The sequence below is a fragment of the Mesoplodon mirus genome (genome assembly GCF_964341445.2).
Source record: "Mesoplodon mirus genome assembly, chromosome: 2".
Classification (NCBI taxonomy): domain Eukaryota; kingdom Metazoa; phylum Chordata; class Mammalia; order Artiodactyla; family Ziphiidae; genus Mesoplodon; species Mesoplodon mirus.
The window spans coordinates 228,708,447-228,780,164 of record NC_138977.1 but is presented as its reverse complement, the minus strand read 5'-3'; the positions used below and the strand labels follow the sequence as shown (position 1 = coordinate 228,780,164).

Below are 71,718 nucleotides of genomic sequence, written 5' to 3'. Positions count from 1 at the left end.
GGTTTAGAGCCAGGAATGGGACGCAGAGGAGGCCAAACACACACACATCTTGTTATGTAACAGTATCACACAGAGGCGGGGCAGCAGAGCCTCGGGGGCACCTGGGAGCCGGCTCTGCGGCCCCCACCTCGGGGGCCTGAGCAGGTTCCTTCCTGGGGGACGCAGCTGGCCTCAGGGGCCAACCGGGCATCAAAGCCGTGCCCTGCGCTGCTCCCCTGCAGAGGGCACACGGGCCCACCTGCCGCCCCACCCAGGGCTCCAGGCTCTTCCATGGGATTCTGCTGGCTGGGAAATGCCGGATCTGAGAAGGTGACAGCTTCTTGAGTCTCAGAAACTGGAGGGTGTTGGGGGTCAGGGTGGACCGCCCCCAAGGCATGTTGATTACTTCAGAAATGGTCAACACAGGAGGGACATCCTGACCCTCCTCTCCACCTCCCTGAGCGGGAAATGGATCCCTCGCATGAAAGGTGCTCCCTCTCCCTGCGCCTGGGCGTAGCACACCCTCATCGCCGGAGACAGGGGATAACTGCCCCCACCCAAGCCCAGACTCTGTTCAGGTTCACTAAATGAGCACCCAAAACTGAAGTTTCTTTGTCGCCTCAGGTCCTCATAAATTTATTGCTGCTTTGTCTAAAGAGTATAAAAGCTGCCTGCTTTGGCTACTTCTAAGGTCCCATTCCTATGAGACCTCCGTGCGCACAATTAAAACTTGTTTCTTTTTCTCCTGTTAATCTGTCTTGGGTCAATTTTATTACTAGTGCAGCTACAAGAACTCAAGAAGGGCAGAGGGGGAAATTTCCACTCCACAACCAGGGTTTGCCCCTTAGGAGGCTCCAGCTGTAAGTAATTAAGAAATCAGATTTTCTGTTCCTTCAAAAGATAAGGAAGAAGCCTAAGGGTGGTTGTAAATCCTTGAGGAAAATTACTTTTTTTAAGGGAAAATGTCACCAATAATGTTTTTGAGATGCACTAAAGTTCAGCTGCAACCAGCAAACAGGTACAGTGCAAGGAATTGCCTTACAGTGGCTTCACGTGGCTGGGGATTTTTAAAACCACATCCTACGCTTTTATGTCCCTGGGCTATAGGTCCATCCTGTTTCGAGTATGGAGACGGGAGAAGGAATCACTGTTGTGTCCAGGACAGAAAGCTTGCTGTGAGAGATGGTAACGTGAGCAAATTTACAGACAGGCACGCTCATACACGCACACATGCGTGCACACATGTACACGCGCACGCATACACTCGGCCAGTTCAGCTTCCTTACCACCTCCTCTGCCCTCCAGGCATTCTCCTACCTGCCTCTGTTCCTATGTTTTGTAATACAACCGAGCAGAACTCTGCGGGGGCACCCCCAGGTGCAAAGGCCCCTCCCTGTCCCCTGCCTCTCGTTTGTAGAAAACCTGGAGTCTCCTGGGCCTCCCTGAGTCACACAGCAGCAGGCTCAAGCAGTTAATGATTAGGACGCTAGCATCCCAGAATCTTCCGGTGTCTGATGCACGTTCCGGAGCTGTCTCACCAATACTATAACTGCCGCTGGAGGGCAGGCGCTGACTGCGTGGTGACCGTGAGCGCGGAGCTCCCAGACCTAGTGGAGCCCCAGGATCGACAACGTGAACCCGCGTTACCTCACCATCAACCGACCAGAGCACTGTGCTTGAGCTGAGCATGCACCCCGAGACTCTTATCCTCACGTGGCCTTTAAAACCGCTTCCCTGGGCTTCCCTGGTGGCGCAGTGGTTGAGAGTCCGCCTGCCGATACAGGGGCTGCGGGTTCGTGCCCCGGTCTGGGAAGATCCCACATGCCGCGGAGCGGCTGGGCCCATGAGCCATGGCCGCTGAGCCTGTGCGTCCGGAGCCTGTGGTCCGCAGCAGGAGAGGCCACAACAGTGAGAGGCCCGCGTACTGCAAAAAAAAAGAAAAAAGAAAAGAGCCGCACTATTCTGCAGCACCCTCATGAAGAGGTGGACTCCATCTCCCACCCCCTTGGATATGGACTGGCTCGGGGTTTGCTTGGATTAACACCAGGGAGAACGTGATGGGTGAGTTCTGGAACACGCGCCTCAGAGACCTTCCACCTTTGCTCTCTAGGGACACACAACCACGCCCTGTCGAAGCCTGGAGCAGCTTCCTGGAGGACAAGAGATGTCGTAAAGAAAGAGGCCACAGTGAGACAGTGGCCAGCCATCCCCCCACCCTGTTCCAGCCGCTTCATCTAAAGTCCCAAACACAAGAGATGAGGTTGCACGGATCACGCAGACCAGACCAGCCTGCAGGGAACCCAGCAGGTAAATGCAGCCAATGAGTGACCCCAGGAGATTCCAGCAGGACTGTTCAGCCAAGCCACAGAAGCGTGAGAAATACTAAGTCACTGCTTTCTAAGCAAATGAATGAGGGTCAGGCATGGGTGGGGACTACCTGCACCCACCCCCTGGCGCCCACCAGCTGGTGAGGCTGGGAGCACAGTCAGACCTACTAAGTGGCCTGCGGGCATCCTTTACAAAGCACCCAGCAGAGTCTGCTGTGTATCAAAGCACGATCTATGGCAATCAGGGCAGGTCACGGGCCTGCGACCTGTGCAGTCACGCGGGACCCACAACCAGAAGGGCCCCCCCTCCACTGGGTTTAGCTCAATCTTGAAACTTAACAATTTTTGGAAAGGGGGCTCCACATTCTCATTTTGCACTAGCCCATCACCTAAGGAGCCAATCCTGATTCAGTAATGACACTCGGTGGTGGTCAGTGCAGCAGCCCCCCAGGGGAGCACAGAAAGGCCACTGCAGCTTTCTGCTTGGTTTCTGGTGCTTGGGGTCAAAGAGACCCTGAATCCTATCTGTCCCTGGGCCACATCCTAGCTCAGGCCTGAGCGGAGCTCTGCTCTGTAAGTCTCACAGGCCAAACAAAACATAAAAATGTGCAGTAGGGCTTCCCTGGTGGCGCAGTGGTTGAGAGTCCGCCTGCCGATGCAGGTGACGCGGGTTCATGCCCCGGTCCGGGAAGATCCCACATGCCGCGGAGTGGCTGGGCCCGTGAGCCATGGCTGCTGAGCCTGCGCGTCCGGAGCCTGTGCTCCACAACGGGAGAGGCCACGGCAGTGAGAGGCCCATGTACCGCAAAAAAAAAAAAAAAAAAAAAAAAAAAAAAATTGCAGTAATTTTGACACGTTGGGGCAGACTTGTTTCAGACTAGCTGAGCTGGTGAAGACAAGTCCTTCCTCCCCCAGATCATCATGCACCACTGCGGGGCGTGGAAAATGTGGAAAGTGGTACGGCAGCTCCTCAAAAAATCAAACACGAAATTACCATGTGATCCAGCAATTCCACTTCTGGGTACACACCCAAAAGAACTGAAAGTGGGGACTCAGATATTTGCACCCATGTTTATAACAGCAGGATTCACAACGGCCAAAAGGTAGAGGCAACCCAAATGTCCACCAACAGATGAACAGATAAACAGAATGGGGTCCATCCGTACAACGGGATATTATTCAGCCTCAAAAAGCAATGAAATTCTGGTACCTGCTACAACACGGAAGAACCTTGAGGTCACGATGCTCAGTGACATAAGCCAGTCACAAAAGGACAAGCACTGTATGATTCCATACAAGGTGTATGGGAGATGCAGATTCACAGAGACAGAAGGTGGGTGGTGGGTGCCAGGGGCAGGGAGCGGGGGCAGGGGAGCTGGTGTTTAATGGGGGCAGAGGGTCTGTCTGCGGAGATGAAAAGCGTTCTGGAGAGGAGAGTGGTGACGGCTGCACAGTAATGCGGATGCACTTAATGCCACTCAATGGCACACTTAAAAAGGGTTAAAACTTTTAAATGGTTAAATTTTATGTTATACGTATCCTGCCACAATTTTTTTTTTTTTTTTTTTTGCGGTACGCGGGCCTCTCACTGTTGTGGCCTCTCCCATTGTGGAGCACAGGCTCTGGACGCGCAGGCTCAGCGGCCATGGCTGACGCTGCCACAATTTTTTAAAAAGAAAGAAAAAGAAAACACAGGTGGGGAGACAGGAGAATAAGAGGGGGAAGGAGAGAAGGGGACGACGGGAGACACGCAGAGAGAAGCAGCAGATTCAGATGGGGGCTGGGGAGTAAAAGAGAGACCTCGGCGACATGGGGCTCGGGAGAACCCCAAAGGCGCCCTCCGGAAAAGGGCTGGCACGGGACAACAGCCGCACAAAGAAAGCTCAACGCCAGGTGCGACCACCTGGGCCCAGCGAGAGCGTCATTCCTCCGCCAAGCCCACCGCGCTGCGGGCGCGGGACGCTGGTTCCAGGCCGGAGTCTCTGGCCCCCTCCCTCCATCAGCATCAGTGTGGCTCCCCCGCGCCCCTGAGCATCACACGCCTCCAGAACAAAAGAGATTAACCCACACATTATGGGTTATTTTTGTATTAGGATTTTTAAAACCTGCATTTTTTATCATCTAAATTCTAAAACACAAAAGAAAATCGAAGTTATCAGTAACCCTGCCACCCAGAAATGAGCCCCCTCACATTCTGGCATATACGATACGTACGTCCAGACTGAAGGTAAGCAGACTGTGTCACCTCACGATATGCCGCCTTGGCACACTGAAACATCAGGGGCAACACAGACACTCGGACCCTCCCTCATCTTCCCAAAAGCAGGGACAAAACTCCTGAAAGGGGCCCTCTCCTCACCACGAAGAAGGTCATTCTTACCACCAGGGACGGGGAACCAGGGGCCGAGAGATCTGTACACACAAGCCTTGTGAAACCAACCCTTACTTCCTAGTTACATCCCCACCATTTACGACCCTTGGCCCAGACTCCTCTGTCCTGTCAACTCTTCACAAACTTACTGTTCCTTTGTCTGAGAGGTGTGAAAGCTTCCTGCTCTGGTCACTTTTTCACATCTTCGTTCTCTTCTGAAGGCTCAAGTACATGTACAAATTCAATAAAATGTTCTCCTGTTAATCTGTCTTATGTCCATTTAATTCTTAGATCCAGCCAGAGACTCAAAGAGGGTAGAGGAGAATTCTTCCTCTCCTACAAGACACACACACACACACACACACACACACACACTCCAGAGAGCCATCCACACGTGCATAGACACACATTCAAGTATATTGTTTTTATTTCTCATATTCAACCAAGATAAGATTTACTTCCCCTACTCTTTTAATGCCTTTTAAAATGTTACCTATCACAGGGCTTCCCTGGTGGTGCAGTGGTTGAGGGTTCGCCTGCCGATGCAGGGGACACGGGTTTGTGCCCCGGTCTGGGAAGATCCCACATGCCGCGGAGCAGCTGGACCTGTGAGCCATGGCCGCTGAGCCTGCGCGTCCGGAGCCTGTGCTCCGCAACGGGAGAGGCCACAACAGTGAGAGGCCCGTGTACTGCCAAAAAAAAAAAAAAAAGAAAAGAAAAAAAAAGTTACCTATTACAATAGTTTGCATATGATTAACTCTTCTTTTTGAATGCTGTATTTCAATGACTGTATGACACGCCATTATATGGCTCGACCACATTTCATCTGAACTAACTCATAATGGAGAACATGTAGCCTGCCTGCATGCTTTTACCGTCACGAGCATGGCAGAGACATGTATCCTGAAGGCTGCGTCTTGAGCGTCCCAGCTGAGGAATAACTCGGGCGAAGGGTGGGCACGTGCTGCTTGGGGCATGCTTTTTTCCAGAAAAGCCACCCCAATTTACACTCCACCAGGTGTGTGACATCTAAAAGGAAGTCACCTTGGACTCAATTAAATTTGCTAAACAAATGCACATGAAACAAGGGCACAAAACAAAAGCAACTCTGATGGGATGTGACATCTCGGGACCTTCCGGGATTCCGAGGCTGTCCACCCAAGAGCTGATTGGCTTTGCTGTAAACACGGAGCCGACATTCAGCACAGACATGCTGCCCCAGACCAGGGAGCCAAGCTTCCGGAGGCGCCTCCCCATCTGCAGAGATACCCGCAGCCCAGCCCGGGCCACACCAGAGAGGACGGGCAGGGCACAGCCCCTCCTGGGCCCTCTGGACCCACAGGGGAGCTGGAGCTGGGCCGCACAGAGCTGCGATGAGCAGGGCAGGCCCCATGGCCCAGCCCTCCGGGGCACATCAAAGCCCCCCCCCCCCAGGCAGCTCCTGCTGATGTTCATGGCGTCGATGTTGTGTCAGAAGTTAGCGGGATCCTGTTTTAATTGAAGGACTTGCATTACTAATGAATGCCACGTCTCCACTGTCTGTTCCCCGCCCCTGCAGGGCAGTAAGCATCTCGTGGGCTGCAGGGCAGAGGACCAGGAGCCCGGCAGGACCCAGGAGGTAGGGGAAGCAGGCTAAACCTGGGGCTCGTAGCCCCATCCTGCCCACACTAACAGGGCATCCTGTGGTCCTCGTCAGGGTCCTGGCAGCTAAATCTGTATGCTTAGGGAAAACGCTTAGGGCCTGCCCCGCCTGGGCCCTTCGTAGCTACTGAGGCCCGATGTGAGAGCCATTGATGGGCCACTGGCTCCAGAATCCCTGGGCACGTGTCTAAGATGCATATTCCAGGCCTCACCCCACACGAGGCCAGATCAGTAGTTCTAGGGTAGGGCCCTGGAACCTGCATTTTCAACAAGCACTCAGGTGGGTCAGGTGACCACTGAGCTGGGCGACCTCATCACTCAAAGAGGGAAGCTGCTGGTGTCTCCGCTGCTTCTCTTTTCCTTTCTTCTTCTTTTTTTAAATTCAGCTGGCTAAAATATTGCCCTAATTTTTTAGATATATGGACATGAGGGGCCAGCGGTGGCAGGACTGTTAAATGGCAGATTCCCAGACCCCTCAGAGCCTCTGGGGTGGGCCTGGAGATGTGCATTTTTAAGCTCTTCCAGTGATTCTGATGCTTGGCCCGTTTGGGAATTGATCTACTAATATGACAAACTGGGTTTAGAAGGAAAACATGTTGAAATAAAAATTCATAAAACATGGCTCCCAAGGGCCAGCTCAGCACATCCAGGCCTTAGGACTCTAAATGCAGCGATGGTATCATCTCAGAATCCACAGGGCAAGGCTGACCATGCAGTTTTCCCCTGAGAACGGCCTCCTCCCTCCACCTGGCCCTGAGGTCAGGCTCCAGTCGGGCAGGACCCGGTCCTGAGGATCAGGCGACAGGGCTCATTATTGCACACTGCCTCCCAGACCCTTCCTGACCCGCCCAGGAAAATAACCTTGAAGGTGAATGTCCAGGGCCCAGGTGGGCCACCTGGTGAGCCGCAGATTCAGTCTTGTTCACCTACTTGTCTCCTCACCCAACACAGGAAAACCCCAAACAGAAGGATCGACAACGTGAAACAGGGCATTCCCTCTGCAGGTCCCTGGGGGAAACAGCTGACTATGGAGGGGCCGGACACCCGGCTGGGCCCCCATCACTGGACCCCACAAGGATCCTGCGGGCGAGAGCACATCAGGTGCTCTGTCTAGTGGGAGGGTCTCTGAGTGCTCAGAGTGAGAACCAAAAAGATGACGGTGGATAGATCCTTGTGCTTTTGTTTGATTTTTTTTTGAAGCCCTCATGGTACTCCGTCCACTTGGGGTCAATTCAGAATTCCCAAGGGGACATGGACTTATAAACTTTGGAGGGACCCCTGAGAGCACCCCGTAATCCCACCTGCCGTTCAGGGCAACAACTGTCCCTACAAGGCTCCGCATGCTGGGGAGGCCACCCCTGTGCACCTGTCTCTGCTCTCCGCAGCTGCTGGCACACAGCCCCCAGCACAGCACGGGGTGTGTTAGCGGGAGACCCCATCGGTTTCCCTTAGCCATCACCCCTCATTTATATCCTCACCAGGATGTCAGTGATGGTAGGCTTTGTTTTTCCAAACCTAGGCTGTCACACCAATGCCCAGGTGACAGACAGCCGCTCTATTTAGTTCCCTTCCCCCTTTCCTGCTTTCACAGATCCAAATTCCACTCACCCTGACCACCCTTTCCCGAGAGTCATCACCCCTCACAGCACCAAAGAAAGTCCAGTCCAGGAAAGCGGCTCCCTGCGTCTTCCTCCAACGTTGGGATACATTTTCAGGCAGGAAAGCTGTGACTGTGCCAGATGCCCCAGCAGGACTGGCCCATATTAATCCATCAGTGAATATTTACTGTACATTCTTAAGTATGCGTCCTTAATTTTGCCAATTAACTTCCCAACTGCTACGGTAATGGGCGATGTAAAATCCTGGAGTAATAAAAATCATTAGACTTATGAGCTCTGTGAAACCCCAGTGGGTGCCTGAACCACTGGGGTTAGGAGTCATCCTGGCATCTGTTTATTCAAAAGTGCAGTGTGTTCTTAGATCAGTCTCCCAAGGCAAAAGAAATAAAAGCAAAAATAAAAAAAATGGGACCTAATCAAACTTAAAAGCTTTTTGCACAGCAAAGGAAACCGTCAATAAAATGAAAAGACAACCTACAGAACAGGAGAAAATATTTGCAAACAATGTGACTGACGAGGGGTTAATATCCAAAATATACAAACAGCTCATACAGCTCAATATAAAAAAAAGCAATAAAAAACAGGCTTAAGACCCAAGCAGACATTTCTCCAAAGAAGACATACAGATGGCCAACAGGCACATGAAAAGATGCTCAACACTGCTAATTACTAGAGAAATGCACAATGAGGTATCACCTCACACCAGTCAGAATGGCCATCATTAAAAAGCCTACAAATACTAAATGCTGGAGAGGGTGTGGAGAAAAAGGAACCCGCCTACACTGTGGGTGGGAATGTAAATTGGTACAGCCACTATGGAGAACAGTATGGAGGTTCCTTAAAAACTAAAAATAGAACTACCGTATGACCCAGCAATCTCACTCCTGGGCATATACCTGGAGAAAACTCTAATTCAAAAAGGTACATGCAGCCCAATGTTCAGAGCAGCACTGTTTACAATAGTCAAGATATGGAAGCAAACTTAATGTCCATCGACAGATGAATGGATAAAGAAGATGTGGTACATATGTACAGTGGGATGTTAGCCATAAAATAAGAATGAAATAATGCCATCTGCAGCAACATGGATGGACCTAGAGATTATCATACTAAGTCAGACAGAGAAAGACAAATATTTTATGATATCACTTATACGTGGAATCTAAAAAATAAAACAAATAAATCTATATACAAAATAGAAACAGACTCACAGACATAGAAAACAAATTCATGGTTACCAAAGGGGAAAGGAAGCAGGGGAGGATAAATCAGGAGTATGGGATTAGCACATACACACTACTATACATAAAATAGATATGCAACAAGGGTTTACTGTATACACAGGGAGCTACATTCAATATCTTGTAATAACCTATAATGGAAAATAATTTGCAATGTGTATATATATATATATACATATATATATATATAAAACTGAATCACCTTGTTGTACACCTGAAACTAACACAATGTTGTAAATCAACTACACTTCAGTCTAAAAAAAAAGTGCAGGGCTTCCCTGGTGGCGCAGTGGTTGAGAGTCCGCCTGCCGATGCAGGGGACACGGGTTCATGCCCCGGTCCGGGAAGATCCCACATGCCGTGGAGCGGCTGGGCCCGTGAGCCATGGCCGCTGAGCCTGCGCGTCCAGAGCCTGTGCTCCACAACGGGAGAGGCCACAACAGTGAGAGGCCCGCGTACCGCAAAAAAAAAAAAAAAAAAAGTGCCGTGTTTTTGCCGGGTCCCGCCCGTGCTGGGGTGCAGAGCAGGTGGGGACGGTGAATGTGGGTGCCGTACTGTCCCTGAAGGAGATCTGAGCAAGGGTGCAGGCCCCTGGGCAGGAGGGGAGGCGGCCCACCCGACCGCCGGCCACAGCAGGCTCAGGCCGGGGCCCACAGAAACATTTCATTTCTCCCAATAAGCAAGATTCGTAACTTCTGCATTCTGTTCGTCTTTATACCAACGTAGTCATGAAGTATAACTGTAGTACGTTTTCATGGAGGAAGGGCCCGCAGAGGCCAAGGTGCCCAGGACCCAGGGAAGTCCTAATGCAGCCCTTGCGGAAGTGACAGAACCGAACCTGTGAGGGCAGGGGAGGCGCCCCGGTACGGCAGGAGCGGGAAGGAGTGCACCCCTACCAGATGCGTCCCTAGGGTGGCAGAAGGCAGAGAGGGTGAGAGGGAATGAGACCCTCCCCCGGGGCTGGAGGGCTGGCTCCCGGGGAGGGTGGGGGGCAGTCAGCGTAGCCCTCAACAAGAGCACCCTGGGGGTGCTTGGAGGTGAGAGCATCCTCCCACCAGCTCGCCCTGGGTCTCCAGGGACCCCTGACACAGCAAGAGCACGGACCCCACCATCACCACCCACAGCCCCCATCCTCATGCCACCAGATCCCCATGTCGGTTCAGCAGCCCCCCAGGAGCCATAGCAAAGCTCCCCCAGCTCGGCCACTCAAGGCCACAGGCTGGAAGTAAAGGGAGGGAACTGTCCACACGAATACTCTTGTATTACCCCACGTCAACCTAAAGCCCAGCCAAGCCCATGCGGGGGCAGGGTTAGAGCCAGCCCGACCCGGACCAAGCTCTGGAAAGCAGGGCCCGCCCCCCATTGCCGCAGGGCCCCCCAGCTCGCCCGGCTGAGGCCATCGAATGGACTAAAGGACAGAGCCACAGGAGCAACACAGCCGTGGTGGACGTCCGGGTCCCCGGCCCTGACCACCCCTTTCCCTCAAACGCCTCCACGGGCTTCCCCGGCCTGTGCAGCAAGCCCCCTCGGCATCCTCACTTTCCCACGCTCAGCCCAGCGACGCTCCCAGCCTAAGAAAGCCCATCTCCTCGTCCTTCAACCATGAAACTACTGACAGCGCCCAGGCTCCGGGGGTGCCCTTGAGTCCATAAGTTTGCGTGCATCTTGGGTGATGCAGTGGCAACAGAGTGGCCTCAAAAGATGTGGTCACGTCCTAACCCCCAGCACCCATGGATTCAACCTTATATGGAAATAGAATCTTTGCAGATGTAATTGAATCAAGGAACTCGAGAAGAGACCATCCTGGATTATCCTGGTGGGCCCTAAATCCAATGACAAGTGTCCTTTTAAGAGACCGAAGAAGAAAGACAGAGGGAAGACGGCCACGTGAAGACGGAAGCAGAGATGGGAGCAACATGGCCACAAACCAGGGAGCACCTGGAGCCACCAGACTCGGAAGCGGCAAGAAAAGCTGCCGACCCCCCAGGGCCTCTGGAGGGAGCACGGCCCTGCCGACACCTTGATTTCAGACTTCTGGCCTCCAGACTGTGAGAGAATGAACTCCTGGTGCTTTAAGCCTCCCAGTCTGTGGTCATTTGTTACAGCAGCCCAGGAAACTCACACAGCTGACAAACATCGGGTGTGGCCAGCAGGGAAACAAATAGCAGTTGTTATGTTCCTGCCCTGACAGCACACCTGGGAAAAGGACTACACAAAAGCAGAGAGTATAAAAACCTGTGTCTACTGAGCCACCGGGGGAAATATTACTGGTCCTGGAGGAACACTCGAGCAGGTGGGGGAAAGGCAGGAGTCCTGGCCAAAGCAGAGGGACCTGAAACTCAGACTGTAACCGAGCAGGACCCTGGGGGGCCTTCCTGGGACACACACCCCGTCCATGTCCTCCACCTGCCTCTTGTCTTTAGAAAAACTTTAGCCTCTTAGGCCTTCCCTGAGTTCCAAAGAATAAATTTAATCAGAGAAGTGAGAAAATGCAGAAAGAAAGGAAAACAGTCAAGCAAGACAAAATACTAGTTTAGCCATTAAACAATGTCAAGGGCCTTTAGTTCCTCCTCAAGCGCTATAGATCTTATTCTGAGCTACATCTTTGAGCTGTTTTGCAGATACTGAAGCCCCCTCCGGGCGGAAGAAGTTAACTGGATGCTGCCCACAAGCACGCAGACCCCAGACCCACTGGAACCAGAAGGTGGATGATGGTGACTCCCGATGACCTCACCACCAGCCAATCAGAAGAATGTGCCCAAGCTGATCACACACCCCACAACGCCCCCTTGTCTTGAAAAACCTTTTCCTGAAAGCCTTCGGGGAGCTCAGGCCTTTTGAGCACTAGCTGCCTGGGCTCCTTGCTTGGCTCCTGCGATAAACACTGCACTTTCCTTCCCCACCACCCAGGGTCAGTAGATTGGCTTTACTGCGGATGGGCGAGAGGACCCGAGTTTGGTTTGGTAACAAGACCTCTGTGGGTAAAATGGGAGAGTGCCTTCTCAAAGCCGACAATGAACATGCAGAATCGCTTATTCTAGGGAAGGATTTCCATATCCACGGGACAGGCCTATCACAGCCACTGAACTGCAGCCCAGCAAGCATTTAAAATAGCCTGAAATCACAAGATGTGCACAGAGCCTGGTTCTCTGGAATCCGGAACCAGCAAGGGGAGGAGGGGCAGGGGTTACTCTGTGTGTTGGTCCTGCCCGCTGCTGTGTCTCCCGTCGCCAGAGACACAGGGCCAGCTCAACATCAGCAACAGCCAGGCACACACCTCCCCCTGCAGCTCTCTCCATGAAACACACACAGTCTTCCGTGATTCCACTGATTTCAGGCTCTGGTACATTTTCACAACAACAAATTTCTATTTTTTTTTTGTAAATTGTGAATGATTTCAAGCAACAGCAATGATGAAATATACATGAACGTTATTGTGCACGGCTTTTTAGCTAGAAAAATTTCCTCGTAGTTAGAATAACTGCTTCAAAGGGTTGTAGAGCTGGGAGCCATTTGCTTAGGTTATAACACAAGAGAAACAACATTTGCAGAAAGCACAAATCTGATCTCCATATCTGGACCAGGAAAAGCATTGTATTAATCAACAAAGAAATGAGACATCTGGGCCCCGGACACCTACCTGAAGCCACAAAAGTGTCCACACAATGAAGAGGCAGCGTCCTTGCACCAAAATCACTGCCAGAACCAGGCCCTGGGCCCCAAGCTTGGCGGAACACAGTTGCCCTGCCCAGGGGTACAGATGTCCCCTGCCTCCCAGGGGACAATTCTGAGAGCCATCAGGCTCCAGAGCTCCTGTGGGCTTGTCTGTGGCCTCTGTTGTGGCTCCATCAGTGTCCAACTCCTCCCTCTGCCCTGTCTTCCCTCGCGCCCTTACAGGCATCGCTCTGAGAGCCCCCGAGATAAATGTCCTACACAAAAGTCTTCATCTCAGAGTCTGATTCCCGGGAACTGGACCAGACCTGGCTCAATACCCTCCTGTTCCCATTTTAAGGATGGTGTTCCCTCCTCAGTCTCCCTGAGAATTCTGAACCTACTCACCTTAAAGTTCTTTTCAGACGGTTATTATTTCTATTTCCCTGGGTGTGCATTCTCCCATGTGTTATCTTCTGATTGTTCCTTGAGTCTCTTCCTGTGATTTATCATTTTGTTTGCAACTTGTGCTGTGGATATTTTCCCTCTTACCTGATTTTGCAGTTGCCTCAGCCTGGCCTGCAGATTGTGTGGTTAAAAGCAGATCTTACAATAAGCATTCAGGGCCTGAAACGCCTTGGGCCCACTGCTCCATCTGGTCCCCACCTCCCCTGAATATGCTGCTCCAGCCTCTGCTCATCCTGGGCCTTCTCTCCACTCGTGGGCCTGGGTGCTTTCCTCTTCGTTTTGAACATGTCTCCTTTTGTTCATTTTTTTTAACTTTATCATGCATTTGAGTCAGGAACAGAGAAGAGAGGATTATGCCTGGATCCACCCTGCCCCATCTTGGCTTGGAAGTCCAGCCCAGTTCTTCTGTAGACAAATCTGCTTGTTCAAAGGTCCTTCTGCATTTTGAGTCTAAATCAGCCTCCTCTAAGTTGTATTAGTTAGTCTTATCTCCACCCTCTGGAGCCACTTAGAAAAGGTTCATTCTTCTTCTGCGTGATGTCCTTCCAATAGGTGGTCCCTGATGGTGGTCCCTGATGATGGTCTCTAATGGTGGTCCTGATGATGGTCTCTGATGGTGGCCCCTGACAGTGGTCCCTGATGATGGTCGCTGAAGGTGGCCCCTGACGGTTCCTGATGGTGGCCCCTGATGTGGTCTCTGATGGTCTCTGATGGTGGTCCTGATGGTGGCCCCTTGATGGTGGTCCCCATGCTTTTCAGGCTGAAAATTCCTGCTGCCTAAAACACAGTTTTTAAATCCTTTGCCAGCCTGGAAACCCTTCCCTGGATGCACTCCCATTGGTCAATTAATATTTAGTTCTCAGTATAATTTTCTTAATGTAATTCTCACCATTTTGTTTTGCCATTAACAAGTCTATTTAGACTCCTAATTTCACTGCCAAAATTCTTCCAAGAGCAAAGAGGTATGCACGCACAGCCCAGCAATCCCCTCTAGGACGTCACTAACAGATGGCCAGACTGCCCCATTGGAGTATCTCAGAGATGGAGCACCAAATCACCAGGGCAGACCCTTGGACCACTGAGCAGACACTGCATGTGTTGGTGTTTCTTTCACTGAATCCCAATCTTCCTCCAAATGAAAGATGAATGTACAGGGACATCTGATGCAACATTCTTTCTAAATGAAATATATGGGGGTGGGGAGGATGCAGGCCAGACACCTAAATGTCCATCAAGTAAGGGAGTGATTTAAAAATTGAGGTAGCTTATGCCATGGAAAAGACAAAATTTGTGAATGTTGATATCGTATGTCAAATGACACAAGCATGTCCAGGATATGCTGCTATATATGGAGTGTAATGAATGTTGAGGGATTTCAATGATATAAACGCATATGATGGATCCATACTTGTAAACACCTAGAAAAAAGATCTAGGAAGCTACCTGCCAATGGCTGACAGTGGTTCCCCCTCTGGAAGGTGCAGACAAAGCATGAAGCAGATTTGCACTTTGCGTTATAACTAATCACTTCCACATTGTTGGAACTTCTAAGTGAGTGTGTATTACTTTTGTAATTTATAAAGGAAAAGAAAAACACATTCTCCAAAAGCACGTGCAGGTGAATAAGGGTTCTAGCAGCCCAAATGACTGTTTGCTGCCTGCTAAGAGGCCATGAGCCTGCACTAACTGAGCCTCAAAGCAGCCACTGTCACCACCTCCTGTAACAGATGTGAAGGCAGAAGCACAGAGAGGTCAAGTAATTTGTGCAGGCCACACAGCAAGAATAGTGCTGGGCCAAAATGCCCATCCAGGTCCAGCCCAGAGCCTGCTCACCCAACCCCTGCCCTGCCGAGGGCTTCTGCAGCCTGAACTTGTGCTGACGACTTTTGGGAGCAAAGGGGATGTCAAGTGTCCAGAGCAGCTACCCTCCCTCATGGGCCGTCCCTAATGCCCCAGCTGGCACACGTCTACCCTGGTCCTACAGGGGCCTGAGGGCCAGGATGACCGTGCCTCATTCACCTTTGCCCCTGAGACCACCACGGTGCCTAGCAGTAGAAAACATTCAACAAACTCACATTCTAGAATGTTCTAAAATGCATTCCATGTATTCACTGATATGCATTATATGTTAAGCCCAGTATTTAGAATGTCTGTGGTTCCCGAATTTTCGGTTTATTAGGTATATAGCTTGGATCAAGATTCTAAATTCTTTAAGTGTCAGTTTTCTCATCTTTCGAATAAAAACAATACCTCACAGGGTTGTTCTGAGGATTAAATGAGAATTAAATGTATAGAAGACTGAGCACAGTGCTGGCCACACAGAAGCATCTGAATACTCAGCCTAGGTATTTATGTATTTACTACAGTTACACCTCTATTGCCTGGATTGGGGTGGGAGGTGTCGGTACCTCGGGAAGGATCACTGCCATTTAGTGACATATCAGACCTGAAGCTCCTCTCCCCTAGAGCAGCCCTGGCCGCACAAGGGCAGGGCCGATCACATCGCCCATCTGTGCTGATACACCAGAACTTCTCAGGCCCAGTGATGTTCCCTCTAGAAGCTTCCTCCTGCTGGCAAACATCTATCACATCTGCGCTGCCCACCCTGATGCAAGATGAGGGGGACCCTGCCTGGAAACCCTGGCTTCCACCCACCGGGCTCAGAACCCCTGCCAGGCGGGGGCGAGTGTGTGGGACCTTCATAAAAACCTCTCCATGAAAATTTGACATTCCCACTCATAGCAAAGTGCCTTCTCAGGTGAATGTGGCTTCTGCACAGAATATTCCCGATGCCTTTTATAAATGTTGCATCTGGCTGGCTGAGTTAATTAACAGAATGAAAATAATGGGAAAGACAAAATGAGCTAAGCCACTCACCATGGCAGTGGCAAGAGGAAAATAAAGCCCCTCAAAATTCTGAGTCAGATAAATCACAGCAAGATCCTTTCTGACCCACCTCCTAGAGAAATGGAAATTAAAAACAAAAATAACCAAATGGAACCTAATGAAACTTAAAAGCTTTTGCACAGCAAAAGAAACCATAAACAAGACGAAAATACAACCCTCAGAATGGGAGAAAATATTTGCAGACAAAGCAATTGACAAAGGATTAATCTCCAAAATATATAAGCAGCTCATGCAGCTCAATATCAAAAAAACAAACAACCCAATCCAAAAATGGGCAGAAGACCTAAATAGACATTTCTCCAAAGAGGATATACAGACTGACAACAAACACATGAAAAGATGCTCAACATCACTAATCATTAGAGAAATGTAAATCAAAACTACAGTGAGGTATCACCTCATGCCGGTCAGAATGGCCATCATCAAAAAATCTACAAATAAATGCCGGAGGGGGTGTGGAGAAAAGGGAACCCTCTTGCACTGTTGGTGGGAATGTAAATTGACACAGCCACTATGGAGAACAGTATGGAGGTTCCTTAAAAAACTAAAAATAGAACTACCACATGAGCCAGCAATCCCACTACTGGGCATATACCCTGAGAAAACCATAATTCAAAAAGAGTCACGTACCACAATGTTCATTGCAGCTCTATTTACAATAGCCAGGACATGGAAGCAACCTAAGCGTCCATCGACAGATGAATGGATAAAGATGTGGCACATATATACAATGGAATATTACTCAGCCATAAAAAGAAACGAAATTGAGTTATTTGTAGTGAGGTGGATGGACCTAGAGTCTGTCATACAGAGTGAAGTAAGTCAGAAAGAGAAAAACAAATACCATATGCTAACACATATATATGGATTTTTTTTTAAATGGCCATGAAGAACCTAGGGGCAGGACAGGAATAAAGACACAGACATAGAGAATAAACTTGAGGACGCAGGGATGGGGAAGGGTAAGCTGGGACAAAGTGATAGAGTAACGTTGACATATACACACTACCAAATGTAAAACAGATAGCTAGTGGGAAGCAGCCGCATAGCACTGGGAGATCAGCTTGGTGCTTTGTGACCACCTAGAGGGGTGGGATAGGGAGGGTGGGAGGGAGATCCAAGAGGGAGGCGATATGGGGATATATGTATACGTATAGCTGATTCACTTTGTCATACAGCAGAAACTAACACAACACAATTGTAAAGCGATTATACTCCAATAAAGATGTTAAGAAAAAGAAAATTCTGAGTCAGACTTGAGAGGGCCTGTTTATCAGCATCTGATTAAATACCCAGCTCCTTGGGGAAATAAATTCCCATCATTCTCTCCTCAACTAGACCAATAAAGTGTTACTTACGTGTTTTCCCCTTAAAAGTTCTCCTAATTCCTCACGCTCAGCTCTGGAAACCAAATGTCCACCTTTAGCAGCTTGACTAGACAGAGACAGAGGTTTTAAATTCTTTGTCCTTTTCCTTTTCCACTCCCTCTCCCATGGGTCCCCCTTCCGACCCTCCCTCCGCTGTCCGTGGTGCTGGAGGGGAACTGACAGAAGAGTGTCTGGTGTGCAGCCAAGCTCCTCCCCTGACCAGCTGGGGGACCACAGGCAGCCGTGGACTGTGAGCCCCTAACGGGGAAAGTAGGACAAACAAATACCCAAGACCCCTTGTCTCCAGATTGTTCCTGGGGCTCACGTGCCCCTCAGGCTCAGGGAGGCCTGTGGTTGAAGGGAAAGAGCTGGGGTTGGGCTCAGACCCCCGCCCTCTGCCCTGAGCCTCTCCTAACCTCTCTGAACCTGTTCCCTGTCTGCAGAAGTCACGCTTAGCACTCAGTTTTGCCAGGAGAAGAAGTGCATGTAACATACCTGTGGCTCCGAGCCCCTCCTGAAGCCAAGCAGGACCCAGGGGGGCGCCTGGGGACAAAAGCCTTTCTGTGTCCCCTTCCCTAGTTCCAAAGGGCAGGTTCAAACAGTTGCTAATCAGGGAAGGGAGGGGATGTGGAGACCAGGTAGGAGCAGCCAAGAAGCAACAGTGAAGCCTCGGGGCAGGGTCCTGGTTCTCCCTCAAGGGATGCACAGAACAGTATCTCTAAGCTCTTTTGCAGAACTGAGACGCCCACCAAATGGAAGATGTTAACTACTTGATGAAGCGCTCTTCATTCCAGAGAAGGTCACAGTTCACCCACCACCACCTGAAGCCAGAGGATCTCTGGATTGAAGGCCTGTGGGCCCTGCAGGTACCCTGATTCTTACCAGCAACCCCATCCCTTGATTCTGACTCTTCACACACCGCTCCCGGGATGGGACACACAGTTTTGAGGGCCTTAGCCCACCATGGTCCCCTCTGCCTGGCAAAGCAATAAAGTTATTCTTTTCTACTGCACCCAAAACTGTCTCTGAGATTCAGTTTGGTGCTGGGATACAGAGGCCAGATTCGGCATCACTATCAAGTCTGTGCACCCCGAGAAGCAGACACTCATCTCGGCCGAGGGTGTGGAAGAGGCCACATCCCACATGCAGACTTGAGCCATGTCCTAGATGCATCCCTAACCCTTGGCTGTTGACAAAGAAAATGTATTAACCCATATTTGATGAGGACGCTTCCTTAATTGCCAACTTTGATGCATCTTTCCAATATACTGAAACCCCTAATGAAGACGTGTACGAGATTAACAGATGCAATTAGAAATAGTCTTTTTGTTTCATTCGATACAGAATCAGCTTTTTATTGCACAATTTATAACACCTTCACATTTTCAAAGTCAAGGAACACAGAAAGAGGAACTCAGCACGCCAGAGCGTATCACATGTAATTATCTTTGGAGGAAAATAAGAACAAAAGTATGAGATAAATCTCATTGCCTGTTGAATAGTGAAAACCCACAAGAAACAGAAAAATGTCCATAAGTTTGTGTTCATCACAAGTGACTTTCCAAATTGGCTTCATAAAACCTTTGTGACCTTCAAGACTGGTTAAATCTCCCGGCCAGCATTTTCGACATGAAAAAACAGTATTTAAGGAATCTGTACTATTAGAGACTCAGTGGGTTTTTGTAGCGTTGGCCACCAAGGTCAGAAAGACGGGCAGCCAGGAGCCCCAAACCCGAGCATCTTCATCTGAGGGCAGGCTGGGGCAGGACCCCATGCATGCCCAGTTAGGGGTCTGCAGGGACCCAGAACATGGCCGGGAGCCCAGGACTGTCAACAGGCTGTGTCCATAACAGTGAGGACACCTCCTGCCCTGGCCATCACCCACTGTGGCCAGAGGCATGGAGGACCCTGCTTCCATGAATGAGGCAACGGTCCAGAAAACCACCTGAACCCAGGGCCGGACCTAGGACACTGAGGCTGGACAGACATCCTTTACCAGACGCCAACTCTGATACCGCCTGGCAGGTCCAAACCAGTCACAGCAGCTGAGAGCTGCACCCAAGCACGGGTCTGCCCCTGGGCCTCGTGGTGGGCACCCACCAACCAACGCTCAGACCTAGTGGGCACTGAATGACCTCTGCTGTTCAGAGCACCAGGCAGGAGACACAGGGAGGCACGTGAAGAGCCGTGTGTATCAGGCTGACATCTGCAAGCCCCCTGAGCCCCCAGACAGGGAAGAGCAGGCGGGAGGGAGAGGAGGAGGGGAGGGAGTGGCGGGTGGGCAGGGCTCTCCAGGCTAACACAACCTCGGAGCTTAAAGGAGAAAAACAACGTCCAACTGCTGACTATTCCTTGTGCGATTCCTATAACGAGCATTAAAAACAATCAGTGGGAATTATTTTGACTTTCAGGAAACCCTCTAAAAAGCTGAGGACTTCCTCAGGGGAGGGTCCCAGTAAGATTCTTTCATGCATTAAAATCCAATTACGACCTAGGAACAATGGTCATTCTCAGTCTCAGTTGCAGAGAGGTCAGTCGTGGAGACTTGGGGAAACCGGAAGGAGGCTAGGTGCTTTCTCTGCAACCATCAGGCACGGGCCTGAGCCACCAGCGAAGCGGAACAATTGGTTATGAAAAACGAGGCTTCGGGGCTCTTAAAGAACCTCAGGAACTGGAAGATTTGGGGGCAAAGGATGCACAACAATATTAACATACTTAATACTCCTGAACTATACACTTAAAATGGTTTAAGAAGATAAAATGTAGGCTGTGTGCATGTTACCATGATTTAAATGATAAATCAATGTTTTCAAAAGATTTGGGGCAGGCAGAGGTCAAGCTGACCCTTGTCACTGCCTCACTGTCCCCCTCACCTCCTGAGGTCCGCCGTCTCCCTCACTGGCAGGTGGTAATTCACCCTAGCTGACACAGTACTTTCCTGGGCCACTGCCTGTGGGCTAATGTCCAAGCGCCCGGGTGGGACGCTGGTGCCTCGATCATCTTCTGCCCCACCCTGGAATGGGTGTCCCCAGCTAAGAGAGGACAAACTTGGTCCCTGGCCACGGGGCCTGCCTGCTCCCTGGGACTCCAAGTGCCCTTCTGCTGGACAGAGCCAGCTCACCAGTGGCTATTAGGTCTCCGCCAGCATCCAGGAGGTGGTTTTGTAAACTCTCCAGCTCATCTAGGAGGGTCTCGAGGTCACATGGGGCGAGCAGCCCTTTGTGAGGGAGACCTGGGTCCCTCTTGCCATGACCTCGGGCTGGCAGAGGGCAACTCCCAGAGAGGGCTGACCCGACCACAGCCTCCCAGCAGCCAGGGGTATAAACCTTCGCACCCCAAGAGGAGCTGGGGCACATCCCTGCATCTTCTACTAGGACGGCCCTATAACATCACCCACGCGAGGAGAGGCTTTGGAGGATGGCCAGAGGGTCCCACCAATCATTCTGCAGGCGTGAACTGGGCCAGCCAAGCTGGGACATGCGGTCCCTAGTTACAGTCCCACCCTGGTATCTGGGGACCTAGAACAAACGCTCATCTGATGCAAACACACTCACTACTCAGGCCTTTCCCTAGTGCCCGTCCTCATCCTCGGCTTCTCCCCACCACAGAGAAGATCAGAGGCTAAGGGTAGGGTGACATGCCCCAGTCCACGGCGCACCCGCAGACCCAGACGCTGGCGGTAAAAGCTCTCCGTGCCCACACACTGCCGCTTGACCTGAGATCTAATGCTGGTTTATCATGTACGCTGATGTGTTTCCAGGTTGACTGAGGTCTCAAGGGTCAATGCTAAAGAGAATTTATTATTTCCTATTTTTTTAATTGTGGTAAAATACACAGAACATAAAATTTACCATTTTTAAGTGCACAGTTCAGTATGAAGTACACTTAACAGTGCTGTGTAACCACACTGTAATAGGGAAAGACCTTCGTATCCTATTACAAGCTCATCACTAAAGGGATGTTGCCTGTAAGCTTAAATTATACATAATGGCCCATCTCTGGGGACCCTGCCTCCCAGGTTACGATCATTAAGCTAAAATACCTTTAACTCACGGGAAACATCCTGACCAGGCCCACCTGCGAAGCCTGCAGGAAGGAAGGAATGAACCCATCCCCTCTGCAGTCTGACCAGAACCAGGCCTCCCCTCCCCCTCTTTAGCATAAAAGAAGCCTGAATTCTAACTTGGGGAAGATGGTTCTTTGGGACAAGAGTCCACCATCTCCTTGGTCTTCTGGCTTCTGAATAAAGTCACTAACACTTGCACCAACCCTCATCCCTCGACTCACTGGCCTGTCGTGCAGAGCAGTACAAGCTTGGACTCGGTAACATCACTACCATCCAGCTCCAGAACTTTCCCATCCTGCAAACCTGAAACTCTGCCCCCGTTAAACACTAACTCCCCATTCCCCTCCCCCAGGCCCCAGTACCCACCATCTACTTCCTGTCTCTATGCATTTGACTATTTTAGACACTTCACAGAAACAGAATCATCTCGTATTTGTCCTCTCGTGACTGGCTCACTTCACTCAGCACAATGTCCTCAAGGTTCATCCACGTGGTAGCAGGTGTCAGAACGTCCTTCCTTTTAATACTAAATAATATTCCATTGCATTTAAGCATGTAGATTTTAAAAAAACCCAGAAAGCTGTCCTCAGCCGCCAAGGTTGCCTCAAGGTCAGAAGCGTCTGATGGGAGAGGCTGGTCTGTGGGCCAGGCCACAGGCCATGGCAGCTGCGACCTTCAGCTGGATTCTCCTCTTCCTGGGTTGTGAGCTGCCCTGTCCTCTGGGGCCACTCCAAATGTGGCCCTGAGAGCAGTGTTCAAACTAATAAAAGCAAATGGAGCTCCTGATTGCTCCTAATGAAGTTATGGGGCTTCTGATGCTCACTGGAGAAGTTAATTCTGAAAGATGGTGGTCATCTCCCGTTATCCTTTCAAGGGGAATGGAGCGGCTCTGGGGCCCCGGCTGGCACTGCTGATGGGTGGGGGGCTGTAGGCACTTGGCTCTCAATGGCTGGCCCTTCTGCCCACTGCCAGGGCCTGGGACCTCCTCCGGGGGTGAGCTGCCCAGATGCAGAAGGCTGCAAGACACCCACTCAAACAGAAGGCCACTGCTCACAACCCAGGCAGGCACACGAGGGGTAACGAGGGATGCAGCCTAGAGGCAGCCTGGGGGATGTGGGGAGGACTGTCCATTCCTGGCGTCTTTCACATTTCAAAAAGCCCCATAAACCAGGACCCCATGACCCCTGTGGCACACTAAGTGTGAAACCCTTGACTGGAACTATCCATACACATACACTGACCCTGAACTGCACAGCTAACTCAGAATCCCAACCCCACACAGATGCTGCCCCGACCCTATGCGCACCGTTAGTGAAAGTGGCTGAGGGTTCAGGACGGGGTGTGGTGACTCCCCTGCATCAAACCCCGGATGTTCAAGCTAGCTGCCTTTCCGGCTCATCATGTGTGTAGACAAAGCTCTCGGCTACAAGGAGACGGAGCGTTCTGAGGGCAGGCCTGCGCACCCCATCCTCACTCCACCAATCCACGTGGACACGCTGGAACCAATAATCCCCGCCCTCCAACCTCCACGCCATCCTGCAGCGCAGGGCAGGGTGTCCAGTTCCTGCCCAGCTCTGCCACCAGCTCCCCGGAAGGCCCTGGACCGGCCGCTCTCCTCCCCTGGGCTCAGTTTCCCCCTACGGACCCTGTCACACCCAAGACCCTCTCCTCTGAGCAGCCCCGTGCACAGACGCTCCCCTTCCCTCAGGCCAGCTCAGGCCACTGGGTGGTGAGTCTGACCAGGAAGGTGGCCCCCCTCCAGGGCTGAGTCAGGACGGGCCACCGCCTTCGCTGGACCCCTTCCCCTCGGCCAGAGGTGGACTCTGGGGCCACGGCTCCAGTCTGGCCAATGTACAGGGAGGCTGCTGTGCACAGGAGAGAGGTTTCCCCTAATGAAAGGACACAGGGGCTTCTCCACCCCCTCTTCCTGCCCAGGGGATGATGACAACAGCGGCCCCGGGCAGGGTCCCCAGAGATGCAGCGAGCCCCTCAGAGGCAGGAGCATGGCCGCCCTCACATCCCAGGGTGAGAATCACCCCCCCAGGGACACCGTCCTCTGCAGCCGAGAGCGTCCTACCCCGCGCACCACCTGCTCAGAACCCCTGCACTTTCGGCTCAAACCCCGAGCAATTTGGAGGGGCCCCTCCACCTGGGCTGCCCAAGTCTCCCTGCAGAGCTGGCCCTCCGAGGCTCGGCACACACGGCAGCCGCCAGGGAGCGAGCGGCCTGTGCTCTGCCCGGCCGGCACCTGCCCGCCCAGGGACCCTCGGACACCTCACCTGCGTGGCACCCATCGGACACCTCACCCGCGTGGTGGCACCTGCTCCTCCAGGTGGGACCCCTGCAGGCTGCCCTCTCGGTGAAAGGCAGCTCTTACCCCACCCGACAAAACCCTTTGGCAGCTGCTCTCGGGGACCTGGGTCCCTCCACCCTCAACCCCAGAGCCAGAGCCATTATGGCTTTGCTGCTGTTTGCTCTCCCCGGGAGGCCCCCGCCTGCCCCAAGCGCCCCCCTGGGACCCTCCTCCCTTCCAGCCTACACCTCTCCACCCGCATCCCTTGCTCGGTGCCCAGCACGCTGCCACCCTGCACATGACACCGGGGGACTGGATCCTGAGAGGCCCATCTCAGCACCCCAAGCCCTTGTGTGGGGCCTCCACCACACCCCTTCCAGCCAGCCCCATTTACAGATGAGCAAACCGAGGCAGAAGGCCATCAGTGATGACCAGGGTGGCACAGGTAAGGACTCACCTGTGCAGAGGGTAGCTGGAGATGGGGGGTGGCGTGGGGCTGCCACAGCCAGAGGGAATGGGGGGCAAGTCTCCCAGATTCTAGAAACAACACTGCTTGTCTTTGCTTTGAATCGTAGGAACGTTGGTTCAGAGGCAGGACAGCTCCTCTGTCACTCCTGGGGCCTCCCTGTGGCATGAAGCCCAGACGTCAGGGAAGGAGCCTCCAGGGTCACAGCCCCACTGGGGGCCTCCCGCCCACCCCGCCCCAGGAGAGCCTCATGTCCAGGACCCAGCTGCTCCCACCTCCCTCCATCCCCTCCTTGGGGTCCCACCACCGTCCCAGGAGACGTCCCAGGTTCTCTCAGCTCCCCCAGCCAGGGAGGATCCCGTTTAGGGGGAGGTCTCCTCCCCTCCCCTTCCCTGTCCCCCTTCTCATCCACGCACCCCGGACTCCCCAATCCCATCCTTAAAAGAGGGTGAGAGTCCAAGAAACACAGACATTCCCGGAGGCCACTAAAGACAGACACCTGCTGGATGGCGCCGGGAGACACTGAGAGCATAAACACCGGAATCAGCAGCTCAGAATAGCCAGCCACACCGACATGCAAATACCTCGAAATCTGACATCCCTCTGGGCACCTCTGGGCACAATGCAACTAAAACGCGATTAGCGCCAAGTGTCACTGATTTCCACCTTCCAGGGACTGGTAAACCCTTCTGAGGGCACGTGCGACTGTTATAAACCCCTGAAGTCTCACTTCTAAGTGACATCCAAACCGCAGAGCAGAGCGTTTTACAAAGCAAGCAGCAACAACGAAGCCACCAGAGCTCTGGAAGCAGCCGTCAGGAGGAGGGTGGGCCTCCAGGGCCACCTGAGCCACAGTCCAGCGGTCAGAGATGGGAGCGGGTGGCCCGGGTCACCCAGACCACACGACCCAGGGCCCCACCTGGAAGCCGGTCCTGGGGCAGTGTCGCCTCACGTGCAAGTGCAAAACAGCAAGTGCAAGTTAAAGGGTGTTTTAGGAGGAATTCGGCTTTTCTTTTTATTTATTTTTTTAACCGGCTTCATTTATTTTTCTCATATAAAACAATGTGGTGGCTCCAGCTGTAGCCTGGGTCCTCTGCACGAAAACACTGCTTTCCATGTGCCTTTACAAGATGATCAGTGAATTCCTGATACAGAGACTTGATGAGTACCGACTCTTTCCAGAGATCATGGGTGAGACACCTGTAGGTCTTGGAAATGGCATCAAAGGTGGCCTTGGCAACGTCGCCCAGGGTGGTGGTGCAGCCCCTGGCGGGATGTAGCAGTCGTCAATTCTGGCCATCAGCAGTAGCTTCCTGGGCACAAGGGCTGAGATGACGCCAGTGCCCCAGGGGCAGAGACGAGGCGCACCAGCACAGAGCCTCAGCGGCCAGTCGCCTGGGAAGGGACGGTATGGGGTCTGCCGATCTCATTCCCCCCAGGAGCCTCGCCACACGGGCACGATGGGGAGCTTGGCCAGAATTAGGGCCCCATGGAGGGCCGTGGCTACCTCCTTAGAGCACGTGACACCCAAACCGACATGTCCCTTGTAATCCCCGATGGAAGCGAATGCCTTGAACCTGATCCACTGGCCAGCACGGGTCTGCTTTTGACAAGGCATAATCTTCAAAACCTCGTCCTTGAGGGATGCCCCCGGGAAAAAGTCAATGATCTCAGATTCCTTGATGGGCAGAAGGAGGGGACAGATCTCCTCCAGGGACCCGATCTTCACGCCCTTGACCAGGCGGCCCAGCTTGGTGACGGGGAGCCACTCCTTGTCCTCAGCCTTGCCTCCTCGAGCTCCGAGGCGTCAGCCCCGGCCCTGAGCCCGGCCCCGGTTGCCGCTGCCAAAGCCTCCGAGGAAGCCACCGCAGCATCTCACTCCAGGGGCCCCTGGGGCCTCCGGGCTCTCCCGCAGCACCGGTGTCATCCGCCCTTCGGTGTTTTGACGGAGAAGCGGCGGAATGAGGCTTTTACGTTGATGTTTATGAAAAGAGCGTGCAGAACGTGTCCCTAACTGGGAAAAAGCACGCACCCAGTGTATCTTGTTTCTACCTAAATCTGTGATGCATCGTCTACATCAAAGTGATGACACCGAAACGCTCTCACAATGTTCTACAACTCGGACCTCAGTAAGAACCGTGAGGTGTTTATAGGAACTTGACCTTGGCAGGCATCTCTGTGGGAGAGATGTGTCACAGTGCACCCAGGTGTGCCCTGCGACCCCAGATGGAATTTCCTTCCCCACCTCCAGATGGAGGATAAGAGAGAACACAGTTCTCAGAGAGCTCCAAGGGCTGCTTCTAGCAAGAAAACAGCAGACAAACTCCTATTAACCAAAATTTTATTACGTTTTCCGTTTGGAGCTATATTTGAAATCAATTATTCACATTCCTGCACAGGCAGCCAAACATGTCCCCAGCAACTTGTCAACAGCCGTTTGCCTTGGTCACTGTGTTGACCCTGGTGCTGAGGGACAAGGATGCCTGCCGCGCGGGGCTTAAAAGAGGGAGTGAGCACCTGGCACCTTCGCAGGTGATGCTTCCCGGCTTCCACTCAGCTCAGTAACACACAACACTTAGAAGGTCTCTCCCCATTGCTGGGGTTTGTGGAGAAGCTGGTAGCATCGTTATCCCTTTCCCTGTTTTATGTCGAGGGTCTCAGCCATAAGCACTAAAAGGAATCAGTTCCCAGTTCTTATTTCCTAATAAAAAAAAGATTCTCCCAGCTCACACCACTTCTCTGTGCTGGGAGAAGGAAGCTCCATCAAACCCGACTGATTCCAGCCGACACAGAGGATTCGGGGCGGACGGGGTTGTAGGGGCCAGGGGGCCTCCCCCGACATCAGGGCCCATGGGCCCCTCCATTTGGGAAGGGGAGGCTTGGTCAGCGTTGGCTGGAGCCCAGCCCACACCAGGCCACCACTGTCGGGAAGGCAGAGCCCAGATGCCCTGAGCCTCCAGTGGGATGGACGGGCCGGCCTGATGCTGCCCTGGCCCAAGTCAGACAAGTTGGCGCTTGGTGCCCCCCTGTGGCCTGCTGTGTCCACGGGGCCTCATAGGATCCTGTAATGGAGATCGTGCTCCCAGTAACACTCTGCAGCTGAGGGGGTGTGCGAGCATCCTCGGGGCTCCTGTGGGCAGCAGAGCTGGACCACGCGCTGTCCGGGGCTGCGGACCCCAGGCTGGAGCGCCTGCCCGGGCCCACATCTGGACGCAGATGCTGACTCCACAAGACACGTCCCGGGGTTGTAGGCGGGAATGCTAAAGAGACGTGTCGAGAATGGGATGAATCTTCCCACACACGTGCACTTGTACATGCACGGGCATGTGGACATGCACGTGTGCACAACGCACACCCACACACGCCTGCACACGTGCGCACACGCACACACAGGCCTCTCTCCCCAGGCGCTGCCTGGGACACCAGGCCCGTCATCGCCTGCAGCTCAGCCGCCCCGGGTCGGGGGCGTGGACCCCAGCTCTGCTCCGTCCCTGCAGCCCAGCCCCTCCCAGCGCACCTCTGCAGCCCCCACTAAGACGCAGAGTCTCCCCCTGCCCCTGGAACCCGGGCTGGCTTTGCAGCTGCAGAGGAAAGAACAGGGCACCAGCGCCAGCCTGAGCTCTGCACGTGTCCACCCACTGTCTTGGACCCTGTGACCGCTGCGAGGACAGGCCCAGGCCGGCCGGGGGGTGGGGGGGAGATGAGGGGCCCCCTGGGGGTCAGCTGAGCCGTGAAGGTGCACCCCGCCTGTGGGAGAGCCCCCGACCCCCCCCCCCCACCGCAGAGGCACCCAAGGGCCCAGAGGCACTGAGTGCGGGGGCAGGGAGGGGTGGGCTGCAGCTACGGTGGCAACAGCGCCGGCGGGAGGTGACCGCAGCGCGGTCCCGTCTGCAGGACCGACGCCGAGCGCCCAGCAAGGAGGAGCCCCACCGGGAGGCCACGCCGCCCAGAGTGGCGCCGCCCAGCTCCCCCGCCCTGCAAACCAGAGTCTCGGTGCGATGATCAGGTCAGGGCCGCCCGTCCAGGTGCCGCTTTGCAACAAGAGGGCCAAGGAGACCACACACGGGCCTGCTGAGGATCACACGGCCAAGGAGACCCTGCAACACTCCTCCCCCTCCGACCCCCCCTCCCGGCAGGGAGGCAGCCGGCAGGGGTCCTGACTCTGATGCACGACACACCCTTGGCCCAGGGTGGCTGTGAGGACTGCCGCCTGGGGCCTCCCCTGGGACCTGGGCTCACACCTAAACATGGCCTTTACCTCTTCCGTCACCCCGTCCACAGCCGCGTCCGGCCCACCTGCACCTGGACTCCCGCCGCAGCCTCCTCGAGGCCAGCCTCCCCGGCACGGTTCCCCCTGCCTCCCCTCCCAGGCCAGGCTTCGTCGAGCAGAGTGTTTGTTCCCATCACCACCGCCCAGGGGCCTGCTGGGGCTCTCTGTCCCGCTGCGGGTCGAGGTCCGGCCCCACACTTACGACACAGGAGCCTTCAGCCGCTGCGCTGACTCCCCGAGCAGCCGAGGGACCCACGTGGATGCCAGATGCAGACAAGCAGGACGAGCCTCGTGCCTCCGTGGAGGAAGGGAAGCCCGGGGAGAGAAGGGGGAGGACGCTGGTGGGGGCAGTGGGTGCCACTCCAGCAAAGGCACAGGGGCAGGGGGCTGACTCCGGGACCCCCGTCTCCTTCCTGTCCCATCCTGTGGGCAAGAGCAGGGGCAAAGGAGGGCCAGAGAGAGCCCCAGCGCGCTGGGCAGCTTGGAGTCAGGAGCCGCATCCGGCACCATCACCAAGAGCCCATTGGCTGAGCCATGGAGGTGGAGGGTCAGGAGACGAGCGGAGAACCGGGGAGTGGCAGGGATCTGGTTAGAAAAGTTCTCACCGGCCAGGTGGGGGGACGGAGGCGGCTGGGGCCACAGAAGAGCAGCAGGGGGGAGGCTTGTGGTGGATGGGCTGTTCTGTGTCCTGACAGTGGAGCTGGGTACATGAGTTTACACGTGTGGTAAAGCTGCAGAGAACTAGACACACATGTGCCCACACGCACACACATGCATGCACAGGGGGCACGCGCGAGGACGCACATGAGGGCACACAGACTGGTGGGATCTGATGGAGGTCGGGGACAGTGTCGCTGCTGTCAATACCCTGCACGACGCTCCCTGGGGGAAACCAGGTGAGGGTAGCCAGGACTCCTCTGTTATTTCTTACAACTGCATGTGAGCCTACAATTATCTCAAGTTTTGTCAAAGTCCCGCTGGCTGGCACTCGGAGTAGAAGGAGGCGGGACCCCATGAGGGATGAGCAGATGGGGGCGCATCGGGACCTGCTGGGGGCCGGGGGCCGCAGGAGGGGGTGACCTGGAGAAGCGAGGGTGGGATGGCTGCTGGGGCTTCAAAGGGAAGAGAGGAACCAGTTCCCCCAGGTGCCCCCCAAACAGACAGCAGAGGCTCAGATGGAAAGGAACCAAACTTATAACTATGACAGGTCGTTTGAGTTTGGGAACGAGGCTAGTTTGCCAAAATGATTCTTCCCTCTTTAATTAAAATCCTTTATTAACTGCCAAACTAATACCTTCCCCCAAGACAGACAAGATAATGAGCCCACATCCTTCTGCCCAGGTGGGCAGCCGTCCAAGCAGGCGGGGTGGACTCAGGAGAGGGGCCAGGCCACCACAGACCCGCCTCACTGGGCTGTGGGCATGGCCCAAACCCAGGGTAGGGGTCCCATCTGGGGCAGAAATCACATCTAACCAGACCCGGAGTACAACAGGTTCTGGATGCCAAGGCATGTCTGGCCTGCGCCCCAGGAGCCCTGGCTGTGACCACAGGGAGAAGGGGCAGGTACGGCCACCCTGCCACGGGGGCACCACGGGGACAGTGACTGTCCACCAGCCTGGTTCAGGCCCTAAATTCATTTTCTTTTCACTTCATTTGAAACATTCCAAACAGACAAGAATAGGGACCCATATAACAAAAGCCATGTACAGACCACCAGCGTTACCCAATGTGAAACCATACCCCCTCCTACCCTTTAAGTATAAAATAAATACCGGTATCGTGACTCCATGCTGATATGAATATGTTATTGGAAAAAATAAATAAATGGGAAAAAGAGACAAATCTCCCAAAAGTTCCATGTAGAAGAACCCCAAGTAGTTAGATACTCTCCCTAACGATGTCCCTTAAGTGTGGGCCGTGCAGAGTGACTTCCTCCCAGAGGACACCGTGAACAGGGGGAAAACAACGACCTGACAGGGGAAGCACCTGACAGACCCCAGGCAGGTGGTCAAGGTCACCATCAGCAGTCATAAGCCATGTGGCAAGTGTGGCCCATACCCTGGGTAGGACGTGATGAGAAGGGCGCTTTCCTCTGTGGGTTTCTTCCCCGAAAACCACTGTGCCCCTGTCTAATCACGACAAAAACCTCAGCTGAATCCCAACAGAGACACATCTTACAAAACGCCTGACCGGTACTCTTCAAACTGCCAAGTGTACAGAACACAAGGAGAGTCTGAGAAGCTGCCCCAGCCGGGAGGAGCCTCGGGAGACACTACCCCTAAGTGTCATGTGGGGTCCTGGGTAGGAACCTGGGACAGAAAAAGGACATCAGGCAAAAACCACGGAAATCTCAATGAAGTATGGACTTTAGCTCAGGATAATGTACCGATATTGGTTCATTAATTATAGCAAATCAGCCATACTGGCATAAGTTGTTAATAATATGGGAAACAGGGTGTTGAGGGGGATATGGAACCCTTTGGACTTTGTACCCCATTTTTCTGTAAATCTAAAACTAGTCTAAAAACTCAAGTCTATTAGTTTTTTTAAAAAACTAACCCCTGATTGTCCCCACTGTCCCCCAAGGTCCCTCAGCTCCTCCTCTGGAGGACACTGAAGGTTTACTGGGGCTAAAAAACAAAAGACTCAGGAGGGGAAGCTGGCCCCAAAGAGGCCAGAGGCCTGTGTGTGCTGAGGCCCGGGCGGACCTGTCTTTGCGTCCGGAGCACCAGGCACGGTCCCTTCTGCGCACGGGGAGGGGCGCGCGGGGACACCCGCTCAGGAAGAGCGGGGCTCGATCCTCACCCCCGGGAGTCGTCAGGATCACCCGGGTGGGCTGCGAGATGCACGCAAGCGCGATGGGGGTGACGGCTGCTGCTCCCCGCTGGCAGCGAGGCCAGGAGGGATCGCAGGAGTCCCCCCTCGCAGAACCGCAGACACCGGGGCGCGGGCTCCGCACCACATCCGGGCCCCTCAAGGACCGGGCAGGGCAGAGGTCTCGGGGTGCCCGCCCTGCTGGGGTCCCCTGCTCCCCAGATAGTGCCGCAAGGACCACAGCGGCCTCCGAGGGCCCAGATGCCCGGAGGGGCCCCGAAGGGCCGCCTTGCCACGGGGACAGCGGGGGTGGGGAGCGCCCCGAGCCAGGCTCTGGGTCCCCGTCCCGACTCCCTCGGCACCGGGGCCTCCGTGTCCCGGGCGGGAAAATGAGGCCCACGGTCGGGCCGCGGGCGGAACCTGAACGCGGGTAACGGGGCCAAGAGGCACCTGCATAGGTGCGCCGGGCACGCTCCAGGCAAGTTTCCGCCTTCTGCTTCCTCCCCCCGCGCGCGCACACAGCAGGACGCGCGCTCCGGGATCCGCGGGCCGGCCCCCGCGCGCTCCTCGGTCCTCGCGCGCCCCCTGGCGCCCGGCGGCCGCCCCTGCAGGCGGTACGGGCCGGCCGCCAGCGCGGTGAGCGGCGCCCTCGCGTGGACACGCGCCGTCTCCGCCCGCTCGGAGGCCCGCGGCCCGCGTGGAGGCCACTCCGTGGCTGGCCGCGCGCTAAGTCCGAGCGGACCTCTACAATCCAGCAGGGGCCGGAGAACGAGCGCACCGGCCTGGGCCGTTCTGCATTCGACAGAACTGACGCTTGAGAACCCCTGGGGGACCTCTTTCCGTTTATGACAGCCATGGGGGGTGGAAAGCTCAGCATCACGCGTGGCCCTGGGCGTCGCCTGCCGTCACCTGGCCCTGTGGCTGGGGGCAGCCCTGCAGGTCCCACGACCGCGGCAAACGGGGGGACCCAGCCAGGTAGGGCTGGCCACGGGCTCCGACCTCTGTTTCCGGGGCTGGTATCTGCGCGCATCCTCCACAGCAGTGCGGCCTCCGGCCAGGCTCAGGGGCTGCACGTCTCCCGGGGCGAGGCGACCCCGCGCCAGCGCAGACGCGCCCAGGCCGGCCCTTCCCGAAAGGGGGCGCACCGGGACCCACCCCTCCAGAAGGGGGGGCGCACCGGGACTTACCTCTACAGAAGCGGGGTGCACTGGGGTCGACCCCTCCAGAAAGTTGCGCGCAGGGCAGGAGGGGAGGACGCGGAGCCTGCGCAGCCCCTCCCCGCACGTGCCCGGCGCGCCCCTCCCCCAGCCCGGCCCCGAGGCCGCACACCTGCTCCCGGGGTGGCGCCGGCCGGGCCTGCGCACGTCCTGCCTGGCACCCGGGCCCTCGCGGAGGGCGAGGGAAACCGAGGGTGGGGAGAGAGGGGCCGGCCGGGGGGGGCGATCTGCAGCCACCCAGAACAGCCCTCCAAGGGCTGACCGTGCTCAATTCAAATGCAGTCCTCTGGGTCATTAGCAGGGTGTATTTGTCATGATAAGGACAGCTCACATTCTAACGTTTCGTTCGCTTTAGAACTTCATTGTTTGCACAGAGGGTGAGAGGCTTGCTCCGTGAGCTCCGGGCTGTCCTCCAGGATGCCCCGGGGTGACAGCAACCACCCGGGACCCACGGGGCGGGAAGGGGCTCGCCCCGAGCAGAGGGGCTGCCCTGCCGACCGCACCGAGTGGCTGCTGTCCTCCACCCCAGCCAGAGAACAGCGCTTGCTGAGAATACCATTCGCCGCGTCCAGAAGGTGCAGGGATTGGGAGCTCAACCACCCCCTTAGGCGAGTGACGTCGGAAAATTTCTGAACCTGTTCCCCCCACGCCAAAAATGGTACCTGTGACACCCATTGTGCTTGGGTCCCTGGCAGTTTCTACCTAACAAGCACTGGGCTGCCAGCAGAGCCTGGCCTTCAGCAGAGGGCAGCTCCCGAGATCGTCAGTCTTCTCCCCGCCCCACCTCCTGCACCAGCCCTCTGCCCCATTAGGGCCAGCTGGGGCCCCATCCACCAGCCAGCCCTCCACCCTGTGCTCAGTGCCCTCTGACCACCGGGAACTTGAATGGCCTCCCTCCAAATCACCAGGGAAGGAGCTCTGGAGCCAGGTGACCCAGGGCCAAATCCCAGCTCCACCTGGTACTGTGTGACCTGGAGCAGGTGGCTTAAACCTCTCTGTGCTCAGTTTCCCCATCTATAAAATGGGGTCAATAATGCCCACCTTATAGGTTGTTGTGCGAAGTAAGCGATTCACTGTGTCAAATATATAGGACAGTACTTGACACGTCATCAGCACCAGGTAGGTATGTGTTGCTGTTGTTATACCACATGACTAACACAGGAATGCATGAAGAGCAAGGACTCAGGACACTGATTGTGTTGAGGGGTAATGTGCACGTTTCCCTAGTGAACAGTTCTAGTCAAGTTCAAAGAGAAGACTCATTACGGGACAGCAGTTACACTAAGTGGCTCTTCGACAGGACCTCTAGGAAAGAACAGGGTCAGGGCTGGACCTCCCCACCCCCACCGTCCCCCCTCAGACCACACCCCCAAGGCTTCATAGGCCTGCACAGTGCCGCTGGCAGGGCCCTCACTCAGGGGACCCACGCCGTTCAGCATCCTGCTGTCACCTTGAAATGCATCATTGTGTCTTTGGACCTGTGTTTGCTAGGTGAAGTCTAAGGGGACAACGTGCGGGCCCACCTGTCCCCCGCCACCTGCTCACACACAGCACGGAGTCCCAGTGCCCCTGTGCATGGGAGGTCCCTGAGCCTCAGGGCAAGTACAGGTGAGCCTGTTACACCTATGAGCCCGCAGCAGGGAGCCCGCAGCCCTGAGAGGCCATGCTTTCCCTTCAAACCACAACTTCCTTCGTACACAGAAAGAAGGCAACAGCGTTCCAAGAGCCACGCGTGACCAGCAACCCTGTCTGTCCCTCTGCCCGGTATCCCTCGTGCTGGCCAACCACTCACGGTGAACTGACAGGAGACAAAGATGGTACCCAGCACCCCCCCCTCACCACCCCCTACCCGGGCCCTTCCTCCTGCATCAGCCAGGGCAGTGTTGAGAGAATGCGCGCCCATCAAGAAGGGGAATAAAAGGTAGAGTTTTGTGCGGCATTTCCAACGTTTGTTAACAAAATACACATGCACGCCCAAACTATAAAAACTGTCATTTCACATCCTCCATGTACAGGTAAATGCTCTTGTATTTGCATTTAAAGTTGTCATCGCACAATACAAAGAAAAGCGGACACCTGCTAATAATTTAAATTTTTAATTTTTCTTTACTAGGGCATTAAACAGCAAAACTTTAAAACCATGACATAGAGAATGTGGAAGAAAAAAGCTTTATGTTTTAGCACCTCTCAGGGCACTTTTTTCCTGCTCTATGAACAAAGGGCCAGAGTTTTCATTTTGCACTGGGCCCAGCACTCAGGCCCCACCGAGGTGATGCAGGAAGCTGCTTCCCAGGAGAGGGAAGTGCCCTGAGGAGCACTCTTCCGGAACAGGGCACACTAAGGGAACAGAGGGAGGGGACGGCCGACACAGAGCCCGGAGCTGTGCCCGTGAGCCGCCTGCTCGGCTGCTACCCCTCCAGAGCCTGACAGCCAGACCCACACACCCTGCCCAGCAGGACGCGATGACGCTGGAGTGAGACCCTCAGGACACACGAGGGACAAGTGCCCCGGACTGCGTCAGTCCTGGCCAGATCTCCACTGTGGGCCCAGAAACAGCTGGGGCCTCTGCCCTGCCTGCACCAGCGGCCAGATGGCCTGGAACCTTCCTCTAGAGGGAGGAGGGAGGGAGGGATGGGGCTCTCTGAGGGCATCCAAGCTCCTATCTGTCATCATGGCCCTTTTTTAAAACACAAAACACAGAGCAATAGCATAAAAAACTATGTAAATGCCTGTCAAAATACCAAGCTTCTCTTCTTCCTGAATAGACTCCATATCCAGGTTCCAGGCCTGGGTTTGAAGGCTGGGCTGTACTTGGTTCCTGGAGACAGGAACCCTAACCCCCTAACTCCAGGCCACGTGGCAGGCATCCCCCGGGCGACCCCACAAAGGGTCAGGCTCTCCCTCTAGAGGTTCATACAGGAAAAACTTATAACTTAAAAAAAAAACGTGTTGTTTTAGGAGATGGTTAAAAATTATCTACAAATGATAACCATTTAGATGAAGGTGGGGGAGCACACGAAAGGCCTTTTTGGTCCTAAGGGCTGAGTCCTGGCACCTAATTTTTACACAGCCACGGTACTCCTGACGGATTTCGGAAGCCCAAGACCTCTGGCTGCAGCCGTCGTGCCACGATGCCCAAAGCACAGTGCCCAGGGCTGGAGTTGGTGCCCCTCCTGGCTCAGGCCCCCGCGGCTAGCCCCCTGCGAAGTAACTTAGATGCACCGGAGCCTTCCTCGAGGGATGCCGCGGCCTCAGCGAGGCGGCGCGTGGGGAGCCCGGGCACACACCCGACACACGCCCTCCCCGTTGGGCCCGAACGCCCCGAAGCCGGCCGAACTCACGTCTTCCGGCTCTGAATGTCTGTGAACATCAGACAAAGCCCCTAAGCATTCTGAAACCAGAGTGGGGTTACTAACTATAAAACCCTGTCTTTGAAATTACCCATTTTGGTGAATGAGGCACCAACTTCTATCCATTCCGACAACTCGTCTGAAATGGGGTACAAAAAAATGAATTTATCTGCAAAGAACCAAATTACTTTTATTTCGGAAAAAAATGTGTGAATTGTGGTAACAAGTACCTATTGTCACGTTAAGAAAACTGACTTTAATTAAAACCTAAATCGAAAATCATGCTTCATATTTCAGTCTTAAGCTTTGAACTTCTGATTTGGCCACGGGATAGGTCTTATTTTTGTAATTCCCTCCAATGAGGCAGGTAATGATTACCTGCATCAAGTCATTCAAATGTATTACAGCTGTTTCAGAGGTCAATTAAACTTCTTAGCCTGACGAGAAACGTAGCTTTCTTTAAAAATAAGTTAATACAATGAGATTTTCTAATTATAAACATATGCTTCCTATTTTAAAAAATTTGTCTCTATCTCAAACTCATGAGGAGGTTTTTTGTGAAGTTTGCAAATGGAAAATCATTTTTTTCTTCCTTCTTGAGCACGTTAATGATCAGTCAAGATGGACGGCCTGAAGTTCCTGACCGAGGCCAAGAACAGCACGGCTGCCCTGCAAGGCTCAGCTGTCCCACAGCATGACACAAGGTCCCCGTCATCACCAGGGCAAGGCCAACCCCCCCATCCTTTTATGTTCCAAGGGCCATTTACATTGTTTTAGCAAGTCTCAACACACTTACCTCCTAGGCCTTCTTCAAATCAATCCTTGGACTACAAAGTAACAGGTGGTAAGAAAGAGGAAGGATGAACTGCCCTCCCCAGTGCTCAGGAGAGGGACAGACTTCAGCCAGAGCCCAAAGTCCCGGCCAGTCACCCGGCATTTCCCATTACAGGTACAAAGGCAACTTAATTCCATACACCGTGATGGGGTGGCTGCGTGGAGGAGGCGAGCCTCAGGTCTAGGGAGTCATATAATCCCGGATGGAAATCTCAGCCCAAGCCTGCAGCTGAGCCTTTGCGCTAACAACTCACTTATCTCCCTAAGTTCCTCACCCAAATTCCCAACTCCTTTCATTGTTTTTTTTTTTTTTCCACTTCTGGTTACAAAGCAAAATCAGAGTTTTTTGGGTTTTTTGTTTTGCCTTTTTTAGTCCCTTCCTGCAAGCTATTTCCCCAAGTGGATACCAATTCCCGAAAAACCCTTCCCTCGCAAGGAAGTTGCCTCCAGGCTCGACACACGAGTCGGGGAGCTGCCTGCTTCCTCAGTGAGCCCTCCCGGTTCCTATGGAACAGTCACCTTCTTGAAGGGCAACCTGGGGGTTAAAAGACGAAGTCGTAACGGCAGCCAGTGCCAGCATCCCCAGCACCCCGCACGGTGACCTGCCACTCCCCAGCCCCAGGCCCACCATGAGCCCCATGTCACAAGCGAACTCAAGCACAGGGAACTACATAGGCGAGGAGCTGGCAGGGCTGGGCTGTGCAGAGGCCCCCGGCTCCCCAGCAGACAACAGCGCTTCCCAGCCCTTCTAGCCACACACACGCCCCTCCTCCCCCAAACCACACAAACCCGCTGACACCCTCACACAGCCCCGGCCCCGTCTGCTCCCAACAAAGCTCAAACCTGCAGCATCCAAATGACACCCTGTCACCTTCCCTGCCAACGGTCTCTCGGGTGCTGAGAACTACTCTGTCTCCGGGATTTGTGGATCCCAGAGAAGATTAGAGTTTTGACAGAATGTTATGACTAGGACAGGCTTGCTGGTTAGGAAATCTGATCAGGGATTACCTATGGAATGTGAAATTCCACCAGGCACGAGAATCACCTGCCTTACTCCTACAATATACCCAGAAAAGTCAATGAGGAATGGCAATCAGTTTGCATGGAGGCCTCTTGGCCTTCCCAACATCTAGCTGGAAACACCTGCAAAACAGAAATCTGCGCCACTATCACTCCAACATACCTAGAGCCAAAAACTAACGGAATTCAAGAGGACAACCTCACGTTCAACACAGGGACAACTCCCCAAAAACTCTGAACACTCATCCCAACTCAAACCGTGATGCTCAACCAAGGATGATACCGTCAAAGTTCTTCATCATGCAAGAGTCACCTGAAGGAAGAGAAGGCTGTCCTAAAATGCACGTAACATCTTACATTATCAGAGCAACACCTTTGGCCAGAAGGGTGGTTCCCAAATTGGAGGTCGGCGTGTTTCTTAAAAGTTATATATTTTGTTTATCTGAATGTGCAAGAGGGGAAAAAAAAAAAAAAAAAAACTAGTAAAGATACTGTTGTGATAGCAAAGACACTGTTGCTTGGGATAAGGTGAGGTTAAAATGTGACTTAGGAGAAAATATACCAGGGCAGGTAGCACTCGTGGAGAGAGCAGAGATCACGAAAGCGGCGTGCAGACGATTTAGGTTTAGGATAAAAGCACACAAGGAAATTAGGGACCCCTCTGTGAGCCACACACATCCCTGAAGCCAATGGCTTAATAAAATTTCAGTCAAAATTCCATTTCCATCTGCATTTTAAAGGTTTGCTTATACAGTTATTTTCATTTTAAGTGGAAAAACGTAGTTCATAGACTAATGCCCAGAAGAGACCCACCTGATTACACACAGTGGCAGGAATATCCACCATGATGGGTGTCCTCCTCCCGGCAGGAAGCAAGGCCACGTCCACCTTTATGATCTCGTGCAGATGTCTCTGTAACACACACCAGGGCATCAGCTCCCTCCTCTCCACACGACCAAAAAGCAGAGAAATGGCCTGTCGCTCAAGAGACAGGAAAAGCCAGCGCCCTAGTGAAGGGCTAACCTGCATTTCCTCCCGTTTCTCTTACCTAAATTGCTGGCCTCTGCACCCCTTTCCTTACAACCACCAGACAGTTTTCAGATGGACAGGCTGGGAAAACTCAACGAGGCTAACATGTGCCACGGGTACCAGAAAAGTCTAAGAACCATGACAGTGGATTCAACTGTCTGTTTAAGGCATGCACAGCACAGGCCTACTGGAGCAACTGTTTTTCCAATACGTTGGATTCAGGATCAAAAATACTCCTGAAATTTTCATGGAATTCTGGATGTTCTCCACATACTTAAGGGCTAAATCAATACTTTCAATACAATGATTAAAGTAAGTTGTGATGTGTAACGCACAACTCGACACCACCATTCTGCTCTCTGCCAGGCTACCATCCTTGTACAAGCTACGAAAGAAGCCTTGCTGACACACCCACTGAGAAGTCACCTTCCTCTCAAACGTTCCTTGGTACTACGCTGCTGGGGCTCCTGAGACGGGTCCTCATCTGCAGACGCCTGACGCTGCCCCTGCGACTTCACCAGGGCCCAGCTCAGTGATGCTGCCAGAACAAGGTCTGCAGCGGAATTTTCTGAGCTGTACAGAGATCTCCGGCCAGTGAGGGGAGCCACTGGTCTGGTCTATGAGTGGCTCTAAATACTGCTGTGGTTCAGACTCTCACAGCTCTCCACTCTCTGAAGACTGTCTATTTCTTAACTGCTTCAAGATGCCCACATATGATGAAAAAGAGATGAAAAGTGGGTTAATTACAGTAACTACATGTCTAACACCACTGTAAAGACACACTTTTTTACACAACTACTTTTAACTGAACGTGAAAGTGTTTATTGCATTCTATTTTTGGTGGAAAAACGTCACATACGTTTATTTAGCACAACCTTGTGAAACACACACAGCGTGCCTGGGGCCGAGCACCTTCCACTCCTAGTCCCCTGCTGAGGACGAAATCATGAACTGCTCCACCGGAATGAAGGCCTTCTTGCAGTAGCTGGGCACCGAGTCTAACGTTTATTAATTCTCTCCTTTCAGTATAGGCAGCAACTCACCATTTTCTTTCAGTTCCTAAAAACAAAAAAGGAAACAATAATATCATGCATACGTATATATAAAAAATGAAAACATCTAAACAAAGATTGCATCTGTATCAGAGAACCCAAAGAAACACCTTATTGGATGAAAACTCCAGTCCACCAACACACTTGAACAAAGGATCATGCCATAAAAGCTGGGTACACTATCACAGTACAAAATTAAAGTTAAAAGGCATTCTGGAACGAACACTAACAGATTTTTTAGCATTCGCGAATACAGCAATGAGAGCAACACGACGAAGCTTCCTATTTAAACAACAGCAATAAACAGGGAAAATGAACTTTGAGTGACTGAAAAAAGAAACACCGTGATATTAAGGTCCACTCAGATACAATGCACGTGACACCTGCGGCCCTACAGGTGGTAAACAGGCTTCACTATTTCAACCAAACTTGGGAAAGCCATGGTACTAGTACGTAAATGTAAAGGCCAGAAACCATTAAAGAGATGCAGTAATTCAGAAAAATGTTTGTGCCTATCTTTCAGATTTATGGAATACAGCCATCAAGTTTAAAACATGACCATGGAGGATAAATAAGATTTTCTAGTTTAAGGTAAACACTTAATTTGACAGAACATTTCGGGTTCTTCCTAAGCTGCATGAACATCAATGAATAAAACCACTAAAATCCACTCGCACTGCTCTCTGGATTGAACCCAAACAGGCATGATCCTATCACACAAACTCAGACAGCAAGGTCTTGGGATCTTCTACCCATTTAACAAGCAGACGTCCAGCTACGCCAAGAGGCCAAGCAGGGCCTCTCAGAGCACCCAACTCAGAAGCAGCAGGCCACGCGGCAAGGTGGGTGGGCCGGGCGGCCCTCGGGTGGAATCTGGCCACGGCTCCCTGGCTGCGACAGGGCACACAGCTCCCCGAACTTCTGTCCCTTTCCTCCCCCGCTGGAGGATGAGACGTGGCGGCCTACACGAAGAGCCAGAGGGTGGCGCAGGCCTTCAGACGCCGCTGTGACTGCGAGCCAGTGGGTTAAACAGCAACGGATCTAAATATTCTGCCTCTCAACTGTTTCCGCATCCACAGTCTGCGGTGAGGAACCGTTCGCTCTTTAGAGGTAACAGGGACACACCGTGTGCGTATTAACCAGCAGATATTTTTCTCAGGACATCGGCCTGATGGAGTCACTGAGTCTCCGAGTGACTCACTCGTCCAGTCACCCACTCGACCAAAGCAGCGTTCACGGCTCCTGCTGAGCGAAGTCAGGATTAACCCGTCGGCAACACGGCTGAGGCTTGAAGTCAGGGGTCTCCCTCCCCTGGGCCACAGACCGGTACCGGTCCAAGGCCTGTTGGGACCCGGGCCGCAGAGCAGGAGGTGAGCGGCGGACGAGCGAGCGAAGCCTCACCTGCCGCTCCCCGTCGCTCGCGTCACCGCCCGAGCCACCCTGCCCCACCCCCGGTCCGTGGAAAAACTGTCTTCCACGAAACCAGCCCCTGGTGCCAGAAAGGTTGGGGACCGCTGCTTTAAGTGACCTAAAGGTGAAGAACTGCCCTCTGCCAGAAACAGACCAAAACGGCACCCTAACAGCTCTTCCCAGTTATCTTCTCAAAGACAAATGTTAGCACTATCACACGTTTCCAAACGTGCAAGTTCTTAGCAGGCGAACACAGAAAGTCATGTAACGGACACCCTGTTATATACCTAAGAAGTTGCCCGTGCAGCTCAGCTTTAGAATTAAATGAGATTTATTGATTGTATTTCCCCAAGAGCTACCAGTGGCTGAGGTACAGGCCATCAAACATTCAGACAAGAACAGGCTCAAGGGTATTCCGGTCGGAAGACAGTTTGTGTCTTAAAAAAATAAAAAATAGATATAAGATAATGAATGCAGATCTATTTTTGTTGCCTCAGGGCTATTCAAAAGCCACTGTGTTAAACCTTTTTTTTTCCCTCCAGGAATGAGACACTTTATTGGGGAAATGCCTCACTGGCTTGCTCAAGAAGTGTGATGTCAAACCTGAACTGACTGGGCAGGAGACAAAATCTGGGCACATGAAACCGTGGCCCTGTGTTCAGAAAACCTACCGGCACTCAGGGCTGGGCCAGAGTTCTTTCACGGTACGAAAGCATGAGTTAAAAACTTTCATTTCATAACTAGAGACAGCGGTACTTACCACTTGCTTTCCACTTAAAATACCAGGGATCTGACCTCAGGGAAAATCCTCTAACCGGCGAGGCCGAGGCGGGCCTGAGCCCCGGCAGCCCCACCACCCGCCTTTCGTGAAGGCTGGTGCTTCCGGAGCAGAGCCCTGCGTTCCTGCCCAGGCCCTCCTGTGCCGACCCACTGCCACCCTCCTCCCACACCATGACGCCCAGGGCGAGCCTGGGTCGGAGGCAGGGTTTGAGGATGTGAAAGCTGCAGCTGCCCTCTGAGGTCCTGGGCTAATCAGGAGAGCACCGGAGCACACAGGTGCTACCAGGTAGGGGTGCCCTAAGTTCTGGACTTGGAATTCTATGAGAAAAGTCATGTTCGTTTAAAATTCAGTTAGAATTTACTTAAAGCAAACCAAAGAAGGAAATTCATCATCAAAGACAGGTAAGAAACAGCGTCCTTGAAACACGCTTACGATCTGACAGAGTTCTCCAGAGCTCTAGCATCTGAGAATCAAAGGGGGACTTGGAGATGACCTCAGGCCTCGGTGACACAGCCAGCAGGGCCAGGCCGGCACTAGGTCTCAGGCCCCCGGTCCCTCCGCATGGTGCTCTTCACTCCATCACCCAAGTGCATGTGAGTAAAGCAAAATAAAATGCCACCAGAAAACAACGTAATGACGATAATATAAACAGAAAAGGACAGGAGAACTTCCAGAGCAGGGGCAGAGCGACCACTTCTGGCCAGAAAGACTCTGTGAGTGACTCAGAGAAAGGCCCTGAAGGGTGCAGAAAGCATACTTCAGTATGAGACATGCAAGGAAATCCAAAGCAGAGACAGGGTGAAGGAAAGCTGAAAACATGAAGAACTTAGTACAGTGTGAATAAATCAAGTTCTGAGCTCGGCCACACCCGGAGCCGCTCTGAATGCCCAGGCACACTTCGGACCCTGGCCAGCAGTCCCTCAAGAGCTGGAGGAGGTTGTGAAAGGACCCAGTGTGGCAGGAAAGGCCGCACAGTAAGGGGGCTGATTTGCCCGCATCAGGTGAGAGCTGAGAGAACGGCAGATATTATGGTTGTGAAGATGGCAATGATGGTCTAGAAGTGATTCGATATGAGGCCAGGAAAGAACATCGAGGACAACCCCAATGAAATAATTTTCAAACGCGCCCAGGTTTTCAGTTCTCTGGGCTCCCAGACGAACGAATCCCAACCTCACCTTAACGATGTCCAGTCCTCCAACAAGCTCCCCTTTCACATACAGCTGAGGGTATGTCGGCCAATTGGAGTAAGTTTTTAATCCTTGCCGAACCTACGGAAACAAAAGGGACCCTGAAACCTTCCCATCAGATTAGGATTAAATGATAATCCTAATGATTAAAACTAAGACAAAGGACAAAACATAAAACACAGAACTTACTTCTTCATCCTCCAAGATATCAAATGTCTCATATTCAACACTACAAAAAAGGAGAAAACATTTTAACAAGAAATACAGTTTTAGACAAAAACTATAAGAACTATTTGGTGTTTCAAAAACAGTCAAGAAAAGTAAAACTATTTTGTTGCTAACAAAATTTACTGTGGAAAAATAGAAATGATTCTACTTCTTAATCTGTCAGGTACTACACAGAATACGTTATCCCAAGACAGGAATTCATCTGGAGTTTTCTGTACACAGTATCAGGTCAGACAGGGGTCAGCGACCTTTCTGTAAAGGGTGAGGCGGTAACCATCTCGGCCCTGCGAGCCATACAGCCTCTGCTCCAACCACTCACCTCCGCTGTGAAGCACAGGAGCAGCCAGAAAAGGCAGAGATGAAAGGACAGTGTTTCAATAAAACTTGATTTACGTAAGTAGCCGGCAAGTTGCAGTTTGCCAAGTTCAGGCAGGCCTGTCGCTAGCACCCTCGCTCCACTCCCAGCCCCCTCGGCACTGCTGCTTCCTAACCTACTGGCAGCTGCTGAGGGTGCGGGAGGGAGCAGCCCTGCTGCTGCCCACGAGTGGAGGCTGGGGGCTCACCAGCTGGGAAAAGAACGGCCAACCAACTCTACGCTCTGCAGATGTGCTTTCCACGCAGCAGTAAACTTATCACAGAACACACATGCTATACTTTCTTTTTCTTTTTCTTTATTTTTGGCTACGTTGGGTCTTTGCTGCGTGCAGGCTTTCTCTAGTTGCGGCAAGCGGGGGCTACTCTTAGTTGCGGTGCACAGGCTTCTCACTGCGGTGGCTTCTCTTGTTGCAGAGCACAGGCTCTAGGCGCGCGAGCTTCAGTAGTTGACTCATGGGCTCAGCAGTTGTGGCTCACGGGCTCTAGAGCGCAGGCTCAGTAGTCGTGGCACATGGGCTTAGTTGCTCCGTGGCACGTGGGATCTTCCCGGACCAGGGATCAAACCCGTGTCCCCTGCACTGGCAGGCGGATTCCTAACCACTGCGTCACCAGGGCAGTCCCACGTGCTATTTTCAATATGCACAAAACCAGTGAAAGTGTTGTGGCATTATGCCGTGTAATGAACACTAATTGTATAAATTAATGAAAATTCAACCACATCTACTCGGGGAGGATTTCATTACAAGGTGGTCAAAGAATTAGTAAGAATGTAAGACTGAATCCCTGCAGGGAGACTGTGGGTACACGTGCGATTCCAAAAACTGGCCAAAGAAAATGCCACATATAAAGAAACAAATTTTGTTTTCCATAAAACCAAAACCATCTTCATAGAGAAATCTTGTTTACTGAGTAAACACGTTCCAAAGAAGACTGTCCATGATGCAGGAAACAGTCAAAAAAATAACCTGACAGGATAATCAGCAGCAAGTACCAAAAAAGGAATGTTTGAAAGAAAAGCAAAAAAGATTAAAAAGAATCACCCAATTTAAGTCTCCCTGCAGATCTCCTAATTGACACAGTACGATACAAATAATGAGTTCTGGAACTATCTATAAAGGATTTAAGAAGTGCTGGGCCTAAATGCTCATAGGTATATAGAGTCACAGCAGCCAATACATCTAGAAGTTCACTGTAAAGGGTGCTTTTCACACCCAGTACACACTAGGTACTCAGCCCCTCAAGGCATGCGTACTTTGGCTAGGGAAGGAACAGACAAGTGCAAGAATGGAGGAAAGGAATAAAGTGCCAGGAGCTTCCTCCACATTCTAATGGCTCTCAGCAAGACCACGGTCCACTCAAGTTAACAGACCCTGGGAGGTGTTTAGCCAGTCTCGAGCCGGGAGGGCACTCTCTCCCAAAGAAGGCGCTCCACTGGGGGTTACCTGGTGCTTCCAATCCAATCAGGATTAGACAGACATGGGACAGAAAGTAAAGTTATGGAGACTTTCCACCAAATACTTGAGTGGTGATGGGCCTAGGGTTGTCCTACCCTGGCCTCAAGACCTGAGGGGACACACTGGCACTAGGGAGAGGTGGCCTGAGGGCGACTCACTGGGAGCTGTGGCAGAGGGAAGACAGAGAAAGGGGGCGTAAACAGAACGACCAAAGCCAAGCGGCCTCCCCTCCATCCTGGGGCGGGGTGAAAATGAGGCAGCTGGAGGCCACAGGACAAAAGCGACTAGACTCTCCTCTGTGAAATGTCACAATCATTTGAAGAAAACAACTGTGTTTCTTCTTTGGTCCCTAAAGTTGTATTTGAACCTATGCTACTCCACCCTGCCCAAGAATGCCCAAATGCTTCAGAGATGACTTACCGTGTCACTTCACAGGGTCAGCTAGTCTATTTAAAGCTACGGTTAGAATCCTTACAATATTGAAAAGAAGCAGTTGAGAAATAATAAGAAATAAGCAGAAACATTTGACAACCCCATAGAACATGTGCTAAGTATCTCCAAACAAGTGGTTTGGTGTTTTCGCTTTTTTTTAAATAAATTTGTTTATTTTATTTATTTATTTCTGGCTGCGTTGGGTCTTCGTTGCTGCACACGGGTTTTCTCTAGCTGCAGCGAGCAGGGGCTACTCTTCGTTGCGGTGCGCGGGCTTCTCATTGCGGTGGCTTCTCTTGTTGCGAAGCACGGGCTCTAGGCGTGTGGGCTTCAGTAGTTGTGGCACGTGGGCTCAGTAGTTGTGGCACACAGGCTCTACAGCACAGACTCAGTAGTTGTGGCTCACGGGCTTAGCTGCTCCGCAGCCTGTGGGACCTTCCTGGACCAGGGCTCAAACCCGTGTCCCCTGCACTGGCAGGCGGATTCTTAACCACTGCGCCACCAGGGAAGTCCCAAGTGGTTTGGTTTTTAACCACAAAACTCAATTATAATTTTCTTACCTGGCAGCTCCATCACTAAGGAGAGCAAAAGCATGAGCTCTGCAATTTAATTTACCCTATTTGTCAGATCCAGACAATGGATCTTAATATGTATCCTATCAGTTTCATGAACTATTTGGAAACTAGAATTTTTTTTAAAGAAAATTAAAAACCTATAATACACTTTCCCTAAAATATCTTTATGCATGGTAAGAATTCAGTTATCAACTTTCCTCTGGGAAAGTAGACAGTTATTCTGATGATTGCCAGAATACCTCCTTTATGTTACCGACAGGTTGGACACTGGCCAGAAAATTCTATTGTGGTCTAAGCTAAAGCATTCGCAAAACGTTATAGCAAAAATAAATAGATAAAAATATATGAACAGATATAACAACTGAAAAGCATCAGTGGCAGAACTGAAAAGTTAGAATTTCTTAAAATATACCATTTGAAAACAAGATTTACTTACCCAGTACTATTTAGTATTTCCAGAATCTGTCTGCTGAAGCCACATTTAGCTTCCTAAATTTAGAAAAAAACAAATTTTAGGATGCACTGCATTTCCCACACAGCCCACTAGCATGGTTGTATCTAATGCTCTGTCAAGGGGGACAGCACCTGCAGAAGGCAGCCACCTCCCAGGGCCTCTTCACATCAAGAGCCGTCAGAGGAATGAGACCTGCACCTTCGGGACTGACCCATCCCGACGTCGTCCCAGACGCACGGCCCCTAGACTTACCTCAGTTTGTAACCACCGGAGATGACCCGTGCTCTAACATTGTAACCTTTGTGGTCAGACAGGTCCTGAGTTAAACCCTGAGGCTTCTGCTGCCCCTTCTATTTCACTCAGAAGGCCTCACCTCCCACCTTGCTGCAATGATTAGGGGCATTGTTCTCCTACTCCCACCTGGACTTCTACTCCCACTTTTCAAATCTACATTTACACTATAGAGCACCGAACTTTTCTGAGGTTATGGAAACATCTTACAGTTTTTTTCACGCCCCAGGATTCCAACTCCCAATCCTGTGGCAAAGACCTGGCACCACATAAACACCTTAACTGCACTCACGATCCTGTTCCCAGAATTTATGCATACTTCCTGGGCTTCCAGGAAAAAAAGGATAAAAATCTGCTTTAAATAATCACCAAGAAGAAAAAAAAAAGGTATAACTCGGGAAGCAGAGAACCACACTGCACACTCCAGGAGTCGACAGCAGCTAACAGAACCAGTCCAGTGTGAACAGGGCCGACCGCATTAGCTGACAAAGTTTGGCAGCAGGAAGAAATGCGCCCCACTGAGGTTTGAGGCTAAAGTCCAGCACCATGCAGATCACCGTGTCTGATCTCCACAAGCACCAACTGAGGCCTGGGGAACTCCCTGCTGCCACTACGGCTTCGTTAGCTAAAGCCAGGAAAGTAAGATGGAAGCGTCCCCTTGCTACAGACGTTAACATCAAAAGAAATTACAAATAAAACCATTCTTGAGTTCTTTACCTGTTTGTTTCCTTTCATAAAGAGCATCACAGAAGCTTTATTTGTCAGTGCTTTGAGCCTGAAGAGAGAAAATTGATATAAAACAGCTCAGCTAAATTATTAAACAGCACTTTCACTCTGCTTCATGAGCAGCGTACATCTTTGAGGGATAGAAGGATGAGAGTCCACAGCTTCGAGTGGCATTAAACAAGCAAACGCACTGACATTTTCCTTCATTTCACTGTCTCCCTGAGCCACTATAAAACACAATATTGCTTTTTAAGGCAATGAATGTGCCTTCAAGTTGCAATTTAAGCCCATCAACTCACAGAACTAAAAAAAAAAATAATAAGCAACTCAACAAGGAATTGTTCAGTAAGGACCTATAGACTGAGCCCACCCAGAATTCCCAGAACTAGACGTGTGTGTCCCTTTCCCATCACGAGGCCCGCATGGCTCTACACTCTTCACGCCCACAAGGTCCCACCTGGAGGGAGAAGCGCTAAATCTTGGAGCACCAACACCAGCTGCTAAAATCAAATGCTCTCGTCTTGACTTTATGTTTGGTACTTTATACCGTCTTTCAAACCTCATGATCTAACTGCTGTCAGGAATGCTAACCATCTGCATGCAGCCTAGAGCCCAGTAACGACTCTCAGGAACAGCCCACAGCAGGACAACGGGCTGCTGAAGGGCCTCTAAGCCCCAATGGACAATGGGACAATGGTGGTCACAGCACCGTGTTCTCCTCCTTCCACGTGCTCTGGATCATTCATGGCTCCAAATCTCCTCAGAGAAAAAAGGTATCACAAACGACACACCAATCATGCACAAAGCTACGTCACATACACTTTCATGTGGTACAGTCAGCTAATTCTCAGAAAGACCCCAATCACGCACCTGGAGACCCAACTACCGGGATCCAGGGTACCAAACAGGTCCCTGTGTCCCACCCACAGAGACATGGCCAAGCCCAGGAACTCAGGCTCCTGCACTCTGCTTTCCAGGAGCCCTTTAAATTTTTACTCAAAATATACTGGATATTACTTTCTATGGAATTCTAGCCAGTTATCTTCTGGTATCTGAAACCACGGGAGATACAAATGCAGCACATCAGGAAAAGAGAGAGAAGGTCTGATGAAGACAGGGACAAAAACAACAGCAAAAGTGTATTCAACACAGAGGAAAATAAACGGAAAGCAAATAAAAGTGTATCTGTAAAAAGAAATTAGGAAAAGCACAGCAGTCTTCTGAGGCCACACAGCCTCCACGGCCGCCCAGGCCGTACAGCAGAAACCCAACTGAAGACACCAGAGCATCAAAGTAACCAGGAGCAGCACTTTCTACCTAAAAGGCAGTAAAGGCGTAAATCATGTGAGAAAATGTGGCACTTAAAGGTCAGCTCGACATATATGCAAACTATGAGGACTACCTCATGAATCAAAAACAGATAAACGAGGTGTTTATTATTAAACACTTTTAGAAAATCTCAAAATGTTAAATGATAAGAAAATCACAACAGGAAGTTTTACCTTACAAAGTCAAGCACCGACTATGAATGGCTGATATGCTGTATTCCAAAATAAATTGCTTTTTAATCCTCTACATTAATTAATATTTATTACATTTAAAATCCTAACTTTAAGTCTTCCTACTGGCCAAAGCCCAAACTTTCTGTAAGATAAAGTCTCTGAAAGCAGATTGAGATTCTTCATAAAACTAAGAGATTTTACAGGTCTAAAATCTCCTTGAATTTTTAAATTACCACAGTTCTTCGAAAGGCAGTGAGAAATCCCCCAAGTGTTTACACGCAAACTCCATGCACAGCATCTGCTTTCCACACTCAACCACTTTTCACAGTGTTCTACCAGGGTAGTGACAGCAACAGAAGAAAGCACAAGTAAGCCAGCTTTAGGCTGTGAACAGGAACCGCTACTAAAACCTGAACCAAGACAACTGGATCCCAGCTCCGAAATGGAGAGAACTAAAATTTGGTCGTACCATGGTGACAATGACATTTCTATAAAACAAAGACTCTCCTCCACATAATCATTAGATTGGTACAGAATTTTCTCCCATCCAAATCAGACGTTCCCAAGTCTGCATGACGAGTTTGCAAACGACACAACTATGACTTTGGCATACAAAAGCAAATCTCTGATTTCTACATAGAAAGAGTAATGCAAAAACTGAAAATTTAAAAATGTTTTTAAAACAATAGCAGACTGAAACTTTTAAAACGCTTACCTTTCCTCTAACTTGGGGGCTTTGGGGCAAATTGTATCTAGTTCGTTAGACGCTTCTAGCTCCTAAAATAAACATACATGTAAGTTTAAGAAACATTTAATATAACATGTCTCCTTGGTCATGCCACAGTATAAAATATTAATGAATCACGTCATCAGAAATACTTTGTATTTATTTCAGATTCATATTCATAAAGGTAGAGCCTTAAGAAATTTATACTTTAGATTTAATACAGCACTTACAAAAGTATGCTTAAATATGAAAATTCTTTATAAGGTCCAGTCTTCTCAAGTCTAACCTTAATTATATCAAGTCCTCCTATGAGTTCTCCAGAAACATAGAGCTGGGGATAGGTGGGCCAATTGGAATAGGTTTTGAGGCCCTGACGAACTTCTTCATCTGAGAAGATATCGAAGCTGCTAAACTGAATATTATGTTTGTTAAGAATTTCCACCATCTGCTTGCTGAAACCTGCACACAGAAAAAGAAAATCAAGAACTTAATTTCTCTCTCTCAAATACACACAATTTTAAATTAATTCAGATTACATATTATCTACTGAACACAGATGTCTGCCTCTATTTTACCAATGATTTAATTAGCATGGCTGAATAGTATGTAAGGAGGAAGCAAACTCCAAGAACCCCTTCTCTGACCTTGAACCACATCACATGTTCAGGTATGGCTTAACTTTTTAAAGTACTCGTGAGTTTAAACAAACAAACAAACAAAAAGTATGTTTATTTATCGAAGTTCCTCTTCAATATTAGGTATTTTTGTTGTAGGAAAAACAGTACTGGCCAAAAAGCAGAGACCTCAAGCCCCAGCACCGGCTCCATTCACCAAGGGGAGGCACAGTTCAGGCCTGGACAGCCACCTCTGCCTCCCTGCACTTTCCCATCAATCAGGGGACTGACGTGGACGCCCAGACAGTCCCTCCCAACTCTGCTGTTCTGTGAATCTATAAGAATCAACACCAGGTGGAGGAAAAAACTCTACAATTGTTATTTTTAACTAGTACTTGACCATACTTGGAAACCCAATTCTGTTTGTTTTCTACTGCCCTTTTACTACTTCCTGTGTACCCATTTCAATAGTTCTCAATTTTTATCATCCCTAAACAGAATAAGTTAAAAATCAAGAAGCAATGTGTTCTCTTTTAGTCTAAAATGGATATAGCACATTGAATTTCAAAGCTATCTTCTCTGTTGTTATATATGAACTGTCAGTAGACTGCTGGTATTCTTTCTCATCTGGTGTCATAACTTGACAGTTTCTTTTCTAAAACTATTTATATTCCCCAAAGTATGTAATGTGATTTTTTTTTTTACCTCACTGTAGTGACAATCTTATGTTCCATGATTATACTTTTCTTTTGTTCTGTACTTTTTTGACATCAGTTTCTTATTATGACACTGGTACTGAAGAGTAAGAGTGTGAATATCAGTCTTTTATAAACCTGTTAGTCTTGTCTGAAAAGAGTGTATTTTTCTTTCTAGAAGCTAATTCTTCCCGATTGTTTTTCAATACTCTGTACTCTACTCTTTCACATTCCATCATTCTTCTTTTCAAACACAGTCGTAATCTGCTGGAAAATAATCTATTCTTCAGATTCAAAATTCCTGGAAGATTTAACAGCATCTGCAATTATTTTTAAATAAAATCAAACCATGAAATTCAGTATAAAATTAATTGTACGAATAGGCTTTACCCGATGTCATGCAAAAAGCACTTTTACTATTAAAACATGGATCTATTACTGGCTCCAGACATTTTTAGATCTGCCGTTCATTGAGATGAAGTACCAGTATTTATTTGCATAGCACGTAAGTTGCTTTTCCTACAACTGAAGTGTTAAGTTCATGTATAGCCTGAAGTAAAACACTGATTCTGAAATTTTTCATTCATCTGGGAGTTCATTAGTAAACAGCTAACGGCTGATTGCTGATAGTTATTCTGTTGCCAATATATTAACTCATTTCTACTGTAACTGGCTGAGAAAAAGCTTTATTTTTGCTTTAGGCAATTACATGCAGACTAGAAAGATTGATTGGTAGAGTTTCATTTTTAAGGGTTAAAGAGGCAGACTGGAATGTTATGCTTAAGGACAAAATAGTGAGAAGCCTTTATTCTAATAACAAAATGTTTACACCCACTTTTTTTTTAGGAAAAATGCATGCATGCAATAAAAATATTTAGAAGTAGAAAAACCACGTTTAACTGTCCCAGAACCACCATTTCTACCCACAATCATTTCTGCTCATGACAGAATACATGAATAAGGAGCATAACTGTCCCACTACATAACAACGAGACCCTAAAGAACACTGCGGAACCTGCAGTGTTTTTGTGTCTGATTTAAAAAGTAAAACACAGTTAGATGACTCTCACTGCAGGAGAAATTTTTGCACTGTGGTTCAAATACCTTTTGCTTTGCTAAAAGCTTTGTTAGCAGAAATAGATACCAGAATTCCCAAATAGCTTGATTAACCTGCATGTTGAAGGATTTGTCATTCTGTTTAAAAAGATGTACATCTCAGCTCTTCTTGAAAATCATCCTAAAACACGACAGCCCTCTCTTTCCTGTCCTCCTGAGCAGCACAGAATAAGGATAATCTAATTCTTTGACGAATGAGACCCTATCAACATGTCAGGCTCCTAACACACCACACACCATTCTCTAGGTAGAGCCCAAAAGTGAAGCTTGAGAAGACAGAGATGTGCAATGTGCAGGGGCTGGGCTGAGTCCAGGTAGATTCCAGGGCAGACCCTGAAACGGCTTTCAAGGTCTCCTTGATGCAAACTCTAAATGTTATTCATTCATGTTTTCCTGACTAACTGAAAGCAAGGTGGGGGCCCGGTAATGAAAACTCAAGTGCAGCTGTACTCCACAAAGGGCGTCCAAAGGGCGCGACGCGTGTTACTGACAGCAGTGCTTTCAAAGCGAATTCTGTGCAAAATACGGAAATACCAGCCACTTGAGCTCATGAGCACTGATGGCCATTCTTTTATAAAGGAGGCTTTGCCTACGCCTCATCTCTACCATACCACCAGAAAAGCAAAAACAATTGTCCACTAAACAGGCTCAGAAAGGAAGAGGGTGAAAGTCGTGTACATTCCTGTAAAAGAACAGTTTGGAGATAAAGACAGTTTGTGTAGCAGTGCACACAGAAAAGGACAAACAGAATCAGAGCAGCATCAGTGAAGGAAGCAGCAGGGCACAGTCACAATAAAAGACTCCCAATTCATCCTTAAGTAGATGTTTTTTCAAAGAATACCAAAACTCTAAAATAATCTATTTACTCTATGTGATAGAAAGACATGATGTAACAGAAACCAAAATACTGGGAAACAGAAAAGCCTATTAAAGTGTAGTTATAAAAATTATAAACAATAAAATAAGTACTTGTACGGAATGAAACTGTTTATAATATGTATCTAAAAATCTTTTTTTAATTCCCCAAGTATTTATCTAAATGTCTATAATACAGCGTTTTTATAAATGTCTACAATACAGCGTTTTTTCCTACTGTTCTGAAATGTTTCAGTTTCTTTTTTATTCTACCTCCTTATTTGTACAGTCTTCCAAATGCCACTCAGATGGTTAATATAAAAATGGCTAGAAATACATCATAAATCCAGTCTAATGAAGTAAAAGGTAAGCAGAAAAATGATTATTTCTAAGTATAATTCTAATTTATTTGAATAATCATACAACAGCTGAACTGAAAAGGCTCTCCAAGACTGGCTCCAACCCCCAACACCCCCAAGGAATCAGTGAAGTCACACGGAAGGTAACGGATTTGTACCTCACGTTATCAAGGCAGGTGGCAGGCACAGGGGCAGTTAGGACTGCAGCTCACCTGTCGTGACATCTAGTCTGTGAGGCTTTCCAGGGTATCTAGCACCTTCCCCTCTGCTGCCTCAGAATACCTTCCCTAAGCTTCAGTTTCTACCACCTGCCAATTTCATTAGGTTATCATTCAGAAACAATTAAGAGAACACTACTGTTCATTCCCAAGGGAAATAATATTCTACTGGCTTTACTGTAGGTTTCCTGTGTATAACCTGTCCCACCGGTTCCTCCACATCTTACAATCAGTTCTACAGCACTTCAGGCTTCAATGAAGGTATTAAATAAAATCCACTGGACTGATTTAAGTCCCTGTTATTAGGTCACCACATAAAGTACCAGAAGTGATTTTCATGCCTGATGGGAGAAACTGAACCAGCTGCAACATCCATTAAAAACAAACAACCAAAACACAGAGGCTATCTGTTGCTATCTTTGGTTAACTCTAGTATGGACTAAGTTAGCCTTTCAACACACAAACAGCAGGCATCTGACATGGAAATACTGGCAAGGAAAATTTTCAAGCATAACTGAGAGAAAAAGGAACCATTTCTTTATCCTCCTAAGATAGAATTCATCATGAAACTTTACGTTTAAAACTAGACTGTTTCATACTTTAATATGTAATTTGCTAACTATACAGGGAAGAATTTATAATCAACTTTATATTGGAAGCTTGGCTATATGATAAAGTCACACTGGACATGCAGTAATCGTATCAATAACACACTCAACTTTCCTGCCACCTATCTTAATAAATCCCTCCTGTGCAGTTGAAACAAACAAGCATCACCAAAAGGCATTAAATGCTCCATTATGCAGCATAATCATGTTGTACAAGGCACAGTAAAAAGAAAACAATGTAACCCCAATACCAGAGGGGCCAAATAACTCTGAGACTTACTCAAGGACAAAATTCCAAGCATACCTGTGGTAAGACAATAAGAGTGCCTATAAGCCACAGAATTGGAAATCTTTAAATTATGAGCAGCTACAAATTGGAATTGACATCAGTGGGTGAATAATACAGTCACGAGACGTTGAGAGACAACAAGGAAGACAGAAGCACACCAGGTAGACATAGGAACACTACTGCAGTTCTGTACATTTTCAAACTGCTGAATCTGGACTATGTGAATAAGGAGGCTGCCAAGAAAGAGAGGTAAGTGTTAAGAGCAAAATTAACCGAACACCCCAAAAGCCCAGTAACGGCGGGAGACAGCAGTCTGGCAGCCGGAACCTAATCCCAACTCTGCTACCCAGCGACCCGAGCGAGTCACCTTCCCTGGGACGTAGGTAGGAGACAACAAAGATTTTCAATCAGGTGATTTCCAAGATGCCTTTTGGTTCCACCATTCTCCGAGTCTACACTGCAAACGAGTTCTCACACCGAATTATAGAATCCCCTGGGAGTTATAACGTTTCCCGCTCTTCTCAGGGTGTCTGAACACAAGTATCAGATCCGGCGCAGCCTGCACAGAGCGCGTCGCCTCAACTGCGCCCCTCCCGGTGAGTATCCTCAGAGCAGCCCCTTACCGCAGCGCGGCTCCTGAGGAGTTCCCTTCATGAACAACATGCAGGGGGCAGCGTGAATTAACTTCTTCAGGCGGAGGGTGAGGTCTTCCTTCGGGTGCTCATTACCACTGGGTGGGAAAGAGCCGCTAGACGCATGTCGCTGAACTTTTTTAGTCAACTCTGGGGCGTGGGCACCATCTAATCGGTCCATTTTCTGAGAATTCTAAAGTTAAAAAAGTCATTTAGAGTATGTGTGCATTTCTTCATCATCTCTATATTTTAGGCTCTAAAATTACAACGAGCACAAATCCATAGTTCTGGCCAGTTTTAAAGAGGTCAACATTATCACCGGAAAAGTTTTTTAAAACTCTGATTACAGATTACCTGCTGTGCATCTCAATTTTAGAAATAAATAATTGTTTTCTTTTTTCCTTTTTGGGAACATACTAGGAAAGCGGCACTGCTTCTCAAACCAGGTCAGAAAGGATTTCCCCACCCTCGCTGGGATCAAATCTACTCAAGTATAAATGAGGTACTTGGGGGACCATGCTAACACCCAGGGGTACCCTGAAGCACTGATTTGCACCCACTTCCTAAAGGAGTCATTAATCAAACCAGAACCAGCCAAATGTTTCATTACGTCCAGGCGCATGCCCCAAACAACCAACTTCTGACCCAACTCAGGGAACATTCTGGGTTTACAACCACGTATCTAGAATTTTCTCCAATCCTGGTGGCTGGACCTCCACAGTCCATGCCCCTTTTCCAGGACCCCTAAGGGCAAGCAAACGATGAGACTACAAGAAGAAAGGGCAAAGCCAGGAGCAAGCAAATGCCTAATGTTCAGGGAGCAGGGGAGAGGGCAAAGGAACCAACACAGATAGCCCCGTGGCCCACTGCAGATAGACGATCTCTTCTGCCATCTTTATCCTTACCTTGAAAAACAGAAAGGTGGGAACAGAACTAATTTCATATTTTTCAGATACTTCAGGAACAGCTTCAGCTTCCAACTTTAAAATAAAAGAATTTAAGCGTGATTATAAAAAGATCCTTTTTTACTACTTCAATATGTAAATCAGTTTCACATGCATTATCCCTTCAAGTAGTTGATGTTTTTTAAAGAGTATGGTACAAAAGTTCATGACACATTTACATTTAAATGAGACTCACTGGGCTGGCATGTCATCCACTGAGTCTGCAGTATCAAAACAGGTTCAGAGGTTTTTATTTTGTTGCACATTTCAAAATATGCCTGGAGGCTGTGAATAAAATTTTTGGTGCACTAGTGACCTAGTAAATTTTCAATCATATGCAGCTACGACTATATTGAAATCCATAAATCACTGACCCCAGTTATGTCATGATTACAGTGCTTATTTTCTGCCCACAGCAATTCTTGCTGTTTGCTCTATTGACTAATTTCAAGAGGCAGTACATCATGACTGACAGTTGCAGCCTTCTGCAAATTATGAAGCAAAAAGGAGTATTTCTTCAATAAACTATTGATGTTTGATAAATTTTACTTTTAACTCCTGCAAGGCTGCTGGACCCAAAGCAGATATCTTACTAGGTTACTTGCTTCTGGGTCTATTCATACATTTAAATGCATTTTAAATAAGATGACCACATTCTATTCGATAATCTCCTTGAAGCCCTCCAACAAGATCTGATGTGGTATCTGATACATAAACATTATTTAGTAATGCCCTTTCTAAATAACTAGAACACAATTACCTCAAGCTTTTTACCCGGACTTTCTGAACTGTATACTTTGAGAAAAACTGAGATACATTGTATCTTTTCCTCACGGGACAGTCAATGTAATATAAACTCTGAAAACCAATAAAAATCTAAATTCACACTACACCTGTAGGAAATAAAATTTATTGATAAATTCTACTGTTAAAGAGTTTAAACTATATACAATGCATTCTTCCAGGAGTGAAAGACCCCCACCGGGCTGGAGACACTATATTTGTCTGGAGCCCTAGCCCATCAAACGGGCAGCAGTGACAAAGCGGGAAGCAGCCGTCTGTCTTTGGCGTGTCTCTCCAGCCCATACGCCCTTGGGTGCTCTCTTACCACCTTAATTCTTGTTTCTTTACAACACCCCTTTGAAACAATATTTTAAATTATTTTCAATCTCCAATGTGAAAAATTATATACATTTTAAAGTCGATGTCAAATGTACAATAAAACTAAAAAAAGAACAAAGAGAAGGTAAAGCATTCGGAGACAGCTATTTAGAGAAGACTCTAAAGTCTAAGAAACTTCTGTGCCATATTCCTTCATACAGTTCCACACTCAGACGAAAGAAGAGCACAAAGGTGATGACAAAGGCAGCGCATCACGATCTGTCTTTTGGCTAACACCTGGTGAGTGCCCACCACACACTGGGCACTGACTGGGCCAAGCTCAGTGAAGATCCCCATCGCTGGCACTCCTGGATTCTAACAGAAAAGTAATACAAATCAAAAACCAGACAACACTAAGTAGAAACAAGATAACAGAGTTTTAAACCACAACAAAACAAGCAGCATCCTGACTCATAAAATCAAATTCCTATATGCTTTTGAAACTTCATCTCTTCTCATATTCCCGCTGGTTTCCAGTAGGGTCCCTTACTGACAACTCTTCTGGGAAGCAAATGATGCTCTTGAAATTCCTGCTGAAGCCAGGAGGATCGCTACACGTGCCTCCCTTAAATGAGCTCCCAGAAGACAAGATCTTAATAAGACAAAGCAACGGTGACAGGCAAATCCTCCTGAGCCTGGGCCAGGAGCACCATTAAAGGCAAAGCCGTTCCCCAGAATATCAAGGGCACCTGAAGTCCGAAACCTTGACAACACTAAAACTCTTTGGAAATACTTCCGTTGGATGTAAGACAACATAACCGTTAATAACAATGGAAGTAGAAGATAAATGTATAAATGCTAAAGATTTTTTATTTTAATTTTCTTCTGCATTCCGAACAGACCAAAGATGGCCAATAAGAGCTAATACCTTCCTTGGAGGCCTGCTCTGTGCCATAAACCATGACATGCCTTTACATGAGAGCACCTAGACCTGTCACAGCCTGGGAAGTATGGGGCATGTAATCATCTCAGCTTCACAGGGGGCCAGGTAAAGAGGTCACTCCAGACACAGTTAATAAGCAGCAGGGCCGAGAAACAAAGCCGTGTTTGTTTGACTACAAAGCCTGTGCTTTTTTCACTATACTATGGTTAACTTTTCTACTACAACAATCAAACAAGAAATAATCAAATTTCAAAGATAGGACTTACACATGACTTCAGGACAAAACAGACACGAATATTTCCAGAATGGATTCCCAGCCGGAAGGCCTTTGGGGGAACCACGTGCTTCCTATACCGTGAATCTCAAACTTGGACCCTCCCCACGCAGCGTGCTTTGTGTCTGTGGAGAAGGGGGAGGAGGGCAGGGAGGTGTTACTAAAGCAAGGTGAGTCCAGAGGAAGACACTACTCCCTTCCGGAGGAAGGGAATTCTGCATCACCTCCCTCAGTTTACCAGGGTCACCACCGACCATCGTGATGATGATGGCTAACACAGTTCTAAGTACATTCAGGCACTGCGCTCACTTAAATCGTCACAGTAGGTACTGTCCTAAGGAAGAAACCGGAACTTCAAGAGGCTACAGGTACCGTGGTCGAGAGCACAACACCGTTGGGCGGTGGAGCAACACAGTCTGGCTCCAGAGTCTCACTCCACTCTCCGCGGCCCTGCTGACACTTCACCAGGTCCAATGGATACGCATTTTACTGACCTTTCAGTATCATTCAGTAAGGATGACCACACCCACTTTCTCTGATACCCTTCCCTTGGCTTTCGTGGTTTCTTTTCCTCCAACTCTCAGACTGAGTCTCTGGCTTCTTCCTTCACCTCTGGCCAACCACTACATGGCTGCACATCGCAGGACCTGGTTCTGAGTCCGCTTCTCTCACCTGCGCTCATGTTCCTAGAGCGGTCGCGTACAACCCCCTGCTCTCAGGGGCACCAATATGGTGCTACCACCCAAGTTCTCTCTAGGCCAGACCGCTCCTCTCGCCTCCAAGCCACACCCTCGACATCTGCGCTCAGATCCCTACTGGATATCTCCCACTAAACCTGTTCCTCCCCAGGCATCCCTATCTCATTTAAGCCATCTACTTGCTCGAATCAAAAAGGAGACAGCCTTGACGAACCTTATTTCCTTCACCCCTGACATCCAATCCATCAGCAGGTCTCCTGGGTGCCCCCCTCCAAAATATAAGCCGACTCAGACCACGACCTTACTTCAACATTCTCCCCACTAGTGTCCAAGGCATCTCTCACCTGGCCCAGTGAAATAGCCTCCTTAACTAGTATACCTGCTTCTAGGCTGCACCCTTACCCCCTTCAAACCATTCTCCACATGGCAGCCACAGTCATCGACTTAGGAATCAGACTATGTCGCTTCTACTGCACTTGGAATAAAACCAAAACTTGACCACTGCCCACAAGGCCACTCGGCCCTTGCCTACCTCTGCAACTTCATGTCAAAGCCTCTCCTCCTTCACTACCCTCCAGCCCCACTGGCCAACTGCTGATCCTCTAAAGTCTGTACTTGCTAAGCCTCTACCTAAAAGCTCTCTCCCAGCTCTTCCGATGACTGCCACCTTCTCATTTTTTAACTCTCACTTATTAGATACACCTTGTCAGCCCAACCTAAACAAAGCACCCCACCCACCCACCCAAGTCTCCATCTTTCATAACCTGCCTATTCATTTCTTTTGCTGAACTTACTACCACCTGAAATTACCTTGGTACTATGTGTTACCCATTTACTGTCTGTACCTTTACTGTTCCACATTCCCAGTAACTAGCATACTGTGTGGCGTATAATTAAGTGTTCAAGAAATAAATTTTGAACAGAATATTGAACTAACAGTGGTCACTATTCCTAAGCCAAAATGGGAATGACTACTTGCCAGTGGTGGTAATGAGCCTCCAAGGTTAAGGCCAGAATGATGAAACTCGACATTCCAGTATAAATCAGCTATATTTCAATAAAACAAGCAAACAAACAAAACCACCTGACATTCCGGGACATTCTGTTATACCTCCTACAGGGCTTCTTTCTGCCCTGTGACAAGACACAAAAGGAAAAATTTTCAAAATCAAATTCTTTGTCAGATAGTCAAATATAATTTTTAAAATAGTATTTAAATTAACATTTCTGATAACTTTTTTTAAAGACTTTGCCAAACTTAGCCCAGTAACAGCTAATAAACTATGTTAATTGTGGTATTATTTTATTACCAAGACAGCATCGATTAAAACTAGGATATTTTTAAGATTTAACAATTTTACTAGAATTATCTAAGAGACATCTTTGAGTTCCTAAAAAATGGAATCCTACACATGCTCTCTAAGATGCCAAATAAACTGATCAATATTCCCTGCTCCCACCTGCACAAAGGAAAGCAATTTAAAACAAAAACAAAAACGAACAAACAACAACAACAAAAAAACATGGTAAGGTAAAGGTTCCCACCTCAAGTATCCCACCATCTAGTCAAGAAGCCAACAAAACGGGAACGAAATGACAGAGCAGATGAAGATACAAGATATTCCCCAACTAACAGTCCAAACAATGGCACAGACTAAGTTCGGAGAGAGAGGAAAGGGTCGGGGGGAAGCCACGGAGGTATACAAGAAAGACTTCACACGAAATGATGATTTAAATCATCATGTTGTACACCTTAAATACACAAAATCTTTACTTAAAAAATAAAATAGTAAAATCAACTACAAAATTTTTAAAATAAATTGCCACTCCTGTTAAAAGATGGATTTGACTTGGACCATGAATATGACTAGTGGTACCCAATTTCATGACCCAATACTAGTCTTCCTCCTTCTCACCCTCTACCAGAAACTATCCTGAAATAGTCTATCTACCAAACAATTTGATTTAATGATAAACATGTATTCCCATTTTAAAGTGCTAACAAACTGACTTTACATAATTTGAAAAGCAAAGGCACTTGATATTTTAATTAGCTGGTTAATTTTATTCTGAACAAACGAAGGTTTCTGTGAGACTTCCAGCAACAGAAATAACTCATGGATCTCCTCCATGCCCCTGGAGGTGTGAGAACATCAGGGTGGGACACAGCCCCAGGACCTGACTGGACATGGCAGCCGATGCAGGTGAGTGCAACCAGCACGCGGCCTAAACATGGCACCAGGAAGGAGCACAGGTACTTTATTACCATATCATCAGTCCAGGAAGTGAGGGGATTCAGATGCAATATATGTGAAAATCTTGCCTTTCAGCAACCTATTCCAATGAGCACAAACTACTGGGACCAAAAATGTATGCTAGCTTTTCTCCGGTATTATTTTACCATCTTCTACAAAATAAGGAATTGTTGATGATCACAAACTGTGATTAAAACCATCTATACAGGGCCTCCCTGGTGGCGCAGTGGTTGAGAGTCCGCCTGCCGATGCAGGGGATACGGGTTCGTGCCCCGGTCTGGGAGGATCCCATATGCCGCAGAGCGGCTGGGCCCGTGAGCCATGGCCGCTGGGCCTGCGCGTCCAGAGCCTGTGCTCCGCAACGGGAGAGGCCACAACAGTGAGAGGCCCGCATACCGCAAAAAGAAAAAAAAAAAAAATGCCGAACGATGGCAGTCATTAAAAAAAAAAAAAGACCAAGAAATCAAAAGAACCAGAGGGCAGTAGAACATCAATTCTATGCCCTAGAAGTTTCACAAAGCTCTCACTGAGAAAGCTGTTTTGAAATGAACCACATGCCTCTCTTACTGGGAAATGCCAAGAGATCTCTCAAATATTTTACCTCTCCTGGGCTGACTATTGTTCAGCACTGTGGCCTTTAAAAGTACCTACCTTCCAAATTCCATGCAAATGATCTTTACCTTTCAGGATGTCTAAGCAAGAAAAACTAAGCCACAGAGTGAATTTGCAGAAAGTAACAACCTGGGCAAACTACCCACCTAGCCCTGTCACCCTCTCCGTGAATGGCAGGTGCAGTTGGGTTCAGGTATCCCCAACAGATAAGGGCTTCCCAACCCTTGGCTTGCTGAGACACTTAAGCACTTGAACAACTTAAAGTCTCACTGCCAAGTTTGGTACCAATGTGAGAAGTAATTCTATAGTCACTTTAAATAAATCATTCAAATGGCAGCTAAGAACAATGTGCTACTTAAACCAGTAACACTATACACACAAAAGCAGACTTACAACAATTACCATCATCTTGATTAATCTTAGGATTGAATGTTTAATCATTCATTTCACTTGTAATCATTACCTTTTATCACTGACCAAACATGCAGCTTTAATGTTCCCTTCCATTATTTATATTGGACATTTTAGGGTTATATTCTAAGGTTTCATTACACATTTCATTGGAATTTTAAATAAGTCCTTAAATTTTAAAAAGCTAACCATTATATTCATACTTGCTCTATCTGCATAAAGAAACACTGGAAGGATTCATGCAAAATTAATACAAGCAGCTACTTACGGGATGGGACAACAGGGCTGACAGGGGAAGGAGGGCGGACCTTCTCAAAGTACATCTTTTTATACTGTTTTGATTTCTGAACCATCTAAGTGCAATACCTATTCAAAGCACACTTATTTATATAGAAACTGTCTGAAAATTATATCACTCGCTATACAAATGGATTAGTACGTCAGAATTCTGGGTCTTCAGTTTACATAAAAAGCAGCATACAAGCAATACAGTTGATGTCACTTTTAACCCCATATACAGGTATACTTGCCAACATATCCTCTGAACTCACAAACCCTGGTTTTAAAAAATAAGGCTTTGGGCTTCCCTGGTGGCACAGTGGTTAAGAATCCGCCTGCCAATGCAGGGCACACGGGTTCCAGCCCTGGTCCGGGAAGATCCCACATGCTGCGGAGCAACTAAGCCCACGCGCCACAACTACTGAGCCTGCGCTCTAGAGCCCGCGAGCCACAACTACTGAGCCCCGCGTGCCATACCTACCGAAGCCCACACGCCTAGAGCCCGTGCTCCGCAACAAGAGAAGCCACCGCAATGAGAAGCCCACGCGCCGCAACGAAGAGTAGCCCCTGCTCGCCACAACTAGAGGAAAGACCGCCTCGTAGCAGCAAAGACCCAATGCAGCCAAAAATAAATAAATTTATTTTTAAAAAATAAAAATAAAAATAAAGCTTTGGTTTCCTGTCTGCTTTTTTAAATACTAAGGACTCAGCTTTCTCTCTTCCCCAAATTTCATTTCTAAGATATTCAGCTCCTATTTTGGCCCTGCTGCTTAAATGAGTATTAAGTCCTGACTGATAACGTTAAATATGCTTAAACCAAGTGAGCTAATCCAGTCACAACTCTCACTTTCCTAGTACTACCTACCCAAGAAAGATGCTAGGAATGCAGAGCATGCACAACAGGGTAAAAAAAAAAAAAAAAAAAAAAGAAAAAGAAAAAGGCAGCAAGGGAGAGATTGGCTTCCTTTTCCTCTGCTTCCTGGCAGGTCAGAAGAACTCAGTTTCTCCTGCAGGTCTGCACCTCCCGGGCCCCGACAGCAACCTCCTCCTACTGCCCCAGTCCCTACAGCAGCCTTCACACACCCTTTCTTGAATCACTTTCCATGTCACACCTAGCTTTTCAATGAAGTAAGTCTTGTTACTATCTTTACTATATTAAAACCACAATTCCCCAAAATGAATGATCTCATCTGCTTTTTGCCCACGTCGACACTCCCCCGACTGCCATCCTGTCCTCCCAACCAAGCATGTGTCAGGGAAGTGTGGTGAGTTTTACACCACTCGGTACTTGAAAAATGCAAAACCATTTTAAGATGTTTAAGAATAATCTACTGTGATCCCAACACCATCTGTGAACATGAGGAATCCCACACCAGTCCTCCCTTATATGTTAATAAAATGTAGTCTAACCCATAAATCAGAATTAAATTCTTAAAAGACATGACACTGAAAATACAGTACCTTCACAAATGAAACCTGGGGGTGTTCTCTGGCTAGCTCTGCCATCACGTCGTTCATCTGAGCACACTGTGGAGCCCATGGTGCCCAGAAATGGACTACAAGGAGGGACCTGTAAATCCATAAAATGCAGTTTTTAAAAATATAGTAGCTTTAGAAATAAGCAAATACTGATGCAGATCAAATTCTATTAGCAAAGAAACCTGTACAAGGACCGCCTGAATTGTTTTTGTACTGCTAGAATCTTGTTATATTAAACACAGACAGAAATATAATAACTTGCAAGGCCTTGAGAATCTTTTGGATGAATTTTCAAGTTAATGATATTTCTTGAGTCAATACTTAGCTCACATGAAGTGGTTCTGAATATTCATCCACCTCAACTACTAGGCACATAAATTAACTATTTTGAGACCCTTAGGAAAGAAAGATGGAAACTAGATTTCGGTAGTCAAGGCACAACATTTGTGAAAAATGACTGTATATGCGTTACTACTATTCATGTTAGTATTTACTTTTTAGACATGGTACTGTGGTGAAGTGACCATAGGAATGGAAATAAGATGTTGCAAATGAAGGTATATAAGCAGAAAACAAAGAGGAAAAAAGGGAGCTGCTTTTCACATACTTTTTTTTTATTATGCTACAGAAGATTTTCTAAAAATTGATAGTATGAACAGACAGAATAGCGATTAATAAATTGTCAATGAAATTCTCAGGAATCTCAGTATGTATCTATCAACTATTTTCATATAAAATTATCTTGGCAAAGATATATTTAATTCTATCCTCATATCCAGCTAAAAAACCCTTCAGTTTTACAGAATTCCAAATTCAAATATAATCCCCCTTGACTACAAAAAAATCCAAAAACCCAGGAAGAAAATACATTGAAAAATATGTTACACGGAGAAAGGAAACAAGGACAACTAACCTTGGGCAAAAGGAAAGGAACAGAATACCTGGCTCATGTGAGCTAAGTACTGAGAGAAGGAGGAGCCTACCACGCAGTGCTGGGGGCCGGAAGCCGAGGGAGGCACTGGGGGCTTCAGAGAGCTGGGGGCAGGACTTGGTGGCACTGGAGCACAGTCTAAATTTCAGTACCTCCAAGTTCCTGGCTTAGTGACTGATGGCTAGTGATAGCACTAGCCACAAGTCACTGTACAGAAGCTGCCAGCCTGCGAGGAAAGGAAGTCTAGTGGGCTGTGATAGTCTGGAGCTCCGGAAAGAAGTCCATCCTGATCTGCAGATCTGGGAATCAAGAAGGAGCGCCGGCAGCAAGCTCATCCATGTAGGAGGATGAAGAGGAGGCCGAGGGCAGAGCCTCTGGGGCTCAGCAACACTAAGTTAGGACAGACGGCAGTAAAGGAGCCCTGGTGGTAGGCCAGAGAAGGGACCTAAAAGGCACACAGCAAGGTTCAAGGGGCTCCCAGAAGTCAAGAAGGAAGTAGAGACAATCGTCAAACGCAGCAGGAAGGGCACCCAGCAATAGTGAGAGTTAAGTCCAGAGGATAACAGAAGCAGCGTGTGGACCACTGGACTGAGGATGAGGAAGCAGAGATGGCTAGAAACCTACTCTGTAAGAGACTGGGCTGTAAACAGAGAGAGAGCAAGGATCAAGACAGGATCAAGGAATGGGCTTTTTTCAATACAAGAGAATTTTCATCGTTTATTTTGTGAGGGGACAGTGCAAATGGGGAGGGAGAGGCTGAAGACACGAGAGACAGCTAAGGATTCAAGGTCTCAAAGGTGGCAGGAGAGGGAAACTGAGAGCAGAGAAGAATTCGCCTGGAGAAGAGGGACAATCTCCTCTGAGTCAGGAGCAAAGGAATCAGGAATGGGTGAAGCTACAAGTAAATGTGTAGGTGTCGGGGGAGGGGCAAGTCGAAGAAGAGCTCTGGAAAATGCTTCTGGAAGTCCTGTTTTCCAGGTAGGAAGCAAAGTCGTGTGCTGAAACGAAGGAAAATGGAGGACAGGGGTTACAGACAGGACCGAGGAAGACGGGAGGGCTGCTCAGGGGCACACCAGAGTAAAGCAGGAGGCTCTACAGGCAGAGCCACCTAAGGTGGGAAAGGACACATGGCAGGGCCCCTACTCCACGGGTTCCAGTGAAGCCGCCGAAGGCAGGAGCTGCAGCGTGTGGGCAGGTGGGCAGAGACTACGGAGGAAGCATTCCACCAATTGCTGCTGCCTGTGCCTCTCGGGCATGCAGCTAGACTACACCTCGAAGTCTCGCTTGTGTCCCGGGCTGGGGCCCTGGAACTGAGCTGTGGCCAGTGGGATGCGGGGCAGACGTGAGCTACGTGGCCCTGCAAAGCCTCCCGCGTGAGCCTCGGCCTACTCTAGCCTCCTCTCGCAGAGCTTCTGCACAGCGTGGCGGGGGGGCCTCTGGGGCCTAAGGGATGGTGGGAAGGAAGACAGGCCCACCAAACGACTGCACAGGAATGTTCACAGCAGCCTGGCACATAACAGCCGAAACCTGTAAGTAACCCAATGTCTACAAACTGGAGAAACTGCTGTATATTAACACAACGGAATACCACTCAGCAGTAAAAAAGGAACCAGCTACAGATACACGGCAGCATGGATGAATCCCAAAAACACACTGAGCACAACAACCCAGACATGAAAGACCAGGAGTTCTGCGACTCCATTTACATAAAGTCCAAGAAGAGGCACAACTCATCCAGTGACAGAAAGCAGATCCCTGGTGGGGGATTACTGGAGAGAGCCTAAAGAGCATTCTGGGGCCCTATATTCTTGTCCTGAATGATGGTTACTTGTGTTAATACAAATGTCAAAGTTCATCACACCCAGCAATTAAGATCTGTGCATTTTACTACAGTATATAAGTAAATACCTCAACCTTTTAAAAGTTAGATACCACTTTTTACCAAACTGAAAAAAAGATTTTTAAAATATTCAATGACAAAAAGGATAAAGTGAGATGGCACTTTCATATCCTACAGGTAAAAATTAAATTGGAACCTTCCTGAAATTTCAAGATACTCAAACACTTTCAAGTATCTATCCTACAGAAGTCATTAAAGAGACAAAAATGTACGTATATGAATATTTTCCCAGTATTTTACATAGCAAATAACTGTAAAAATCTATTGTTCAACAAGACAGTTTTCTTAATGGTCATACAATAAAGTATCATAAAGCCATTAAAAATCGTGTGTCAAAGAATGTTTACTGACATGGGAAAATGCTCACAGTAAGTACATTTTTAAAAATTAAAAGAAGTTACCAAACTTTTTAACAGTATGTGCCAACGTAAGTAAAAAAGAAAAGAAAAAAGTACACGTACACAACTTAAATTCCATTACTACTAATGTGGCTTAGAAGAGTAATTTAACTTAACTTCCACATCTGTAAAATAGCAATAACACCCTGGGAGGTTGGGAGGATCAAAGGAAAATATACAAGCACTTTGGAAACATTAAAGAATGATATTAATGTTGTTATTTTACATTATCCACAATATTCCCATGTTTAGATGCTTAACTTCCACTTTCCAATTAGGTACACGATGCCTAATATCATAAGGACATAAACCTGAAACAAACATAAACGCTGTCACCCTCTCTTGGATTATCTGTAAGTATTCTTTCCACCTTCATGGACAGCCCAATATGCAGGGTGCATTGTTTAAGGAAAACCTTTAGAGAAAGACGAGATTCAAATCCTAACTACTGTGATGTTAAACAATGTAATGAACCTGGTTCTTTTTCAGTAAGATAATTAGTGATTCATAAATGGTTGTTTCTCTGTTATTACAGGTGTTCTGCTCTTATAGTTATTCCTCTGCAGGTAACACCAGCTACCATTTATTAAGATCATATAATATTAGACTCTGTTAAATATTTTACAAATGGGTAAAAACCTTAATTACTCTGTAAATGGGTATTAATATCCCCACTGTATAGACCAACTGAGGTTTCAGTAACATATAAACGTCTGATTATTTGACTTAAGCAAAAAAAGTTTTCAATTCACATGAAATTTTAAAATTGGGAAGTGAAGATTTGTAAAGTAGACGTTAAGTAACTACATTAACAAGTACTATTTAATATTCTGAAATGCTGCCATTTTCACCAAAAGTAGCAGAGATTTGTTCCTTCCGCAAAGGCCAAGCATCTCTTCCTTCCCATGTGCCCATTTAAACTCATCACCACGAAAAAGGTATATTGGTTTCCAGATCATTTCAAGTACGGGCCCGTGGCAAGAATTAACATTTAAACTTTTTCCAACTGTGATGTCTTAATGACTTTTTTCTTTAAAAAACGATACATAAAAACAAAAATGTGAGACACACAAAAAGCAAAATAGTCCTCCAGGTGACCGTGAACTGAACACTTACGAAGGGCAGGTCCACACGAGCCCTGCTCCTTTCAAGACGCCGCCTCTGGGGCACTCCATAAGTGGGCCGCCGTAAGATGGGGGGAGCGCTGGATGAATCACCTTTCATCAATGAGTCCACGTCACTCCCTTCGCGCCCCCCCCCGCGCCCCGCCCCGCCCGTTTCTGGCAGTTTCCCAGCAAGACCGGAAATGCCGCAGGAGTGGCTCTGGTGAACACCTTTAACTTCAGCACGGCGGCGAAGCCAGACGGGAACTCTCCCATCGCACCCGCACTCCGCAGCTCAGCCGCTCGCCAGCGTACTCACTACCCGCTTCCAACCACGATCCGCTCCTGCATTCGCGCCGATACGCTTCCACTGCCAGCGAGCCCGCGCAGCCGCGCCGCCGCACGCAGAAGAGCCCGGGCGCGAAGGCGCCGCGAGTGCTCCCGCCGGCCAGGCAGCACGCGTGTCCGCTCCCACACCCCCGGGTGGGCACTGTCCTACCCCTCTCACCGCAGAGGACACTCCTGAGGCCTGGTTATGAAACGTGCGCAGCGGCTCTGAGGCTGGCTCCCTGGCAATCGGCTGGCGCTCCGCCGCCCCCACCGGCCATGCCCCGAGACACCGCCCAGCCCCCGAGAGGTCGGCCAGCGGAAGCCGCGAGACCGCTGCGGAGGCCCCGTGCCCGCCCGCCGGCGCCGACTCGCAAGCTCGGGGTTTCCATGTGCTCCCACAGGCCCGGCCTCTTTATCCCGGTGGGTCTCCTTCAGACGCCGTCCCAAGGGCGAGAGGCACGTGGGCCAAGCCAGAACGGACCACGGCTGAGCCCGTCCAGGAAACAGAAGACCCGCGTCCTCGGCCCGGACAGCGCCACACAGTGCACTCTGCCCCATCAACAACACCCTTAAACGCCCCTCGGAAAGGAGGCAGGACCGCCGACCCAGCTAGGCCTTCCTCCGCCGCCCGCCCGTGACGAAGCGGGCGGGGGCCGGGGTCTCCGCGCCCACCCCCGACCCGCGGCTGAGTCCCCGCGTCGCCGCGCCCCGGGAGGCCGGGCCGGGCGGCAGGGCGGGACTCGGGCCTTGGGGCGCCCGGCGGGCCGGGGCCGGGGGTCTGCGGTGGACCCCGCTCCCCTTCCGGGGCGGGGACCTGGCCTCGGGGTCCGGGCCGCGCCGGCCGCTCCGCCCAGGCCGGGCCGGGTGCGAGGGAGCCGGGCAGCCCTCGCGGTCGGTCCCCGCCGCGTCCCCTCATTCCTGCCGCCCGCCGCCCGCCGCCCCGCTCACTTGGCTCTGAGGCGCAGCAGCTCCTCAAACTGCCCGGCTGAGCCGACCTCCACAACAGCAGCCGCCGCCTCAACCGCCCCCGCCGCCATGCTGCCGCCGCCAGACAAGAGCAATCGAGCGCGGGCGGTCGATGGGGGAGGGGCTGGGCGGCTGCACGCGGAAGCCCCGCCCCGCCTCCGGCCCGCGCGGAAGCCCCGCCCTCCAGGGCCGCGCGGAAACCGGGATCCGGTGAAACGCGGGAGGTTGGGGCTTACCGGCGGGCCAAGTGAGAGCCCCAGGCTCCTGACCCCCGGGGCTCCGGACTGTCAGGAATCCTGACCTCCGGGGTTCCTGGATGTCGGGGCGCCGTACGTTCCTTGCAACTCCTACGGCAGCTGGGAGAATGGTGTGTGTGATGTGAGTGTGTGTGTGATGCGAGTGTATGTTTAACAAAGTGAAATTTTAAGCTAAAAGGAAATTACATAAAGGTGGGGATGGGATGGGAGGTTAGGGGAAGGGAGGTTGCGCCCTCTCCGAACCTCGACACTGACAAGGGGCTTCGAACTCGGTCCTGAAGAGCCCGAACCCGCGCCACCGCGTGGCCCTCCACCTACCTCCCGGCGGGGCCATCCCTGGGCGCAGCCCGTCACCCACTGTGACCTCCGAGCAGCACGGCCTGGGCAGCTGGGCCGCCTCCGGCACCACGGGCCCAGCGCCAGGACCCCCTCACTCAGGCCCGCAGGCCCCACGCTCCTCTAACCTTGGGTCTTCCCTGGCTCTCCTTGGCATCTCCTAATGTTGACGCCCCGGTAGTGTCCGCTCACCACCTTTCCCCCTCCCCTGCCCATAACTCCCACGCACTCTCCAGCCTGGGTAAAATTGTCCATGGTCCTAGTATCCTCAATTACCAGGGAAGCCTCAGCCTTCAGCCAAGCGCCCTCCCCTGCCTCCGGAGCCCGGCATCCATCTGCCCTGGGGCCGGGGGAGTCTTTTTGGTTCTCCCCAAACTGCACCCCGCCTGCTCTCCAAAGAACCACTCCTGGAGCTCCCATCTTACTAACTCCATCCCTTCCACCAAGACACGTGAGGCTCCTCCTGGGGGTCCTCGGGCTCTGCACCGAGTTTGAGGGCAGGCCCCATGGATCCTCCCGTGGGTCTTCAGGGCACCTGTGCGCCTTCTACCACGTGCACATCTCACCGGGTTAGAACTGCACCTGTGGTCTCCACCAGCCCCGGTTCTCATCAAGGGCGGGAACTGTGTCTCTGTCCCAGTGCCTAAGTTAGAGCCAAGAACGTGGCAGGAGCTCAGTACATGCTCTCTACCTGCAGCTGGTGGAGAAGTGGGCTTGTGGAGTTTCAAAGACTTATTACCAAAATATATATATATATATATATATGTATGTAATATATTTCATTAATAATGTTTACATTGATTGCATGTTGAAATACTACTTCTGATATACTGGGTTTTGTGAAATATATTATTAAAATTAAATTTACCTCTTTCTACCTTTTAAATGTGGTTACTAGAATTTTTTTAATTACACGGGTGACTTTCATTTGTGGCTCACTTTGTATTTTCTCTTGGGCAGCTCTGCACCAGTGATTGAAAGTGGTCTTTAG

At 49.7% G+C, this 71,718-nt stretch overlaps 1 protein-coding gene and 1 pseudogene across 3 annotated transcripts; both read right to left on the bottom strand.

The window, feature by feature from the left end:
• Positions 1 to 25,334: 25,334 nt before the first annotated feature.
• Positions 25,335 to 26,401, bottom strand: LOC309792583 (small ribosomal subunit protein uS5-like; annotated as a pseudogene). Its single transcript has one exon. The product of its transcript is annotated as a small ribosomal subunit protein uS5-like (transcript).
• A 13,328-nt stretch (positions 26,402 to 39,729) lies between these two features.
• On the bottom strand, positions 39,730 to 71,463 carry GLRX3 (glutaredoxin 3). Of its 2 annotated transcripts, XM_082611131.1 has the most exons (12): positions 69,338 to 69,575; positions 68,852 to 68,952; positions 64,489 to 64,597; positions 56,416 to 56,490; positions 55,502 to 55,703; positions 50,411 to 50,583; positions 50,113 to 50,174; positions 47,887 to 47,944; positions 46,861 to 46,913; positions 43,550 to 43,589; positions 43,349 to 43,441; positions 39,730 to 39,989 (listed from the first exon to the last, which is right to left on the bottom strand). In XM_082611131.1, exons 2-12 carry the CDS (start codon positions 68,908 to 68,910, stop codon positions 39,939 to 39,941), a joined length of 975 nt encoding a protein of 324 aa, XP_082467257.1. In that variant the 5' UTR covers positions 68,911 to 68,952; positions 69,338 to 69,575; the 3' UTR covers positions 39,730 to 39,938. The 2 variants fall into 2 exon arrangements, with proteins under 2 accessions (XP_082467257.1, XP_082467256.1); XM_082611130.1 differs by lacking the exons at positions 68,852 to 68,952; positions 69,338 to 69,575 and adding an exon at positions 70,117 to 71,463.
• Positions 71,464 to 71,718: the final 255 nt, after the last annotated feature.

Bases quoted from the DNA above. Each gene is read 5' to 3' on its own strand.
- GLRX3 (XM_082611130.1), bottom strand. From the start codon at position 70,205: ATGGCGGCGGGGGCGGTTGAGGCGGCGGCTGCTGTTGTGGAGGTCGGC. The intron at 55,704-56,415 runs GTAAGGATAAAG...TTTTAACTTTAG, and splicing joins CCACCTTTCTGTTTTTCAAG to AATTCTCAGAAAATGGACCG. The intron at 50,584-55,501 runs GTAAGGGGCTGC...TTCTGTGTGCAG, and splicing joins TCCTCAGGAGCCGCGCTGCG to GTTTCAGCAAGCAGATGGTG.